The sequence below is a fragment of the Scardinius erythrophthalmus genome (assembly GCF_964197995.2).
Source record: "Scardinius erythrophthalmus genome assembly, chromosome: 13".
NCBI classification, from domain to species: Eukaryota; Metazoa; Chordata; class Actinopteri; order Cypriniformes; family Leuciscidae; genus Scardinius; species Scardinius erythrophthalmus.
In genome coordinates, this window is record NC_138233.1 from 27798128 (window position 1) to 27870216 (window position 72089).

The window sequence follows — 72089 nt, forward strand, 5'->3', positions numbered from 1 at the left end:
GAAAGCAAACTCCTTTTGAAATCTGAATGTTTGATGATGCAAATGTACAGTTCTGATCCAAAAACAGAGTTTGAATCGAATGTAGTGGAGGCAGGAGAGGGGTAGCTTTGAACCAAGCAATGAAAGCATCCTAATGTACTGAACCTGCTGGCCTGTCTCTGCCGGTCAGAAACTGATGTAGTTTATAGCTCTCCAGTTGGATACTATTGACTTCCGAGAGCAATTTAGAATATGAGGTCATTTTAATGTGTATATGGAAAGACTGTTCATAACATTGATGATTTGAGTGAAAGATTTGTTTATTTCATAAGCTAGATGGCTAGATTACTGGAAATAAAAAAAATACTGAAACTAAAAATAATGGTTGTTGGAAATTCAGCTTTTTCATCACAAGAATCAATACATTTTAAGATGTATTACAATAGAAAACAGTTATTTTAAATGGTAATACTAATAATATTTCAGATTACAGTTTTTACTGTATTTTTAATCAAATACATGCAGCCATGTTGAGCATAAGACATTTTTCAAAAACATTAACAAATCTTAATTATTCCAAACTTTTGACCTGTATGTGTATTTTACTGATCATACTAACACATAACTGCAATAAAGAGGAGTAATCAAGTGAAGTTAATATACTGGGTCTGTTTAATAAATGTTTAACAGCTCAGAAACCGCTGTTCTTCAGTAACCCTTGCTTCGGAACCACTGGGCTCTGGCAACAACATCATTGGAGTAATCAAGGTGTGGCGTTTTCACATCAATATTCACATATTGAGCAGTGACTCTACTCACACCTTTGTTGTAGGCTGCTATTCCACCTGGAACAAACATTATACTATAACTGAGACATGAAACACTAACTTAACCAGAAGTTAGAGAATAGATAGATGAATAGATGACATTCTATTTACATTTTTGAATACCTATAAAGAATAATTTTTTTGTAAGTTTTATAATAAAGGTTTTCAATTAATGCATCAAAGTAAATACATTTATCAATATTCATCTATGAAAAGCTATCAAAGCATAATATTTTGCACTTCTTTGGTGATATATATCTAAAATAAGAAGTTTCTAAAATAAGTTGCATCTGTGGTTTCTCTGAGTTGAATTTTTTTATCTTTAACATGCTCACACATAAACATACTTTTAGCAGTTTATAGGAGATTCAATATGTAACCCATTCAAGACTGGATGGCACAATTTGCTATCTGCATTTATTCGTCTTTTTGTAATGCTATTTATCTTTATTTATCTCTTGAGTAAATATAGCCTACCTTTAAAGCATTGCTCTGGAGTCCACTCGGAAAACTTTGCTTTAATTTCTTTAATGAAGCCAATGAGAATCTCAGTAGCTTGCGTGATATGTTGCTCACTGTCCCATGTACCTGCTGGAGTGTGGTGGCGTTTGTCAACCTGGAAGAAGAAAAAAGGTAACTGGTTGCATGGCTGATTAATAAACTTTAGTTTAAACACTTATGTTCAGACTATGTTTAGACTAAAACTTTAGTTGGAAACTTGTTTTATGCAAACTCTTACATGAACCTCATAAAGTCTATCTGTGAATTATTTTCAAATAGATTAGATCTAAACCTGCATAAGGCCAAAGCCATTGCCTGTAGAATCCCATCCATTCTTCAGTAAATTTCCAGCTCTAGTTTCTCTGGATATGATCCCCGCGATCACAGCCGGGTCCATCTTCTTTGCTCTGCCAACTTTAGTGATTATACTCTTATACTTCTCCATCCGGGTCAGATCATGCTCAGCCAGCTTTTTAGAGGCTTCAACCCCTAGTTTAAATTATTGTTAATATATATTCCATATATTGGTAATAAAATGTGAGTTGGATGCAGTAATGAATTCTCACCCTTTATGGTTAATTTATCCTGTTTTGCTGTATCCTCTGATGCACCGGTGGTGTCTATCTTCATGACGTCTCCAAAAATGCATGCTAGAAACAACATGGAAAATATGTCATGAAGCTTGAAGAAAGTTCCTCATAATTCAGACAATATCAGATAAAAACATGCAGTACCTAATATTTTATAACTTACCCATGACTTAGAACTGCTGTGTGAGATCAAATCACTGAGTTTGATGAGTCCTGGCACTAAATCAGACCGCTGCAGGACGTGATTATATACGATCACAGAGGGTGTGGTCTCTCTTTTTTTTTAAGAAAAAAAAAATGTGTGGAGAAATGTAAGGTTACAAAATTTGCAACTGTGAATGTTGCAAAGTTTTGAATCCTTTTATATTATTAGTCTAAGTACACTGAAGCAAAGTGACCCAGACAGCAACATAGTGTCTACCCATATCAGGGCCACATCTGGTACATGTGGATTCAGCGGGTACCAGATGTGGGCCAGATCTGGGCCAACACTATGTTGTTGTCTGGGGAATCCTAAGTTTGCAGATTTATCAGGTGGACATTTCATACACCTCAAAAGGTTTAGCTACTTTTGATGAACCAACTTGATGACAAGTAAATCCCTAACTTTGCTATTAGGCATGAGAAGAAAATGAAGAGAAATAAAAGGTTGTGGTAAAAAAGTATTTTTATCTGGAAATGTTGGCACTCGTACCAGTGTAAAAGCATGCCAAATTTCAACTTCCTTGATCAAATGCTTGTACGATTTGTTTAGTTATGGGCCCCAATACAAATGTATCAAATTTGGCAGCCATCTTCTAGCACTTAATACAAAGCCATATTAAGTCATTTTTATTGATTTATTTGGTAACACTTTACAATAAGGTCTCATTTGCTAACATTAATGTATTAACTAACATGAACTAACAATGAGCAGTAAATTTGTTACAGTATTTATTCATCTTTATTGATGTTAGTTAATAAAAATACAGTCCTTCATGTTAGTTCACAGTGCATTAACTAATGTTAACAAATACAACTTTTGATTTTAATAATGTATTAGTAAATGTTGAAATAAAAATGAACTAAGATTAATAGGCTAAATGCTGTAGAATTATTGTTAATTCTTGGTTCATGTTAACTAAAGTAGTTAACTAATGTAAGGGAAACAGGTCAATTTAGCTCAAACTGAATTATTAATTAATTTGTTTATTAATTCATTAATAAGGCTATGTGTTGAGATGAAGACATTGGCAAGCAGATACATACAGAGCAAATGTACTCGGTTACTATCGTAAACCTTGGTTCCCTGAGAGTTAGGGAACGAGTATTGCGTAGCTATACTCATTTTCCTCAAAAATTCTGAAGCCTAAAATGTAAAACGCATTTGCAGCTGCACAGCTAGCATATGAGCGTCTGGCTCACTCGTTGGCTGTGCTGCGGTAACTGCACATCCTAAGGCACGGGTGCCTCTGATGTGTGCGCCAATGAGCTAGCAACGCACCAAAACATGTCAGAGACCGCAGAGGGGGGTGTGGCTTAGCCTATATCAGTCCCCGAAATCACCATTTTAGCAGGTTACATCGACTGAAGCGACATACTTGCCATGTTACTATAGTGCGGCCGGCTTTGAATACTCATTCCCTAACTCTCAGGGAACCGAGGTTACGATAGTAACCGAGCACGTTCCCTTTCGGGAACGGTCACTTCGTATTGCGTAGCTATACGCAGTGGGGACGCCATGTAAAACGCTGCACTAAGTAACTTGCCTACTGCGGCTCAAGATCCCTGAGCTCACAGAAACATGCCAGAACCCAATTATATATATTGAAAAAGGCCGGACACCATCGGGCCTGATAATACATATATGTATATATGTCCATACACCCATATCCAACCTAATACAGTGCTATGCATAAGTTTAGACACCCATGCTAAATTTGACTAAAAAGAGGAATAAAAAATCTCTAGGTATGGTGAAGGCTATGTGATGATGTGGGGCTATTTTAATTCCAAAGGCCAAGTGAACTTTATTAAGATGCATAGTATCCTGGATCCATGAAGTAACTGGCCTTTAAAAATAAAAATCTGCCTGCCTCTATGGGAATTTAACATAGGGGTGTCCAGACTTACGCACCCTGTATTTTAAGGAAGAACATTTTTTTATTTACAATACATCATTCATTTACAAAGAAAATTGGGGTCCTTAAAGGTTGGATTTTTCCAAATTTTTTAAATTACGGCATTACGTTCAATTTCCATTTCAATTTTTTATTCCTCTTTTTAGTCAACTTTAGCATGGGTGTCTAAACTTATGCATAGCACTGTATATGCCAGAGATATAGCATCTACTATCCATCTGGATAGCCTTTGCTTCATGACTGGCGATCCCTTGGATCGGCCACCGAAGCAGACAAAGAGCTGTTCTGATTGTCTAAAAGATGCAGAATGCTCCAGATAGATTTTCAGTGCTCTAACGGGACAGAGCAAATTAGCCACCCCATCCTCTGCGGAAGGGGGAAGAGCTAATAATGTGATAACCTGTGGGAATATTAAGGCACTTAACGATCCGATCCGATTCCGATTCTGGGAGTAACAATCCGATTCCCAAAACGATTCTTAACATACATTTTTGGTAACTAATTATCCTGCTGTGCAAATACATGAACTTTACATTTTAACCAACATTGGAGTTACTATGCTTTTAGTTTATAGTTAGAATATCTGTTTGACAGTATCTCTTTGCCATTTTGGAGAGCAAAGGAAATGACACCTTGTTGACATGCCACCAGTTGAGGGGGTCCTCTGTTAGAGGGAGTGGTGGAGTACTGCAATATCTGGTCATCTCCTCTTCAACCAAGGCACACTGATGATGATGGGGTGTATCAGAGAAGGTCTGTCCCAGCAGACTGTGAAGCAGAGATGAAGCTCTTCCTTTTGAAGTAGTAGGACAGTCATCCTGCAACTCTGTGACTTCAGGCTGTGGGCTCACTGAGATGTTGGCTTCTTTCACTGTGCTGTCTTCTAGATTGTCATGCTCTTTTGCCCCATATTCCTGCTTTTAAGCAATTACAAGAAAATGAAATAAACACAGAGTGTAGATCAAAAATAACTGTTCCAGTAATTCATTGAGGTAATGTAATCCACAGTATACCAGGCGCAAGGGCGGGGTAACTCTCTAATGTACAGAAAGCTAGCCGCAAGTCCCGAGAGAATGGGGGCTTTTTCTCGCAGTGAGAACAGCCGTCGTGAGAGATAGCCGTTTCAGCGTGGTTGATTCCATCCATCCATCCATCCATCTTCTACCGCTTATCCGGGGCCGGGTCGCGGGGGCAGCAGTCTAAGCAGGGATGCCCAGACTTCCCTCTCCCTAGACACTTCCTCCAGCTCTTCCAGGAGGATACCGAGGCGTTCCCAGGCCAGCCGGGAGACATAGTCTCTCCAGCGTGTCCTAGGTCTTCCCCGGGGTCTCCTCCCGGTGGGACATGCCCGGAACACCTTCCCGGGAAGGCGTCCAGGAGGCATCCGGAAAAGATGCCCGAGCCACCTCAACTGACCCCTCTCGATGTGGAGGAGCAGCGGCTCTACTCTGAGCTCCTCCCGAGTGACCGAGCTTCTCACCCTATCTCTAAGGGATCGCCCAGCCACCCTGCGGAGAAAGCTCATTTCGGCCGCTTGTATCCGGGATCTTGTCCTTTCGGTCATGACCCATAGCTCATGACCATAGGTGAGAGTAGGAACGTAGATTGACTGGTAAATCGAGAGCTTCGCCTTGCGGCTCAGCTCCTTCTTTACCACGACAGACCGGTACAGGGACCGCATTACTGCAGAAGCTGCACCGATCCGCCTGTCAATCTCCCGTTCCATCCTTCCCTCACTCGTGAACAAGACCCCAAGATACTTGAACTCCTCCACTTGAGGCAGGAGCTCTCCACCAACCTGAAGCGAGCAAGCCACCCTTTTCCGACTGAGAACCATGGCCTCGGACTTGGAGGTGCTGATTTTCATCCCAGCCGCTTCACACTCGGCTGCAAACCGTCCCAGTGCATGCTGGAGGTCCTGGTCTGATGAGGCCAACACGACAACATCATCCGCAAAGAGCAGAGATGAAATCGTGTGGTCCCCAAACCCGACCCCCTCCGGCCCCTGGCTGCGCCTAGAAATTCTGTCCATAAAAATTATGAACAGAACCGGCGACAAAGGGCAGCCCTGCCGGAGTCCAACACGCACCGGGAACAAGTCTGACTTACTGCTGGCAATACGAACCAAGCTCCTGCTCCGGTCGTACAGGGACTTTCTTGACTACCTCGGTGACTTCAGCTTGGGTGATGGACGAGTCCGCCTCCGAGCCCTCAGCCTCTGCTTCCTCAATGGAAGACGTGACGGCGGGATTGAGGAGATCCTCGAAGTATTCCTTCCACCGTCCGGTGATATCCCCAGTCAAGGTCAACAGCTGCCCACCTCCACTGTAAACAGCATTGGTAGGGCACTGCTTCCCCCTCCTGAGGCGCCGGACGGTTTGCCAGAATCTCTTCGAGGCCGACCGATAGTCCTTCTCCATGGCCTCACCGAACTCCTCCCAGGCCCGAGTTTTTGCCTCCACAACCACCTGGGCTGCAGTCCGCTTGGCCCGTCGGTACCCATCAGCTGCCTCAGGAGTCCCACAAGCCAGCCAGGCCCGATAGGACTCCTTCTTCAGCTTGACGGCATCCCTTACTTCCGGTGTCCACCACCGGGTTCGGGGATTGCCGCCTCGACAGGCACCGGAGACCTTACGGCCACAGCTCCGAGTGGCCGCGTTGACAATGGAGGTGGAGAACATGGTCCACTCGGACTCAATATCTCCAGACTCCCTCGGGATCTGGTCGAAGCTCTGCCGGAGGTGGGAGTTGAAGATCTCTCTGACAGGAGATTCGGCCAAACGTTCCCAACAGACCCTCACAGTACGTTTGGGTCTGCCGAGTCTGTCCAGCTTCCTCCCCCGCCATCGGATCCAACTCACCACCAGGTGGTGATCAGTTGACAGCTCCGCCCCTCTCTTCACCCGAGTGTCCAAGACATACGGCCGGAGGTCGGATGAAACGACCACAAAGTCGATCATCGACCTCCGGCCTAGGGTGTCCTGGTGCCATGTGCACTGATGGACACCCTTATGCTTGAACATGGTGTTCGTTATGGACAAGCTGTAACTAGCACAGAAGTCCAATAACAGAACACCACTCGGGTTCAGATCAGGGGGGCCGTTCCTCCCAATCACGCCCCTCCAGGTGTCACTGTCGCTGCCCACGTGGGCGTTGAAGTCCCCCAGTAAAATGATGGAGTCCCCAGTCGGAGCACTTTCCAGCACCCCTCCCAGAGACTCCAAGAAGGCCGGGTACTCTGCACTGCCGTTCGGCCCGTAAGCACAAACGACAGTGAGAGACCTATCCCCGACCCGAAGGCGTAGGGAAGCGACCCTCTCGTTCACCGGGGTGAACTCCAACACATGGCGGCTGAGCTGGGGGGCTATAAGCAAACCCACACCAGCCCGCCGCCTCTCACCATGGGCAACTCCAGAGTGGTGAAGAGTCCATCCTCTCTCGAGGAGTGTGGTTCCAGAGCCCAAGCCGTGCGTAGAGGTGATCCCAACTATCTCTAGTCGGAATCTCTGAACCTCACGCACAAGCTCAGGCTCCTTCCCCGCCAGAGAGGTGACATTCCATGTCCCTAGAGCTAGATTCCGCGTCCAGGGATCGGGTTGTCTAGGCTCCCGCCTTCGACTGCCGCCCGATCCACTTAGCACCGGCCCCTTACGGTCCCTCCTGCAGGTGGTGGGTCCACGGGAGGGTGGCCCCACGTCACTCCTTCGGGCTCCTTCGGGCCATGGGGGGAGGCCCGACCACCAGGCGCTCGCATACGAGCCCCAACCCCGGGCCTGGCTCCAGGGTGGGGCCCCGGCTGCGCCATACCGGGCGACGTCACGGTCCTCCTTTTTTTGGGCATCATAAGGGGTTTTGAACCGCCCGTCGCCTAGGACCTGTTTGCCTTGGGAGACCCTACCAGGGGCATATAGCCCCAGACAACATAGCTCCTAGGTTCATTCGGGTACTCAAACCCCTCCACCACGGTAAGGTGGCAGTTCAAGGAGGCATGAAAACGCACTTGTTGTGTCTGAGTCACAGAGAGGGCCCTGCGTCATGTGCAGAACAGGGAGGCGGGGTAGCTCTCTTATGTCGTAAAAAGAGATAGTCGCGCACACATCTAACCGTGCGCTTCTTCCATCATGGCTCAATTAGGCAAGGAAGCGGGGGAGTGGGCGAGTTATGTTTGAAAAACTCGCTTGTTGTGTCTGAGTCACGGAGAGGGCTCTGAGTGACGTGCAGAACGGGAGGTGGGGTAGCTCTCTTGTGTCGTAAAGAGAGCTAGCTGCGCGAACATCTACCCGTGTGCTTCTTTCTGTCAAGGCTCAACGAGGGAAAGAAACGGGGGAGCGCGAGAGGCGGTTTGCCGTCCACAAGGAGAGCTAGCCGCAAGCGCAGGAAGTTAATAAGCCGATCCGCCGAAGGAGAGGAGACCCCCGCCCGAAGGGTGGGGCGCTGGTCTGCCTGAGTGAACAGGACCGGCGAAAAGATGGAGAGGGAGCTAGCCATCGCCATCTCGATAGAGAGCTAGCCGCGTCCGCAGCACAGAGACAGGCATGCTCTCACAGACCGAGCAACCACCAGCAGAGAGAGCAGCTTCAGCATGGGAGGACTCCAGGTATGAGATGCACTTTGTGTGCCCGTCGGCCTCGTGCAGATGGCATCCGCACGTGGCACATGAAGAGCGAGGCATTTGGAACAACGCTTGCGCTCCTTAAGCTGTGTGAACGCGGCGGCGAACACACAGTAGCAAACAAAGCAGTAATAATGCAAAGGATATATGCGTTGGTCGCCAGAGAGCGACAGCAGAACAGCGACAGGGGAAGACGACTTTGGTTGGTGAAGGCGTAGTCCGCTGTAGAACTGCACGCTCTAACTCTGTGATGCTTGTTTCGACGGCGAAGGCTTTGCAGAGGACTCAGAGACGTGAAGTGTGTCGCTGAAGGAGATGAATCTGCTAAAATGGCCATTTCGGGGACTGAAATAGGCTAAGCCACGCCCCCTCTGCGGTCTCTGACGTGTGTTGGCACGATGCTAGCTAATTGGCGCACATTGTCAGAGGTGCCAGTGCCATTGGATGTGCAGTTGCCGCAGCACAGCCAATGAGTGAGCCAGACAATCACTGTGCTAGCTGTGCAGCTGCAAATGCGTTTTACATTTTAGGCTTCAGAATTTTCGAGGAAAAGGAGTTACCCCACTATGTATAGCTACGCAATACGAAGTGACCGTTCTTGAAAGGAAACAATATCTCCATGACTGGTCACTGTACTGGTGCAGGGTAGATTAAGTATAAACAGTTTAAGTTAATTTTCTCAATATAATTTATCACATTAAATTAAGTTTTGTTCAATTTTGGGATTCTTATTCTAATTTGTTTCAGTACGGTTATTCTGTGATCAAATTATGTGATTAAATTTGTTTTCTTTGTTTTCTTCTCTTGTAAATTGTTTTAGGTTGTTGAGGAGTTCAGAGAATTAGTATGTTCAGGAGACTGGAGTTGGTCTAGTCAAGTCAAGTCACCTTCATTTATATAGCGCTTTTAACAATATGGATTGTTTCAAAGCAGCTTTACAGTGATAACAGGAAATTACCGTAACAGATTGTTTAAGCTTTACAACAGCTCTAGGATAAAGTTATTGTCCAGCTAAAGTTAGTTTTGATTGATTGATTCATTTGCGTTGCGAAGATCATTAGTTATTAACTTAGGGGCTGCTAACACAACACCGTTGTAACAGGAAAACCCTTAACGCGCTCTGGCCGCCCATCCACACAAAACAGTGTCTGGTGTCTCGAGAACACACTCCCGGAAATAAGTTTGAAGGTGCAAACGATTATCCGTTATCTCTGCGCAAACCTCAAAAACGCGGACATGTGAAATAACGTATTCAGTCCATAGGTATGTGTGTTTGAATATATATGTGCACAGGCATGTAGTCCTTCTTTACAAATCAACCCTCAATACACTACTTGTCTGGCCTTAAAAATATATAATACAGAACTTTTTTTTTTTTTTTGGCACGTCTGTGTAGCCACGCCGAACCGGAATTATCCCGACAACATTTGATCTGTACTGAGGTAAAGGGAAGGGAAGGAGGCCTTCACAGGGGAGAGACTAGTTGACACTTCAGGACTGCGTTGTCATCGTGTCCAGGTGCAGGTCCTTCATCAGATCTGGATACGGCCTAGATCTGGCGGACTGCGGTAAACCTCGGATTAACAGAGAGACTAATATTAGCATAGACGCTATCCTTCTTATGATGTAACAAGTACATCCTGGTTCCGTCTGACCTAATCTATGCAGCCTAACATTATAGAAGTCTATAATGTGTTATGTGTATGCCAAAGAGATGTGTTTTTAGTCTAGATTTGAACTGACAGAGTGTGTCTGCTTCCCAGACAATGTTAGGAAGATTGTTCCAAAGACGGTCTACCAGATGCTTTTGTGGACAGCTTTTGATTCTTGTTCGTCACGTTCAGTGACTGCAAGGGCTTCTTGGAGCTTCTCAGTTTGTTTCTTTGTCTCTTGATCCACTTCATAGGGCATTTCGTTTTGAACTGGTATGTGCGGCGTAGGGTGTGCATCAGCTCTCTCAGGAACTCAGTTTCACTTCCAGCTTGTCTATGCAGCTCTGGGCATGTGCTCCTCCTAAATGTGGGTTTATGTGCTTGTCGCTCAGTTTCAGCTGGGCTGTGAAAGCATTGCTTAGGGAACTGGTGATCTTGGCTAGTTCCATGTGGTTGTGGTTCTGGTTTAAATTGTGTGTCAGGAGTCTACTCAGAATTATGATTATTATTAAAAATAATAACAGTTCAATTGTCTTTGGTGCTAGGCAGTCTGTAATGCCTTTGAGTCAAGCATCCACGTCTTCCTTTTGGGTAGTGGGGTTTGTAGTCTGCGACATGTTGGCATGCAGGGGAGAAGAGACACAGATCTATGTGGGGTATAAGCTTTTATGTGGTTGAACACAGAGGTGTATAGTCCAGGGGTCAGAAAGTAGAAGTCCTGCCTTATGTTTATTCCACCCATGTACTCAGTCATCTCCTCACTGAAAAACTGCTAATTAGCAAATCCAGGTGATTGAAACAAAATACTGAGGAGGACTTTTACTTTCTGAACCTGGACTTTACACCTCTGGTTGAACAGCTAAGTTTCATTTCAGTGATTGTACACCAATAGTGAAGTGTGTTTAGCACTAAGTGTTGGTCTTAGTGTAGACTAGTAGGCTAGTAATGTGAAGACTTCGTCACTCAACTGAGTAAGGGAAAGAGAGAGAAAAAAACAAAAAAAAAAATTAACTGGGAGACATTTTTTTCAGTAAATATTTCCTATCCTATTCCAAATAGGTAAACAATATTATTGTTCTTCTAACCGTATACATACTGGAAACTATATTCTCAGAAGGCGAAGCACTGCTACTTCTGCGGAGTGATTTACTCCAACTCTAAGCGAACTCTCTGCTCCTCACCATGGCGCTTCTCAGGTGCTGCGAGCAAATCACTCCGCCCAAGTAGCAGTGCTTCACCTTCTGAGAATATAGTTCCCAGTATGTATACGGTTAGGAGGTGTCTCATGTGACCTTGTTATTTGTACACGGTGTGTCTATACAAATCACAACATGTAAATAGGAAAATGTTGGCGTTATTTTGTCACTTATTGGGAGCAGTATGCTAGCTGGAGCCATTTACCTCCAGTCTTTGTGCTAAGCTATAGGCTCAGACAGAGTTACGGCACTCACGGAGATGAAAAGGGTATGTATGGACTTATCTAAGCCAAAGTCCCAAAAAGTCGGCATGTTCCTTTAAAACATGTTAACATATTCTATTATACCCAATTAACAAAATAATGATCTTTGAAAACAGCATCATATGACCCCTTTAATTAAACATCATGTAAATGTGAATGGCCTGTACGGGACAAACAACACCTAATAAAATGCAATGTGCCGTCACGGTGATGATGAGGCTTCATGATGAGGCTTTCAACATAGCGTCAGCATCAGACGTTCCCTTCTCAGACGTTTTGTGCTTTACAGAGAAGAAAGGCTGTTTATTAAATTTATGTTACATGAAAGACACATGATCAAATGAATAAATGAGTTTTATTTCATTCCCAAAAATACAGAAAAACAGAATACAGAACAGTGAACAGTGGTTCACTTGGTTATAAGATTATAACTGCTGTTCTTCAGTAACCCTTGCTTTTGAACCACTGGGCTCGGGCCACAACATCATTGGCGTAATCACCGCCTGTGGTGCCCACGTCCATGCGCTCGTATGTACGGACGTTCTTCACACCTGCGTTGTAGGCTGATATTCCCCCTAGAACAGACATTATAAATTACACATGAAACACTCACTTCAAATCAAACTAGGCGATCACATACTATTTGCATTTATATTCTGCAAAGTTAACATTACTTCTAAAACCTTTGTGAAATCTTCAAAATGTACATTTTACAGTTAAATTCAACAATCCAATTAATCAATAAATCAACAAAAATCTTAAAAAACTGGAAAGAGCAAGACCTTGTGTACTTAGCCACTAATTTTAAGTTAATTAAAGTTTTAATATGGATTAAAGTTAATTTATGGATAATCTGAGATACGAGTGTATCCTAACCCGACCTTTAAAGCATTGCTCTTGGGTCCACTGGGGAAACTTTGCTTTAATTTCTTTAATGAAGCCAATGAGTATCTCAGTTCCTTGTGTGACATGTTCCTCACTGTTCCATGCACCTACTAGCTTGTGGTAGCGTTTGTCAACCTGAAAAAAACAAACCATCAGTAATAAAGAGAATAACAACTAAATATGTTACAGATGAATAAATTGGGTCAACATGTGGCAAATTAAGGAAGCACTGCAGGGGAACTGTTGCTTTGAAAAGGGAAGTTGGGAAAATCAAGTTTACATAATAATTGAATCAAGTTTACACAATCATTGAAAAAACAACATCCCAACATCATCTTTTTATGTAACACAAGTCTTCGGATTGGCTCATTAGGTGGAGGCTTGGCCTGACAAACTGTGTACATGCTTTGATATGTTGAATTCATGCGGTTGATATTGTGTTACTTCCCAATCCCTCCAAACTATCCAACATTTTCTCATTAACTGTCAAAAGTCCAACGAATGCTCATTATTTTTAGGTTCCTTAATGCAATATATATATATATATATATATATATATATATATATATATATATATATATATATATATATATATATATATATATATATATATATATATTACAAATTAATGCTTTCTTAAAACTTTGCATGTATTATCTCTAAAAAGTATTTCCATTTTATTTTCTGATTTAGTTTAAACACCCTAAATGTCATCTTATGTGCACTTGCACTTGAGTATATCCCTCATACTAAGTTCTCTCTGTCCTGGAGTTATTGTTTTCAAATAGACTAGATCTATTCCTCTAACCAACCTGCATGAGACCAAAGCCATTGCCATGGTCGCCCCACCCATCCTTCAGAGCGGCTCCGGCTCTGGACTCTCTGGATATGATCCCCGCGATCACAGCCGGGTCCATCTTCTTTGCTCTGCCAACTTTAGTGATTATACTCTTGTATTTCTCCATGCGGGCCAGATCATGCTCAGCCAGCTTTTTGGAGGCTTCAACACCTTTGAAAAGAATAAATCACTGTTAACATAAAATGCAATGTGGTTCATATAATGGCAAAGTTTGGTTACTGGACACAGATAGTCAGTCATACCCTTTACGGTTAATTTATCCTGTTTTGCTGTCACGTCTGAAGCGCCGGTGGTGTCTATTTTCATGATGTCTCCATAAATGCATGCTAGAGAAAACATGGCAAGTATCGTCTGAAAGCCTTTAAAAAGTCAATAAATAATTTATTTAAAAACAGAAAATTTGTGTAATTAGCTTTACTATTAGTATCACATTAAGTAAGGTAGGCTATTATTTATTATTTGTCTTACCCATGATGACTCGAAAATGTTGTGAAAAAAGCAAAACAAAACAATCAAGACCGCTAAATTGTGTGAACTTGTGATCGTAGTTGAACTGGTTTCTCTTTCTGTTTTCGCAGTTCTTCTGTGAAGGTGGGGCAAAACAAGTGCTGACATTGTGGAATTCCCTTTAGTATAGTCACCAGAGACGGTTTGAAGATTAAATAAGGTTTTATTTGTTAACCCTTTAGTTAATATGAAGTACAATACATCTACAGAATTTATTAGCTTATCTTATCTTAATTAAAGCATATCAGCTAATCTTAGCTAATGAAAGTTTAGCAAAAAAATAGATAAAAAAAATCTTAGCAGAAGTTGTTATAATTCCCTGTGAACTAACATGAACACGAACATTCCTATTAAGTAAAAGGCTAATAAATGCTGCAGTTACTCATTGTTGGTTCACGTTATAATGCATTAACCAAACATTTATGGAATAGAATAGGTTAGCCTACATCAATACTCTTTTCACATTGCATAAGACCTGCGTAAATTCCGACACAATGCAAAAACAATATCATTATTTTCATGCACTCCACTGAAAAGACAATGCAGGCGATGTTGCTTTCAAATTTAAAATGCAGAGATTAAAACGCTTTTCCAAACACATTGGCTGTAAGATACATTAAATGTTGTCAACATCGGGAGATCTAATATTTTATATGTAGTACTGTATTGTTCTCTATTCTGACTGAGATGCATTTTATTTAAAAAAATGTGCAGCTTAAACAAGCCTTTTTTTCTCTGCTACCAACCCTGACTACAGTAGACAAACAAGAGAAAAACGTGTACTGCGCCTTTAAGGACAGTCCCACTGATCGCAGCCAGTCTATGAAAACCAGGAAGCAAAACAAAAAACACTGGAAGTAGCTGGACAAAAAGAAAGATGCAGATGTGATAGTATTGACTTTAGACTTTATATCGCTTTATTAAATACACATATATTAACATAATGTTTGTAAATACTCAGATGTGGATGTTTGTTTTAATTTTACACGTTTCGGACTCGGAGCAAGCTGTGTTTGCAAAAGACTGCAAAAAGTTCAACGTTTTGTATCTACTTGCTGATGATTTGAGACCAACTTTAGGCTGCTACTCTGATCCAGTGGTCAAATCACCAAACATCGACCAGCTTGCATCTGTGAGCACGGTGTTTCATAACGCCTATGCGCAGGTATGTTGAAGTATTGGTCATGAAAGACATAAAGATGCATGATACTATATAAAGCTTTATTAGTAGTGTACATTTAAGTTACAGGTGTACATTGTTATTATGTTCTTTTAAAGCAAGCTGTTTGTGGACCTAGTAGGGTGTCTTTCCTGACAAGTCGAAGACCAGACACCACAAAGCTGTATGATTTCAACTCATACTGGAGAGTTCATGCAGGGAACTACACTACACTCCCTCAATACTTCAAGTCTAATGGATACACCACTTTATCAGTGGGAAAAGTCTTCCATCCTGGTAACTAGACCACATGGTGTACTGTGTGCATGATGTCAAAATGCACAAAATCCTAAAAAAGTAGAATTTGTTATGCCAAATTTGTTCTTTTTCATTTTGGCATTTCTTTTTGATGAGAATTGCCCTGTAACCCTTTCATGTGTTAACTGTCTGGTTTGATGTTTATCTAATATTGTTTCTTTTACGCGCTCGTCCTCAAGGCATTGCCTCCAACCACTCGGATGATTACCCGTACAGCTGGTCTGTACCGCCGTATCATCCACCCTCTTTTAAATATGAAAAGAGGAAGGTTAGTGTGTGAGTTAGTGTGGATGTCTGTGCTTCCTCAATGTCTGTGCTTTCAAACCCATGCTGTCCTGCTGTACACACACACACACACACACACACACACACACACACACACACACACACACACACACACACACACACACACACATATATATATACAGTGAGGAAAATAAGTATTTGAACACCCTGCTATTTTGCAAGTTCTCCCACTTAGAAATCATGGAGGGGTCTGAAATTGTCATTGTAGGTGCATGTCCACTGTGAGAGACATAATCAAAAAAAAAAAAAAAAAAAATCCAGAAATGACAATGTATGATTTTTTAACTATTTATTTGTATAATACAGCTGCAAATAAGTATTTGAACACCTGAGAAAATCAATGTTAATATTTAGTACAGTAGCCTTTGTTTGCAATTACAGAGGTCAAACGTTTCCTGTAGTTTTTCCACCAGGTTTGCACACACTGCAGGAGGGATTTTGGCCCACTCCTCTACACAGATCTTCTCTAGATCAGTCAGGTTTCTGGGCTGTCGCTGAGAAACACAGAGTTTGAGCTCCCTCCAAAGATTCTCTATTGGGTTTAGGTCTGGAGACTGGCTAGGCCACGCCAGAACCTTGATATGCTTCTTACAGAGCCACTCCTTGGTTATCCTGGCTGTGTGCTTCGGGTCATTGTCATGTTGGAAGACCTAGCCTCGACCCATCTTCAATGCTCTAACTGAGGGAAGGAGGTTGTTCCCCGAAATCTCGCAATACATGGCTCCGGTCATCCTCTCCTTAATACAGTGCAGTCGCCCTGTCCCATGTGCAGAAAAACACCCCCAAAGCATGATGCTACCACCCCCATGCTTTACAGTAGGGATGGTGTTCTTGGGATGGTACTCATCATTCTTCTTCCTCCAAACACGTTTAGTGGAATTATGACCAAAAAGTTCTATTTTGGTCTCATCTGACCACATGACTTACTCCCATGACTCCTCTGGATCATCCAAATGGTCATTGGCAAACTTAAGACGGGCCTTGACATGTGCTGGTTTAAGCAGGGGAACCTTCCGTGCCATGCATGATTTCAAACCATGACGTCTTAGTGTATTACCAACAGTAACCTTGGAAACGGTGGTCCCAGCTCTTTTCAGGTCATTGACCAGCTCCTCCCGTGTAGTTCTGGGCTGATTTCTCACCTTTCTTAGGATCATTGAGACCCCACAAGGTGAGTTTTTGCATGGAGCCCCAGTCCGAGGGAGATTGACAGTCATGTTTAGCTTCTTCCATTTTCTAATGATTGCTCCAACAGTGGACCTTTTTTCACCAAGCTGCTTGGCAATTTCCCCGTAGCCCTTTCCAGCCTTGTGGAGGTGTACAATTTTGTCTCTAGTGTCTTTGGACAGCTCTTTGGTCTTGGCCATGTTAGTAGTTGGATTCTTACTGATTGTATGGGGTGGACAGGTGTCTTTATGCAGCTAACGACCTCAAACAGGTGCATCTAATTTAGGATAATAAATGGAGTGGAGGTGGACATTTTAAAGGCAGACTAACAGGTCTTTGAGGGTCAGAATTCTATCTGATAGACAGGTGTTCAAATACTTATTTGCAGCTGTATCATACAAATAAATAGTTAAAAAATCATATATTGTGATTTCTGGATTTTTTTTTTTAGATTATAATGTCTCTCACAGTGGACATGCACCTACAATGACAATTTCAGACCCCTCCATGATTTCCAAGTGGGACTTCCAACTTTTCCTCACTGTGTATATATATATATATATATATATATATATATATATATATATATATATATTAGGGGTGTAACAATATATCGTGTCAAAATATATTACAATACAAAAATGCAACAATATGTGTCATGGATAGTGACAATATGTATTGTGTATAGTTACTGTGTGTGAAAAATTCAACTGTACAAATGAGTTTTAGTGTCAGTACTACATTAAACTACTATATATAATGTTGAATATTATATATTCAACATTATATATAGTATAATTAATGCAATGGGGGAATATTTGTGGGTCCTGATAATGCCAAATGTCTTATGACACCAGTAAAAAAAAGTAGCCTATACATTATTTTATCCCTCTCACTTTTATACAATTCTGACACCTGCTGGTTAATCTGTCACATAATCCTTTGAGAGCTTCTTGTGTTTCTAAGGTCTGTGTGCAAATTAAGGTAGTATCAGATACAAGTACAACAAGTAAATAAAATAATGAATGTAATAAAAAATAAATGGTAAAGAAAATGCTGTCAGACATTATACTCAAAGGGATAGTTCACCAAAAAAGTACAATTCTGTCATCATTTAAATAATTTACCCTCATGTTGTTCCTAACCTGAATTTCTTTCTTCTGTTGAACATAAAATAAGATATTCTGAAGAATGTTTGTAAGCAGACAGTTGATGGCACCCATTGACTTCCATTTTGGGGTTTAGGAAATATCCCTTTAAGTTAAAGCATGGATCACCTTCAGTGTAAAATATATTTTATAGAATAATTACCCACATTTAAATATAAATAACATTTAATATGGTTAAAAAATGTGAATACTTAATTTCTAAATATAAAGTTCATGAGAGCATAATTCAACTTGTTAGCTTGATAAGAAAAGGACAAAAATTAAGTTGCATTTAGTGAGTTACAAATAGGTATCTAAATGATTGTAATGTTTATTTCCTATGGAAGCTTGTTTCCACCACAGAATAAAACAATTAAAATCTCACAATTCTGACTTTTTCTCCACAATATCTCACTATAGAAATAATTTAGTGAGATAAACTCAGAATTGTGAGAAATAAAGAAATTGCAAGTTTATATCTGGCAATTCTCACTTGTTTCCACCTCGTATCTCTCACAATTCTGACCTTTTTTAAATAAAGTCAGAACTGTGAGATAAAAAGTCGCAATTACCAATGACCAGTATCTTATATTCATCTGTTAGGTTTGCAAAGATAAAGATGGCACACTTCACAGTAATTTACTGTGTCCCGTGGATGTGTCCGAGATGCCTTTAGGAACCCTTCCTGACATGGAGAATACAGCAGAGGCCGTACGACTCCTGGACTCCGTGAAGGACTCCCAGAATCCATTCTTCCTTGCTGTTGGTTTCTATAAGCCTCATATTCCTTTCAGAATCCCACGGGTGTGTGTTTGTTTTTAGAGAAGCATATGACATACTGTATGAGCAGCTGTTAAATCTGGGCATTTTTATAGGAGTATCTAAAGCTGTATCCTATTGAGAATATGACTCTGGCTCCAGACCCAGATGTTCCTAAGAAACTCCCTGATGTGGCCTACAACCCCTGGACTGACATCCGCAAGAGGGAAGATGTTCAGGCGTTAAATCTGAGCTTTCCTTATGGCCCCATTCCTAAAGACTTTCAGGTACCATGCAGAAAAACAATAGTCACACTTAGAGATTTTGTACTAGTATATCATTGGTTTGTTATGGCTAATTTGATCTCGTTTTTCCTCCTCATCTTGTAGCTGCTGATCCGACAGCACTACTTTGCCTCGGTGTCATATGTGGATGCTCAGGTGGGAATAATTCTGCAAGCCCTTGATGATTTCGGCCTCGCCAAGAACACTATAGTGGTGTTTAGCTCCGATCACGGTTTGTTGAAGAATCAATTCAGCCTGTTGTTAGATTGTACATCCGGTAACACTATATAACACTACTACAATAAGGTTCATTAGTTAACATCAGTTAATGTATTAACTAACAATGAGCAATACATTTGTTACAGTATTTATTAATCTTTGTTAATGTTAGTTAATAAAAATACAGCTGTTCATTATTTGTTCATGCTAGTTCACAGTGCATTAACTAATGTTAACAAATACAACCTTTGGTTTTAATAATGTATTAGTAAATGTTGAAATTAACTAAGATTAATAAATGCTGAAGAAGAATTGTTCATGTTAACTAAGGTAGTTAACTAATGAACCTTATTGTAAAGTGTTACCGTACATCCATTAGATGGCAGTATTGATGCGTTTGGTTTATATTAATGCTGAGATTTTCAGTCTGATCTGTTGGCTTCCATATTATTCTGAATTCACATCCTGGTAAGTTCTTTTCAGAAATGACGCTGTCACGTTTTTGTTTCATTTAGCATAAATTGCATTTTGAATTGTCGATTCAGTAGGTCATATGGCTGACGTTTTTTTTTTTATTATTTCTTGTCATAATGCAAACATTCATGCAGTGCATTAAGTGGCTCTTATACAAGGTTGTGCAAGTGCAAAATTCTGAATATAATAGGCTCACTTTTAATGCATTTTTTTATTTTTTTATTGAATTGGCCCACAATGCTGGATTGAAATGACAGCAAGATAATATTTTTTTCAAAGAAATTCAATATTGGCAACATGAAGCAGGTTTGATTTAGTATCAATGAGATACTATTATAGTTTTTTTTTTGGATTTTATGTTTATATTTTCTTTTTAATTTCAGTTAAAGTTTTAGCAATTCTGGTGTGTGTTTTAATTTTTTTTTTTTTTTTTTTAATATGTCTATAGTTGTTATTATAATAATTATTATAATTAGTTATTTTAGTACATCAGGCTAAACTATATAAAAATGACAAATGTTGCCTTGGCAACATTAGCTGAGATAAAATGCATTAAAGTTATTTAAAATTGTATTTATTTAAGTTAACGTTTATTTTATTTCAAGCTACAATATGTTTCAATAAAAATAATAATATCCCTGACATGAACAAAACAGATAACATCCTAAAAAGATCTATACTACTACTACTAATAATAGTATACTATAATAGTATAAAATGTTCTTAAAATATTACATTAGACATTATTCAATTTTTAAATAACAATATTACATTAATTATAATAAGCAGCTGCAACATTTATATATAAATGCATGGCAACATTTTACTAATTGGTTAACAGTAGTTAATTCATTGATTTACATGAACTAACAATTAGTAAATATATTTTTACAGCATTTATTAACCTTTGTTAATGTTGGTTAATTCAAATGTTCATGTTCATGTTAGTTCACAGTGCATTAATGTTAACAGATTCAAATTTTGCTATTAAAAATGTATCAATAAGTGTTGTGATTAACATTGATGCTGTAAAATTGCAGTTTATTCTTAGCTCATGTTAACTAAAGTTGTTAACGAATGAAAGTCTTGCCAAATACTGTAAATTAAATACATATTGCACATTATTGGTGCTATTTCAATATCTAATGTTTCTGGAAATACCCCATATGTTGTATAATAACATTTTATTTAACATTTAAAAATCTTGAAGCTAATGAGTCAAATTTGACTCCTTTTTAATTCTAGTTTCTGCGTTCATTCGTTATGCCACAATTATGTAATACCTTAAATGAGAGAGACTGCCCTCAAAGAGCGTTTGAACTGCTCGCTCCGTGTGACTCGGAGCAGTTTTCTCACGGTTAACTCTCTCTCTCTCAGGTTGGTCATTAGGAGAACACGGCGAGTGGGCCAAATACAGCAACTTTGATGTGGCCACCCGAGTGCCATTGATCGTGTACAAGCCAGGTGTGACCTCGCCTCTCTCTCGGCCCGGGGAGAAGACGTTCCCCTTCGTCGACGTGTTTCAGGGCACACGGGAGCAGTTTGGCAAAGGTAATGTTACTCAAAGCAGCTGTCATCACGCAAAAGACCGCAAGGGTCCTTCACAAGAATCCGAGACTCCAACCGAAGTCACTCAAGCGCGTGATATCAACTTACTGGAAACGATGTTATGGCTAAAGTATCGGCCCATTTAGAGCTTTGATTCTTATATTTGCTTTTGTGCAGTGCAAAGGTTTTACCGAGAGCGCTCGCATCTGGTGGTGTTTCTCGCTTTCAGCTCTCAAGTGCACATTTGTGGCAATCTTTAGAAAACACTGAGCATAAGCAGCTGGAGTAATGACTGTAATGATAATGCCACAGCATAGAGAAGCTAATAAGTCCTGAGAGTTATTGCTCTCACTGTGGGCCCTGGATTGTTGCCGCTTGTTGCTCTAATAAACTGTGCTATATTCAGTAACCGTATCAGTAAATGTCATGGAAATTTCAGAGCTGGGGCCAGAATAGTGGCTGAATTCAGTGTGAGGATTTTATGCATTTATTTATATTTTATGGTTTGTTATGGCAACACTTGGGTTTCATAAGTAAAAACAACAACGACAACATTAATTTACTCCATAAAGAAATGTTTTAGCAATAATGTGTACAGTTTAAAGACAGACATGTTATGAGCCCTTTGGCTGTTTAATGTGGATTGTACTCAGACCGTCACCGTGATTTCAGCTTCATTTTTATAATTCTGTGTTAATTGCACAATTAGAAGAATCACTGTTAGAAACCGGAATCAAGGCAAAACAAATGTCTCTATTCATCAAAGAATCCCGAAAAAAACATGACTGTTTCCACAAACTTATCTCACTTGCACAAAAACAGATTCAGTATTCTGCAATTATTAAATGTTAAATAACACAAATACACTTTATGTATTTAATCTCACTTTATTACTCAATATCTTTGCTGCTGACCTTCCATGATCCAATTCAACCATACGGATAAGCAAAAATAACTTTAGATATACATCACATTTGTGTTTTAGTTTTTGTTATTATTGATGAAGTGTTGAACTTTCTTCTCCTGCGTCCTACTCTTTTCCTTCTTCCTCTCATTTCCTTCAGCCTGAGGTTTATTCATTTCACTTTTGCTGTGAAAAAGCCTTTACATTTGCCAAAAATAGAATTTTTATTATTAAAAAACAAACAAGAAAGCCCAGCACAGGTGAGAAAAAGGAACACAAATGTAATGTATCACTACTTTCCATAAAAAGTAACTAAGACAATTAGTTATTTTTTTTAGGGAGTAACACAATATTGTAACGCATTACTTTTAAAAGTAACTTTCCCCAACAGTACACTGAAGTCTGGCTGATAAAAATTCAGCTTTGCCATCACAGGAATAAATTACATTTAAAAATGTATTAAAATAGAATAACAGTTAAATTGCTACAAAAGTTCACAATATTATTGTTTTTACTTTTTAAAGTTAGTGTATATAATCATCCAATATTGCATTTTATGCTTATAATCAATGCTTATAAGTCATTGATTTCATACAGTTTTATTTTATACCATAATTTCAGATTGAATTATATATATATATATATATATATATATATATATATATATATATATATATATATATATATATATATATATATATATATATATATATATATATATATATATAGTGATATGCATAAGTTTGGACACCCATGCTAAAGTTGACTAAAAAGAGGAATAAAAAAAATCATCTTTTGGAAATTGAACTTAATGCCTTAATTTAAAAAATGAGGAAAAATCCAGCCTTTAAGGACACCAATTTTCTTTGTGAATGAATAATGTATGGTAAATAAATAAATGTTCTTCCTTAAAATACAGGGTGCATAAGTTTGGACACCCCTATGTTAAAGTCCCATAGAGGCAGGCAGATTTGTATTTTTAAAGGCCAGTTACTTCATGGATCCAGGATACTATGCATCTTGATAAAGTTCCCTTGGCCTTTGGAATTAAAATAGCCCCACATCATCACATAGCCTTCACCATACCTAGAGACTGGCATGGTTTTATTTCAGTTAGCCTAATAGCTGGTTTGATTTGCATTGAGAGATGATCTTATGGAAAGTACTCCATGCCAATCTCTAGGTATGGTGAAGTCTATGTGATATATATATATATATATATATATATATATATATGCCTATATAATATAAAAAAGGAAACAAAACTGTCTACACTGAATATGATGCTAACCATTTTGTTTTTACACTTAAAAAAAAAAGATGAAAGTTGTAAATAAAGATTATTGGAGTATGTTTTAGGCTACAAGAAAAACTATTTCAGTGCTTCTACTTTCAAATTTCACATTTAATTCAATGTGTTACTTGCCTCTTCTTTATAATTAATTGTGAAATTTGAGTAAAAATGGTTGGTTCTCATAATCATTACAGAATAATGCTATGCATCTGAATCTCACAGTGAGAATTTCCATCATAGTTTGCCTTTTTGTCCTTCTTTGCACCTCTCAGGTCAAGGAGTTGAGAGCGTGGTGGAGCTGGTGGATGTTTTCCCCACCCTGTCGAACCTGGCCGGACTGCGTCCCCTGCGCCGCTGTCCCGCGCCATCCTTTAAGATGGAGCTGTGCACCGAGGGCTTTAGCCTTGACGATCTCATCCGCATCCCAGAAAGACGCCCCCGCAGAGAAGCCTACTCATTCAGCCAGTTCCCTCGGCCCTCCGACTCCATCCAGGAGAACTCTGACCTTCCCGACCTCGCCGACATCCGCGTCATGGGCTACTCCATCCGCTCCACTGAATACCGCTACACGTTATGGGTGGGCTTTGACCCGCTCCGCTGTCAGCCCAACATGACGGACATCCACGCGGGAGAGATGTACCTCCTGGCTGAAGACCCGGGAGAGGACAATAACGTGTTTGATGAGTTCGACCACGCCACTGTATTGCACAAGCTTGGCATGCTGCCGTCATGGACAGAGAGTTTAAAGCATCACATAATGTTTCTCAGCAGCGGGTTGAAATCAGAAGGGATTATGTGATTCTAGTTTCACAATAAAGGGAATGTTTATGTTACAAAACCTGTCAAGAACACGTCTGGACATGCTTCATCAAAAACTGAAAGGCAGAAAATAAAGCCTATTTTAGGGCAAGGAAGATTTTTTTTTGCTTTCTGACATATTGTCATGATAATGAAGCAGCTCTCCCACCAATTATCATGATCATAATTCTCATTACTGTAATGTGAAAATATAATTTATTAAAAAAATGGGAAAGTATTTGTGCATCATGGTAGAATTTGTTATAATGTCTGTATTCTGATTTTAATAAAAATGTACTGCTGTATTTTATAAGAATAAAAGGAATAACATCGAAAAATACTTTAATATTGTTTTCCATATATTTTAAAATCAGAATATATTAAAGACAGCATAACTAATTTATTTTGATTTCAATAAAACCTTTTTTTTTGTTTTTTTTTTTTGTTTACTACATTACAGTAATAAGAATTTTATGAGAATCATAAAAAATGAAAATGAGGAATCTGGGCTAAAATGTGCCACAAGGCAAAAAATAGCAATGGACTTGAAATATTCTCATGTTTTTGTGAGGTTCAGCCAAATGTTACATAATCAAGAAATGAATCTCGAACAGCATTATAGTATCTGTTTTGCACTCACAGTTGGATTCTTCCTATTTTAAGCATTAAGATTCCTTTAAAAGAATTTTTCTATTTTTATTTTATCAGATTTTTTTCTGGTTGATTTATTTAATAAGTAATCATGTACCTCACAATGTTGTAATGGAATAAAATTCCACAACACTTTCCTTAAAAGAATAAAAGGGAATATTCACTCGTCTCTTGTTAAGTATATTTAAGGAAATATCGTGATAAATATGAGTCCATTGACTTAATTTCCTCGTTCCCTTCAGAACGTGATGCATGGAAATGATGTAACAACATCAAAGTGAGAAATGAGTTTAATTTAAGTCTCTGAGAAATAGAAAGCTCTGCTCAGACAACACTGCTTCACCAATTTATCAGGTCACTAAGTCGTAATTGTATTTTGTCTTGGAGGCCGACTGAGACTCTGCCAGCACTAAGCTCTTGTTTTCCCAGGAAGCGTGATGAAAATCAACTTAAATATAAAATTTCAAGTCATGTGCTCCCACTGCACCGTTGCCAAGGTAATTAGATGCTTAAATGTGAAAACTTGCAAATGATGTTGCCCGGATACACCTCAGAGAATAGTTTAACTGTGATGAATGTTTTGGCCAACATTTAAAAAAAAAAAAAACGGAAGCGTTTGCTTATTAGCGTTTGCATGTTGTAACGTCACCGACTCATTTCATGCCACGAGACTATGGCAAGCCGTTTTGACTTTTATTAATTCCAAGGATATGAATTATTGACATCAACTGTTCTATTTTCACTAGTTAAAATGCATTTCTTGACATCTGTAATTGTATTTTCAGTAGTTAAATGTCACCATAGGCTGCCATTCAAACTCAGTTGTTGTTTCTTATTAGTTGAAATTCCAGTTTCACATCGGCTAACTTACTAGTAAAAATTATTATTGATAGAATTATGTGGTTACTAGTAAAAACATACATTCCTGATATCAAGAACTCAATTATCACTAGTTGAAATGTTAATTCTTGAAATCTGTTAATGTATTTCAACATGTTACACTTGTCATTTCTTGATATCTGAAAACGCATTTCTGAAATCAATAATTAGGAGAGTAATTTCAGAAAATCTAAAATGATCTCAAATGTCTTTCTTACTAGTAACACATTCACATTCATTAGTGACAATTGCATAACTGATATTAAAAATAAACATTTGTACTATAGTTGCAATCCAATTGTTGATATAAAGAATAAACACTATTATTGATAACAAAAATGATGATTTTTACTAGTAAGAAACTATGTAAAACTATAAGAAATTAATTTATATCAACAACTGAATTTGAATGGCAGCCTATGTGACATTTAAGTTCTGATTACAGATATTACAGATTACAGATATCAAGAATTACATTGTTGAAATGTATTTCTTCAAGTGATGACATCATTGTTGATATCAAGAATGAATATTTTTCCTATTATAATTGTAATTCCTGAAATCAAGAATTAACTTTTAAGTAGTGAAAATTGACTACTTAGTTGCCATGCTAGTCTGCATTTTAAACACATTTACCTACTTTCTCTTTTCAGGTTTATTTTGGATTCCCCGCACTCTTTCGTGTTAGATGCCATATTGTTTACTCCTGCAGAGTATGAATTATTTTTGAAGGAATGTTTTAAATATTTATGTGGCAACATAAATACATTTTCTCGCTTTCTCTCAAAAGGAAAAACAACAAAACAAAGCAAGCGCATTATTTTTGTGTCTGTGTGTCTGTCCCTTTTCAAGTGTGTTCTTATAAGAGTGCAGCAGGAGTGTTATACTGAGGGGATCCTTTGGGACCGCCAATATATTCAGCTTCAGCAGACAGGCTTCATTGCCAGCTGGTCCGGAAAATTCCACTGCTGTCTCTCTTTTTTTTGTTTTTTTCTTGTCGACTAAAAGCAAGGTCAGGGCAGTCGGAGAAGAATCCACAGGGCTGATTGAAGCTGATATTTTAATTGCTCATACCAAACTAGCTTGGCTTTTCTTGTCCACCAGCTGATTCCGTGATGCTTTAGTATTGAAAAGTCTTTAAATGTCCTAATTAAAATAATTTAAATTGCTCCTCTCAAATGACTTTCAATAGATATTCTATCAAGAAAAAAACAATAACCAGTATTGCGGAAAATTTCTTTTTAAAAGTAATGCATTACAATATTGCTTTTCTCCCTAAAAAAGTAACGAATTGCATTAGTTACTTTTTATGGAAAGTAATGCTTTACTTTTGTGTACGCAATCTCGGCCCAGATCCGGCCCACATCTGGTTATATGCATTGAATCCACACGTTCCAGATGTGGGCCGGGTCTAGGCCGACACTTTTTTACTGTCTGGACGAGGCTTGCTTGTTTGTTTTTTAATAACAAAAAAAAAAAAAAAAAAAAAAAAAAGTTCTATTTTTAGCAAATGTAAAGGCCTTTTCACACCAAAAGTGAAATGAAGAAGCCTCAGGCTGACGGAAATGCAAATTCACGCCTGACATTGGTTAATAAAGTGAGATTAAAAACAAAGTATATTTTTGTAATTGAACATATTGCAGGTTTGCATAATATTCTGAGTTTGCAGTTCACATTCATCTTGAGGAATATTGAATCTGTATGTGTGCAAGTGAGATGAGTAAATGCATGTTCACATTTAGTCTAGAACTACAATAACCATCATGTTTACATGCGCACACAACCCATCTGTACTTACTCTTGATTTCTCTCAACTTGGGGACAGGAAAGTATTCAGTCTTGCATTACTTATTTGAAAAAGAAATTCAGATATTTTGTAAATTTAAAAGTATTAATGATCACCGGATCAGCGCTGGTTCTCGTGCCGGAGACGGACTCGCGCTGTGCGGGTGAACTTCGAACTTCAGACCACAGTCCTGCGTTTCACTCATAGCCGAAAGATACTGCGAGCGACTGACTCCATAACCTGCCAATAAACAAACAGTGCACAGTTCTGAGGACATTTTATCATCCAAATTAATTATATTCATTATCATTAGGAATAAAGTCGGGTGTTTTATGCAAGGCGTTTCAATCACGCGAAAAGACAGACGCGACTCTCGTTTAGGTAGGTGTCACATTACGCCTCTGAATGTTGATTTGCATTAAATAAAATGATTTAAAGCACAGTAATGATTTTATAGATAAAATAAAACATACACAAACCTGAATTTCACAGAGGAAATGCACCAATAGGGGTTATGCGCAACATACTTCCGGGTTCTACAAAACAGATATAACTACTTCCGGTCGTCAGCTACTGAGGTAAACACAGCGTAGGAATGGCGACCTTTTATAGCCGGTGTTTACAGGAGCTACCCATTCTATCCATTTCAGATGTACATCTATTGCCAAACGGATTTCCAGAGCCCCGAGTACTCCGTTAGATAAAGGATTTAAGTTTTACGCTTCCTCATTTATTCATTATTATGAAGGTATGTAAGTTAGTATATGTAGCTTTTGCTAATGGCACCCGATGTAGAGTTAGCTAACTATCAGTAAGTTAGTTTAGACTTGTATGCTATCAGTAGTTTAACCTTTTATATTTGCTTGCAGACGATTAAAACAATTAAATGAAGACTGCATTTTATTTTTTTATAAAAAAAATTTTCCCGATACTTAAGCATTCGTGACATTTTAATTAAAACAGAAATAAGAATTGTATTCTAAAAAAGCGAAAAATAAGTTACCTCAGAGATCACCTACCGCTGCAGATGCGTACGGAAGTGCAAACCGGAAATGCTTATACCTGTTTTCCGGTTCGAACGTTGGGCGTTCAGCATCTGCGACGCTGAGAAGAGAAAACTGTTTGTTCTGGACTTTTTTTTCAGAACTGTTTGTTCTGGAGAATTCAAACAGCCCACGCTCACTCAGCCGTTGAGTTGTCGTCACTTCAGAGGTTGGGGGGGAGGGGTGCATTGTTTTAATTGAGTAAACTTGCTTTTAAATATATTAATAATATTATAGATAAAATTAACTGTTGGATTTTTAGTCAATTATTTTGGTATGTTTAACTCAAACAATCAAGTAGCCTAAACGATATTCAGAGATTTTATTAAGTTAATAAAAGTAAAATTACTGTAATATTTACTAAGCCACAGAATTATTTTTTAGAGTGTACTACTAGTGTTACCAACACTGACAATAACTGACCAAAACCTGTCATGGATTGTTGCAACAAACATTAAACGTAGTACTATTTTAAAGCAACAACATGTAACTTTTCAACCTTCATAATATATTTCCAAGACCCTTGTGATAGTACATCGACTTACAATAGGTTGAATGAGACGTCTGCCAGAGCCTGACGGGGTCTGTATCGCTTTTACTGGCACTATGTAACTTCGGGGTGCGGGTAGTAACCAGAGCTCAAAAAGAACTACAAAATTCGACTGCTTTACGGCATACGTCACTTTGCCCACCACTTCCTCAAATGTGGCCAACCAGCGCGTTTGTTTTCGTACGTCTGTTTTCGTCATGGCTGAAGCAGCAGCGAAACGTAAGAAGTCCAAGGTTTTGTCGGAGTAGAGTCGGAAGAGGAAAAGGGAGAGTAATAAACTGAAAGTCAGGACGAGGATCAATATTGGTCGAGCGTTTGCTCGCTGGCGTTAGCTTATGGAGGAGGAGAGTTACCAGACCGATGCTGACTTGGCCGTCATGCTGTTGAACTAGTAAGTAACTGTAAATTGCTTGCATACTATCTTTAGTTTTTCTAATCTGTTGTCTGCCTGGCTACGTTACGGAAACTATCTGGTCCTCCATTTATCTTCATGAATCAGCTAGTAGATGAGCGAATTATCAATCTGGTAGCTAGTAAACACTAACATGGTAGTTTTAGATGGTTAGGATGCTATCGCTATCATTCTCGTTCAGATTTGAGCATTGCAATCGACATGCAAATCGCAAATGTTTGAGTTAAAATGTTTAGTCTACTAAATATGTATAAATTATAAAAGGAGGAAGATTAATAATATTATCATTGCCCATATGAAAAGAAGCCTACATCCTTCATATACAGTAACCGTAAATCATTTTACGACAGCGGTAATGGACAATTCCGCTTCCAACCTGTAGGGCGACCGCTGAGGAAAAGTTCCATGTTGTTGCTTTAACATTTGTTCCCTAACACCCTAAGACTAACATCTGGAAAAAGAATTAGAGTGGGTGATGATAAATGGTTTGTATTAACTCCATTATGTTGGGTGATTTCAAACACAGAATCAATGCACACATGGTTAGGGATCACTGCTCTGGATAATAAACATTGATTTCCATAAGCACAGTGAGAATGTGAGTAATTACGCTGGAGTTTGATAGTGGGGTTTCTTGTCTAAAATGCTGCAAATTTTCTTCCAAATTTATAGTGGTTGTGAAAAAGCAACCAAAAACAATAGCTGGCCAACTTATGCACAAACCGCTGGATGAACAGGTGCAAAAAGCCACAGTGCATTTCTTTGCACTTCCTTTGGGTCCTGTATAATGTTTGACTAATGAGTCACTTAAAGCAAGACACCTCAGGTGAACAGGTAAAAAAAAAAAAAAAAAGATATCATCATACTTTCACAGTTGATTAATTACATTAAGAATTGCAAACATTATTATTATTATTATTTTTTTATTTTTTTTGGATTAGGCTACAAGTTTTTGGAAATGCTGCTTAAAAATGCAAATGAGTCATAATCTAATTAAATATCCCTTCATAAATCAGAAAATAGTGTCAACAACCAGAATAAATAAATAAAATGTTTAATAAACTCAGACAAACTATATACAAATAAATTCCCCTTTAAAACCTTCAGAATACATATACATGAATAAAAGGTTGCTGTTGAAATGGAGATATCTGCACACAAGTGTTGCATTTTTATTATATTTAAATTTAAAACATGAATTAAATTATTTTTTAATCTGTTCATTTATTATTCATTTTATACATTCATATTTACTATTGTATTGTATTATATAACACTTTATTTTACAGTGTCCTTGTTACATATCTTACATGCACTTATTGTGGTAACAGCAAATTAAGTTACTTACCCTAAACCAAGCCCTTGATCCTAACCATAACCCTATTATTGACCATTTCAGTTGTATCTGACTCTTGGTGATTAAATTGTATTGTATTGTATTGTATTGTATTGTGTTATATGTTATGTTATGTTATGTTATGTTATGTTATGTTATGTTATGTTATGTTATGTTATGTTATGTTATATTATATTCCCAGACAGCAACATAGTGTCGGCCCAGATCCGGCCTACATCTAGAAGTGGAATCCACATGTACCAGATGCGGCCTGGATCTGGGCCGACACCATTGTGCTGTCTGGGTTATATTATATTATTAAATATAACATAATTTCCCAGTTGAATCAACAGATTAATTAATGATTATTTTTTAAGTGGCTTTCTCAGTACCCCATAATCACAAGTTCTTCTGTTTGCTTTATACCTGATGTGTTGTAAGAACCCGCACGACATTCACTTAGCAAAAGTGATGTAAGTTTGACAAAGTTGAAGGCTTCCTCCATATCCTCTGGAAACAACCAGACACTGTTGTTTGGAAACCCAACTCTAACCGCACGGTCCTGGATGAAAAGTAAAAATGCCATGCTTGCTGGAGCTCTGACATGGGAGCAATAAAAGACAGCTGGACTGTATTATGAAACAGCCTGTGACCTATTACTTTTGCAATTAGATTTGTGAACATGAACGCTTTTGTAATGAACTTGGAGATTCTTTAGATGGCCGTCTCCAGAGATCTGATGGTCTGACAAGGCTCACAAACAGCCAACAAAACAAACTGATTTACAAGAATCTCAAAATCAGAACTGTGTAATGATGTTTTTCAGCTTCGGGTCAGAGGGGACAGACTGAACTGAATGAATCCCACCAATGTTGAAAAATGAGAACGGTTAACAGTTAATTATTACTCATCATTAGTGTGTGCAAGAATAACAATTACTCTTGCTTACATTGGGGTTAAAGATTTAAACAAACCATTACCACACATTTAAATTCGATATGTAACTCATCACATGCTACGAACATGAATAATATCTCAGATCAAATGGCTTGTTTAAGAGAGGTGTGCTATTACATTTCTACTCAATGAATGATAATTATTATAATTAATTTGCTCAATTATTTTTGATATGATATTTTCAACATGTTATGATTCTTATGATGTGCTGTTATATGTGTAAGCTAATAATAAATGTACAGTTTATAATTCTAAAAATGCATTTATGTGAAGTCAACTGCAGTTATGCCATTATCCATGTAAAGTCTGACATGTGCAATTTTAGTCCGAAAAATTGAACCTTTAGAACTAAAAGAAATGTATATTAAAAGTTTTTTTTTTTTTTTTTTTTTTTCATATTTGATACATCAGGCTTTTAGGGTTTATACAGTGAGAATATGTACTCGAGGATGGGAAAAAATATTATTCAGAGGCCCAAACTGAGCTATAATATGCAATTTGTTGGAGTTCCTGATATTTATATGACCAAAAAGTCAGTAAAGATTTCACAGCAAAAAGACAAGTGAACCACAACCTGAAGGTGGACGATTTTAATAGGCCTAAAAAAAAAAAAAAGTATGAACAATCAGACGACAGAAGCATGTAGTAGATTGTGTAGATCGTGTTAATAATTTAGAGGATGTACAAATGTGTGTATCAAATGTGACACAGTAGGCTTTAACGGGTTAATCAGTGTGTTCATGCATGTCTGTACCAAACTGCACTAACAGCTACAGTTTTCTGTCATCTTGTGCACTTTGGCTGATTGTGCTCTTAGGGGTCACACACAGTCTCTCTGTCTCAGATGAGTTTAATGGTGCCAGTCAGATTGGGGCCAGATTTCTTGGCCCTGTTGTCTGAGTGTCCTGGTGGGGAAGCTGTTTTCCGGCTGGCTCAGTGACGTCCACCCTCGGGGCCAGTGCCACAACCATCATGTGCCCAGATCATATCGCACCGAGCGCTGGTAAACAGACGGGAGCTCGCCAAAAATGCTGCCGCAAACCTAGCTTGAAAATCAACGTGAAAAACAACCAATTATTCTTCTGTGATCTGACGTATTACAGAGAGAAACAGGATATCCAACATGAAAAAAAAGCAAAAAAAAAAAAAAAAAAGCAGAGGGAGTCAGTTCTGAGTTCGAGTCCAGGCTTGTGGTCCTTTCTCGTCTTTGTGTGGCTGTGTTATTCTGTTTTCTCATGTGTATCTCCTTGGAATTATTAGCCTATTAAAGCACTGTTTATTTGGGATACTCCTTTGTTTCGTCCTGCACTCAACCCACTGTGACATATATATATCGTTTTGATCTTTTATATAAAACACACACACACACACACACACACACACAAAAACATCTTTTCATTGAAGTAAAACCATTTAAAATGGCATCATTATTCATAATGTGTTCCGCCCCACACACACTTTATGTCTATTATGCCTGCTACAGTACAGACTGCGATTTCGGCAATCCTACAAGATCATTAAATCACACTGTACAACATGGATCTAAGAAACTAGATATGTATGTAGATTATACGAAATCGCCACGATTGCTCATCTTTCATCTGGGACTGCCCAAAATGGTACAATATCTACCAGGCATTACTTGTTGAAAGTTTAGATTTTTGTAATTTTATGAAAATGAAAGATCACAAGGATAAACAATACAGATTTATTTCCACAGCCTTCTTTGAACATACACTCACCTAAAGGATTATTAGGAACACCTGTTCAATTTCTCATTAATGCAATTATCTAATCAACCAATCACATGGCAGTTGCTTCAATGCATTTAGGGGTGTGGTCCTGGTCAAGACAATCTCCTGAACTCCAAACTGAATGTCAGAATGGGAAAGAAAGGTGATTTAAGCAATTTTGAGCATGGCATGGTTGTTGGTGCCAGACGGGCCAGTCTGAGTATTTCACAATCTGCTCAGTTACTGGGATTTTCACGCACAACTATTTCTAGGGTTTACAAAGAATGGTGTGAAAAGGGAAAAACATCCAGTATGCGGCAGTCCTGTGGGCGAAAATGCCTTGTTGATGCTAGAGGTCAGAGGAGAATGGGCCGACTGATTCAAGCTGATAGAAGAGCAACTTTGACTGAAATAACCACTCGTTACAACCGAGGTATGCAGCAAAGCATGCCTGAGGGCCTACCTGAGCATTGTTTCTGACCATGTCCATCCCTTTATGACCACCATGTACCCATCCTCTGATGGCTACTTCCAGCAGGATAATGCACCATGTCACAAAGCTCAAATCATTTAAAATCGGTTTCTTGAACATGACAATGAGTTCACTGTACTAAAATGGACCCCACAGTCACCAAATCTCAACACAATAGAGCATCTTTGGGATGTGGTGGAACGGGAGCTTCGTGCCCTGGATGTGCATCCCACAAATCTCCATCAACTGCAAGATGCTATCCTATCAATATGGGCCAACATTTCTAAAGAATGCTTTCAGCACTTTGTTGAATCAATGCCACGTAGAATTAAGGCAGTTCTGAAGGCGAAAGGGGGTCAAACACAGTATTAGTATGGTGTTCCTAATAATCCTTTAGGTGAGTGTATTTACCAAAGGTGGCAATAATTCTGACCACGACTATATGTATAACACTGCTGTCATGGACTTTCTCTCGCTGCTCCAGAGTGATTAATCACATGGCATTTAAGACTCAAACGACTGGCTCAAAAACTTCTGTGGTTCCTATGAGCGAAAATGGCAGAATTATGTAGTCATTGGGGGATTATGTGCCAGTCGAGCAAGTGCCATTGAGAAAAATGGGAATTCTAACATATAGCTTTTTCCAGGTTGTATAGACCAACTGGTTCTTCATCAAAAATGAAAGTCTTTATAAAAGCCTACAGACAACAACATTTTATTACCTGTAACAACATGCACCATTGAATCATGCACAATAAGATCAGAATAACACAAACCCTGCAACACTATGTTTGCGAGATCGACACAATGCAGCACCATCACACATACCTACATTAGGATGTTGTCATAGCTAGTGCCATTTCCAGTAGGAACTGCAAAGTTGGAGCCACCACATGCTCAATAGTGTTTGGCAGCTGAGCGCCTGCTAATGACTGTGCAGCTCCGCTGGGAAATGAGCAGACAAGAGAAAGAGAAAAAGCACAAGAAAAAATGCAAGGCAGAGTGATGCACATTATAGTCCAGGATCTGATGTCCTCCATCTGGCGCAGCCAGGGAGCGACTCCAGCAGCAAGCTTGCTCCGACCTGCGGGCATGGGCACTCCATCATTATTTCCCCCTGATGCTCCCATGGCACTATGTTGGCATTTAGGAATGTCACTCCACAAGCCAGAGTCTTGGTTGAATCGGGCTAAGCAAGCCCGCAGAGACAGTGCAAGTTGGCTTGCATCAGCAAAATATGTGTTCGGGGAGATGGATGTTCATTATCTCTTAATACATCACATTTGTGGGACTTGCATTGTGTGAGGAACGGTGAGAAAGTGTCATCCTAATGGCCGTACAGGGGTTCCTCCGAAATGACAATGATGCCACCTGACATCAAACATAAAGTCATGCTGCTACTGAATTAGCCCGACACACCCTCGGGTTGACAGCGGAAAAGCCGTTTATAAGTGACAGTGATTCCTTGGGAGTTTTGCTGGAACTCTTTCTCCATCTTCTCTCTTAATCGTTCCACCCATTAGTATGAGTTAAATAAGAGAGGGAACATGACTTCAAATAGCATATTTATTGGTCACTTTTCAGAAATAACAGCTTTTTCTCTCTCTTAGAACATCTTGGTGTTTTGAGCACTAACTTCAAAGAAGCGTATTTATCTATTTTGACCTCCTTTTCAAGTGACAGCTGGCATATGTCGCATTTCTGTCGCAATTATTTCCATGGAGACACCGTGAAAGGAAACACAAATACAGTCTTGGCTGGTAGATAAAATATGCAAACTGAAATAAAGCAATCTAGTGCAGAGATGGGTCTACAAAGAAAGAAATATGATTATCTCATCAGAAACATTTTCTCAACATCAACATGTTTTTTAGATGCAAGACAAAACACATTCTGTGGATTAGTTCAACTAAAAATGAAAATTCTGTCATAATTTACTCACTGTTCGAAACATGTATGACTTCTTTCTTCTGTAGAGCACAAAAGAAGATATATTGTAGAGTGGTGGTAAATTGGTGACCATTGACTACCATTGTATATAAAAAAAAATCTAAATATCTTCTTTTATGTTCCACAGAAGAAAAAAGTCATGAGTGAGAGTACATGATGACAGATTTTACATTTTCGGGTGAACTAATCTTTTAGATTTCCTGTTCATATAAAATAAAATACCTAAATACTGAACCGTTGTTATACTTTATGATGCATCAACAAGGGTGATTTTTTTTTTTAAGTAAATAGTTAATCAAGCATTATATATAATCATATATTAATATGTGTGTAAGTAGAACAAGTTTACATGTAGTTGTGGGTTAGTAGAACAAGTTGACGTAGTTGTGGGTTAGAACAAGTCGACGTAGTTGTGGGTTAGTAGAACAAGTTGACGTAGTATCGTGTTAGTAGAACAAGTTGATGTAGTCACGGGTTAGAACAAGTCGACGTAGTTGTGGGTTAGTAGAACAAGTTGACATAGTATCGTGTTAGTAGAACAAGTTGACGTAGTTGAGGGTTAGTAGAATAAGTTGACGTTGTTGCAGGTTAGAAGAACAAGTTGACATAGTTGTGGGTTAGAAGAACAAGTTGACATAGTTGAAGGTTAGTAGAACAAGTTGATGTAGTTGAGGTTAGTAGAACAAGTGGATGTAGCTGAGGGTTAGTAGAACAAGTTGACGTAGTTGAGGGTTAGTAGAACAAGTTGACGTAGTTGTGGGTTAGTAGAACAAGTTGACGTAGTTGAGGGTTAGTAGAACAAGTTGACGTAGTTGTGGGTTAGTAGAACAAGTTGACGTAGTTGCGGGTTAGTAGAACAAGTTGACGTAGTTGCGGGTTAGAAGAACAATTTGACATAGTATTGTGTTAGTAGAACAAGTTCACATAGTTGAGGGTTAGTAGAACAAGTTGATGTAGTTGAGGGTTAGTAGAACAAGTTGACGCAGTTGTGGGTTAGTAGAACCAGTTGACGTAGTTGCGGGTTAGAAGAACAATTTGACATAGTATTGTGTTAGTAGAACAAGTTGACGTAGTTGTGGGTTAGAAGAACAAGTTGACGTAGTATTGTGTTAGTAGAACAAGTTGACGTAGTTGCGGGTTAGAAGAACAAGTTGACGTAGTTGCGGGTTAGTTGAACAAGTTGACGAGTTGTTGGTTAGTAGAACAAGTTCACATAGTTGCGGTTAGTAGAACAACTTGATGAGTTGTGGGTTTGTAGAACAAGCTGACGTAGTTACGGATTAGTAGAACATGTTGACGTAGTTGCGGTTAGTAGAACAAGTTGACATGTAGTTATGGGTTAGTTAGTAGAACAAGTTGACATGTAGTTGCAAAGTTACTTATTGTAGAGTTAGAATGTCTAAAGTGAACCATTGAAATAAAGTGTATTAAAAAAAGTGTTTTCTTTTATTTAGAAACATTCCAGCTCATTTTTCTTTTTCTAATCAAAATTTTGTATTCAAGCCTTTTTTAGGAGCTGCATAACAGCAATGTGTAAATGATCCTCTAACCTCAGCCGTTTGATGACTGATGTCTTCTGTGGGGTGTGACGCTGCTCGTGACACATTACGAATGGGTTGTTCTCTGTTAACAAAAGCACAGTCATTTGCAGTACAGAGATGCTAGGGTGTATCATGTGTAACGTCTTGCTCTGGTGACAGCAGTGCTCTCTCTCACTGTGTGGATCTTGAGGTTGGTGCCCTTTAGATTGCCATCTGCTCTGATGGGCTGTCATCTTGGATGGTGCACAGCCATCTGTTTAGTCTCCGCAAGTCAGGCCGTATCCTTGGATTGGAGGAGGAGAGGGAAACAGGATTGGTAATGACCTCTGAGGTTTGGAGTTTGGAATGAACACTGCTCGCATCTAGCACCCACTAAACGATAAAAGGAAAAAAAAAATTATACGGCAGCCGGGGTGATAATAATAATAAGAGGCTGAGGAATTAGCTTGACTGTTTCCCCGGGGCATAGTTCAATTCGTTAAGGCAGTGGAGCGAGTTAACTGTGATAAAACAGTCATACATCACTTGCTTTTAAGGCACAACGACCCTCTCCGTCTTTAAACAAGGGTTGTAAAAATTACAGCATTGCAGCTACCCATGATGAAACTGTCTGAAATGCCTCATATATTTTGCTCTAAAATAAAAAAGTGGTTGAATATCTAATGAACTAATCGAAATAAAGCCGTTTGATGCTCTTCGAGAAACACAATGTTCCCTGAGAGTTGTTTAACACGAAACAATTGGTCCTGAACGTCAACTTATTTTAATAGAAGAAAGCAGGTGTAAGATTAAAAGAGAAAAACTTGTTTGTCATGCAGATAGAGTGATGAAGACGGCAAACTGATTAAATTGTTACATTTTGAAACATCTTATTAAGTGTATTGTGTTAATAGGGGGTCATTAGGCTTTGCAAGCTGATTGAATATGAAATGAATAATTGAAATCAATAATGACCAGTCAAAATGCTTAATGAAGGTGAATTCTTTAAAGAACTCTCCATCATAACAAGTGCTACAAAGCTGTTAGAAAGACATTGCCATTTTTAACCCTCTAAAGCCCACTGTATCAGAATTGATATGCAAATTTCTAAGGCCTCTGAACTGTCAACATGAAAAACCTACATGCCTTCTGTCGTCTGATTGATAGTTCATGTTTTAGCAAATAAAACCATGAGTACTGAGAGTATTGAACATAGGGGTAGGCGTACATAAGCTTCCTTGCTTCAGCCTACTCCTTTTGAGCTTCCATTACTGTGTAAGTTTATGACTTCTGTAACAAACATGATTGTGAACAGCTCAAATAAACTAAACTAAACGAAAGGCCTTTTAGTATGGTTGAAAAAACACCTTCAGGTCTAGGTCTTGACTGATTTTTTTAAAATAAACATACTGATTTTTTACAAATTACAGAGCCCCTATTGGGACATTGTGAAGGAAAATAAATATGAGATGGGAGGAAAAATGATTTGTTCTCGCAAATGTTTTGTGTTCTCCCCAAAAAAAACTTTGCATTTGCTTGCAAAGAGCTCAACAAATTTGCGTGAAAACACAAAAGCATTGAAATATATTCTCATCCTAGGGCGTCATATACTGACGCTTTTGACATTTCGTCTACATCGAACGCACATGGCACCCTTTAGCGTCAATATGACACGCACAGAGCTTTGTTCGGTTATGGGTAGGTTTAGGTCTGGTGTAGGGTTAGCGTTAGACCCAAGCGGCAACCTCCCCGTCCCTCTCTTGAAACCAACACGGAAGTGAGTTAAACTGCAATTCATTGACTGGCCGCTTGGCCTGGTTGCAGAAGTGAGTCAAATCTGTATCTCCCTCATGTTAAAATTACCAACTTTACAGCAGAAAAAAATATGTTTACAGCCTGGATCTCTATGTGGCTTTGGTCTATACAGCTAATTTTACCCTTCATAACAACTGTGAGGGGGGTGAATTATTTTATAACTCGTCCGTTTAGTTGATTAATATTTAAATTTAAGGGTGTGGCCAGTGGCCACTTGAGTGACAGATGGATTGCCGCTGTCAGTGCTAGCCGTTTGTCTGCTCCCAGCAAACACAAAAACGTTGCAAAAACGTTTTTTTTTTTCACGTCGTGAAAAAGTTGTCACAACGTTTTTATCCTACGTATTTAATACGACAGATGTCAGGTTTTTTAAACGTTATAAACACGTATTTTCACAACGTGGCTGAAACATTTTTTAAACGTTATAAACACGTATTTTCACAACGTGGCTGAAACATTTTTTAAACGGTATAAACACGTATTTTCACACCATTGATGAAATGTTTTGTAAAAAAACTTTTTTTAACGTTGCTTCGACGATATGCGTCATGTTCAACATTTTCAAAATGTCAAATATCACGTCTCATGTGGTACTTTTTTTCCTATTGGTTTTTACCACGTTCACCCGAAAAATTCACTGAAAGAACGTGTTAATCACTAAAACCTGAGATGTTTCCATCCTTGGATGTAGCCTGTAAGTGTTTGCAACTGCTGCCACGTCCGTCTTCAAAGAATCCAGTGTGAAGAGTAATCGATCCAGTGAGCTATAAACACAATTCTTTCTGGGACCCGTTAAAAACATTGAAAAATCACTGGACACAAAACATAAAAGTTAATCAAATTCTTTAGAATTTATTGATTAATAACACAATATAATTGATATATGATTAATTTTAATTAATGAGTGCATTTCTGTAATGTATTACTAATTCTAGAATAAATAATGATACAATCTATTATATATATATATATATATATATATATATATATATTAAATAACATTTATGATTATTATCAGTTGTACGGCTTCATATTTTTGTGGAAACTATGATACAGTTTTCAGTAAGAGCAACATTTATTTTAAACATATTTTTTTAAAAACAATTTAAAAGTTTTTACTGCAACTTTTGACCAAATTAATCTATATTTTCTGTATAAACATTTTTTTCAAAACAATAAATCTTTAAAATATTGAAAATGTTTATAAAACAGAACAATGGCCAATTATAACCTCATTAGAAAACAGTAAAGGGATAGTTCACACAAAAATGTAAATTCTGTCATTAATTACCTACCCTCATGTCGCTCCATAAGACTTTTGTGGAGAACACAAATGAAGATATTTTTAACAGATACCTTATGTGTGCATACAATTACATCTTTATTCACAAATTATGTATCTCCAACGCATGTTGCGCCATGAGATCGCTGGCTCTCTCGCCAACACAACACTGATGAATCATGGTGCTCCGTGAACACGTGTCAGAGACGTATATTTTGTGAATAAAGATGCAATGGTTTTTTTTGCACACACAAAGCATTTACTTCACTTCATAAAGTTGAGGTTAAACCACTGGAGTCATATTGATTATTGTTATAATGTCTTTACTACCTTTCTGAAGCTTGAAAGTTGTAGTTGCATAAACTGTGAAATGGAGGGCCAGAAAGCTCTGATTTCATTAAAAAGATCTACATTTGTGTTTCAAAGATGAACGAAAGTCTTACAGGTTTGCAACGACATGAAGGTGAGTGATGAAAATGTTTGGTTAAATTTGACGCATTAGGTGAATCAGTTCCTCAGGGGCACGAGTAGATCTTCCTGATCTCTGATCTGCTCCTTCCACCATCCCAATCCTGGATTATTGAGCCACGACAGAAGTTTCCACTTGGAATGCTTTAGCCTGGCTGTTTTTTCTCCAGCATCTAAAGTGAGAAAGAAAACAATAACCAAAATGTAAATGCAGGGGCGGACTTTACCATTAGGCAAAGGTCGGCAATTGCCTTGGGCCCCGAGCTACCTAGGGGCCCCCAAAATGCCCTATTAACTTATGCTTAAGTTTTTTTTTTTTTTTTTCAAATTATATATTTCTAAAACTCCATTTGCGAAAAATGGCATCAATCATTAGTGTCGCAGACAGGAGGGGGCCCCCCCGCCTTACTACATTGGACTATTCCATTATCTCACTTTTACTGCGCATCTGTGAAAGTGACAAGGCTGTGCCAAAAAAACTGACAGAGAAAAAGAAGTGATTGACAGACAGAGTGTACATAGTAGACAGAGTAAAAATGAAGCGAAGCTAGCTACCCAAGCGGTGCTGAAAAAAGGAGGAAGCGGGAGGAAAGCAAAAAGTCAGAAAAAGTGCGCGGCGCGAAAGATAAACAACACGCAGTAGGCTAACAGGAGGGCTGGGATATAGAGCAATTGATCCCCAGAGCAAGACGAGTCTAAACGCGAAAATTTAAAGTTTCGAAGTTACCCAAGCGGCTCAAATAAAAGAAAAAAAGTGAAAAGACGCTGATAAGTATTTGGGAACGCTGCCAATGACAAACTTTTTTATGGCTACTGTTGGGGATACAGATCAGGAACAACAACGTCCAACGCACAGAAAAATCGTGAAGCAAAGAGGACACGGAGATCGACAGACAAAACTGAGCAGTTTATGAATCATGATATTTAAAAAAATCTCAGCTCTCAGATTCTGTCAATTCTATTACGGAATTCAAATAATACCGTTTTGCCGTTTTAATGTGACGTGACAGATTCCTAGCGGCACGTGAACTGATCATCTCTACCTAATAGTAAATAAACATGAATTAACAATGTTGAAAGATACCGTATAACTTACCGAAATGTATATTCCTTATTCATAATATCGATCAATAAGTGTTTTTCAACCGCGGAAAGAGGTAAAACAGCTGGAGAACAATCGTCACATAACATTTACCTCAGGAAAGCCATTTAATTGGCTAGAAAAAAGAGCTATAGAGAGTATTTGGCTAAATATGTGTACTATAGGCCTATTACTTATTTTAACCTTAAATTATACCAGCTGATTATTTTTTTTTGGATAAAAAGTAACGCCTGTCTTGTGAAACGTTACCTAATATTTATCCAAATGAGTCAATATTGAATCAAATCACAAGAATTGAATCGAAATGGTGAAATTTGCCAAGCAAAAAAAAACAAAAAAAGAAAATTTACCAGAAATTGTACCATGTAAACATTGTAACATGTTTCTGTTTAGGAGTAAAGAAGTGTAGCCTATGCAGGGTTTAAAGGGGACGTTTTTTCTCCTCTCTAATCTTCACCTACCCGTAGATTAGCTTTACCTCCCTATCCACCATTCAGTCAGTACATATTTTTTCGTTCTCTTTTAAAGATTGGATGGGTAGGGGCCCATAGCCTACCTTCGCCTTGGGCCCCCGATTTGCTAAATCCGCCACTGTGTAAATGTAAAAAAACAATGGTTGTCCAAAATGTGAAGTATACACTTGAGTTTTCCCTCTACATACTTGTGGAAGATTTCAGTCATAAATAAATTGTAAATGTTTGCTTGATTAGACATTACCTGTCTAGAGATGTTATGTTTATGCTGAAATATAATATTGGTTTTAAAATCACCTATCACATGTCATTTTGTAGCGAACTGTCTCATGTGATAAAGTTTTGTGCTTCAGAATTTCCGATAACATAGTGGGTTTTTAGGGAGCGAATGTTTCAGTGCACTGTAAGGATTTTGTGATAAAGACGGCCACTGACTACTGAGATAGAGACCTGAGTGATATGCACCCAGAGTTATGCACCTTGATTAGCTTGTTCAGGTGTGCTGGACTAGGTTGGAGTAAAGCTCTGCAGGTAAGTGGACCTTGAGGGACAATGTTGAGATCTCCTGCAATATGTTCTGAACTTAAAACACTGGGACACCTGAACACTGGAACACTGAGACCAAAGTCCTGCAGAGTTTCTGGTGATCCTGGATCAGCTTCTCAGGTCTGCTTAATAGCGTACCGCACGATATACGTCACCTTTTCTCATTAATATTCATTAAGCTAGCGACGGTTGCTAGGGGGGTCAAACTCGCGCGTGTCACTCATGCTAGACGCATGTAAACAGTTTACGGACGAGATGTCTACTGAGCTAAACCTGCTAACTCTGTCCGAGAATGATGTCCCCGGTGCCAACTTCACTGGTATAGAAGTAGAAGAACATACAAATATTCAATTGAAGAGATGGATTGAGTGTAGAGGGCTGAAAAAGACGGGAAAAAGAGCCGACCTGATCCAGAGGTAGATTGTTATCGACAGAATTTCTCCCCCAAAAAACATCGCCTTTACGCCACTGACAGTGACATTTTGCAGTTTCAACAAGCTATCTTTTACCACCCTATGTCCTGTCTGTCATATATACTATGTCCTCTGGTTGTCTTACGTCTGACAGTTGTTGGGGGTAATTTATATTATTATTAATGTATTTATTTTTTGTTTAGCGATCGCTAATGCTACTTGGTCACAACCAACAACACTTAATGGGTATTTCATTGTTATTCATGATGATTTTAAACTATTAACTTTTGAATTAAAATGTTTAAAAGATAATTTCATGTGTATGCATTTCATTAGTTTTATGTAAAATACATTTTGATCAAAAATTCCCAAGATATCAATTCTATGTTAATCTACTCATTACCTCAAAACTTAGAATATTTTCTATTATCTTTCTTTATTGCTTTCACTGTACATACAATGAAGGCAATAGTGCACAACTGTTCTCTTTGCAATTAACCTTCATTCTCTCTGTGGATATAGGTTATAAATTACCCCTATATGTAAACAAAAATGAAATAATAAATCCAAGTAAATGTTTATAGAAAATAACTTTTTACATTTTCAAAGTTCAAGTGTATATTTCAGAATGAAATTGAATGGGGTCACTTGTTGGAAATATGATTGCCTTTAAGCATCAAAGTAATATTGAGATGACCCCTCTAAATATTGATAGATTTTGGATTAAATGTGCAGAATTAGTAGAACATTTCACAACTTAAATAAAGCTTTAACATGTCTTCTTTTATTTACTTTGCCAACTGATCTTGAGCGAGCGCGCTTCTATGTTGACCCCCTTCCGGTTTACGTTGCTGACGTCACGCGGCCTTGCGGTCTAAAAATAGCACTCGTGCGGCACGCTATTGGGTTTGGAGATAAACTCTGTGATCAGAACTAGCCTAGATGGCAAACAATACTGTAAAGGGGAGAAGACAAACAATATTATTTTGTTGTAAATAATTTGTTCTCTGTTCATCTGCTTACCTGTACAAAGTATGCATCATGAATAAGCGGTAGGATATTTAATTTGATATTTTAATAACACTGTTTTACTACATTAATACTAACTACAAACCTGATAAAAATGACTGGGCAGTGGAGGAAAGCCTAGTTTGCCCTCCAGGTGGGCGTAATGGTGCGACGTGACGTCACATGATAACTATGAATTAACCATACAGTGCATACTTTTATATAAATAAATTAGCTTATTCCCATTCATCCAATTGTCAGCAAAACCTTTACAAAAATATCTCATCTACACATAAGTGATTAAAAGCCCAAACTTACAGCTCAAGTCTAGTCAACCTAACGTTACCTCTAACGTTAGCTAGCTAAAGTTAGTTAGATGCTAACGGACTTTTTCGAAGACACTAAACCATTTCTATTAAGTAAATATTCAACGAAAGCGAGTGATTTACATGAAAGAAAGTCTCAGAAACATTTGTATGTACTATTTCTGTAATTTTATGTACTAAACTTACCTTAAAGTTGTTAAAACAACAGTGATAGACGGAGTTTCGCTGATTGTCGGTTGAGCTGCTGCCTCGTTTCCATGGTAACGCCCTCCGCTCCAGTTCAAATGCGGCTTGAATGTTCAGCGCGCGGGCCCATTAAAATACGTAAAAGTCACGCAGCATTTACATTTAGATTGATTTTTAGATTTTTTGAATTTTAGATTATTTGATAATCAGCTAAAATATCATGAAACCTGATATATTATTAAGTGGATAGTAGGACTGTGGCCATCGCAAACTGTTTAATACAAAAAAAAAATAAAAAAAATACATTGAAATATATTCTGAAATATAACAAAAATATATGATGTTAAGTTTGAAATATATTTATTGGGCCAATTTCAAATATTTGCATATATTCCAAAATACTGAAAATATATTTCAAATATATTTCTTTTGTGTATGGGATATTTTCATTCAATGAAAATTATATAATAAATAAATATAAATTGGCCCAATAAATATATTTCAAACTTAACATCATATATTTTTGTTATATTTCAGAATATATTTCAATGTATTTTTTTCTGTATGGGTCCCCAAAAGTGTCAAAATATACGTGGCATATATTCCAAATACATTGAAATATATTCTGAAATATAACAAAATATTATGATGTTAAGTGTGAAGTATATTTAATGGGCCAATTTAAAATATTTGCATATATTCCAAAATATATACTGAAAATATATTTCAAATATATTTCTTAGGCTATGGCATGAAAGCATTAAAAATGTAAAACAATGTTTCAAATCAAATATAATAGGCTACATTATAACATAATATATGTCTACCTTTAGAAATGGTAAACGAGGTAAACGAAAATAGCAAAAACTACATGATATAATTATGAACATATTTTCATAAAGTAGCCTATGTCAATCATCATTAGAGCATCACCCGCAGGCTGCATGAATGCAAGGACATTAACATTTTTCCAAAAGTTTATAGGCTATTAAATGAGAAGAGACGATTGAGAGTAAGCATTCACATACCATTGGAGATTTGGCATGGTTGTAGGCCCTAATACTGTCGTGACGTTTCTTTTAAAACCTATTTCAACGTGCAGACTACGTTTTTTTAACACCTAAATAAAACGTCTCGCCAAAGTTGCATTTTGGTCTGGTTTTGTTTTCGTAGTAGACGAACGTTATATTTACGTTTTTTTGACTACCTAAAGAAAACATAGCCTACCTGGGGTGCGTTTCCCGAAAGCATCGTTGGCCAACTATGGTCGCAAGTTCCGTCGTTACCAATAGAGTTCAGTGGACATTGCGATGAACTTGCGACCATAGTTGGCCAACGATGCTTTCGGGAAACGCACCCCGCGTTGGTATTTTCACAACGTTTCTAAAACGTTTTATTTTGGTTACATTATTTTTTTTATTTTTTTTAGGTGTGTTTCATAAACGTTTTTAAAACTGCAACATTACCTAATTGCAACCAAAAAACAACGTTGTGAAACGGTAAAAACGTTTTGTGTTTGCTGGGAGAACGCACCATTGGAGATTTGGCATGGTCATCAAGCTGTATATCAAAATATCCTGAGCAATGGAACGGCTAACTTACCAACTACTGTCCGGCCACGCTCCAGGATGAAATCTTCAAGCCCAAACTACAAGCTAACCAGCTACCTGCTAATCACTATCTTATTGGCAGGTGACGTTCATTCAAACCCGGGACCAGTTTGCAAAGTTGAACGAAAGCCATCTTTGCCGGATAGCGTTACACCTCAGCTTGTAAACGCCACTGAACTGCATCGAGGAAGTGACAATCGATCTGTAAGTCCGATCGCAATTCCACAAAACACTATTCTTAACCTGAATGGCTGTAAAGAACATTTAATTAAAATGACGACTAAAAGGAAGTTTGAACTTTTTCAACCAGTAAACCAGTTAAAATTATTGTGGGATAAAAGACTAAAACCCAAAGGCCTGCTCGGCCTCGGCACTATTGAAAATGTCTCAGAATCTATTGTATTGAAAATAATTGATCATTTAAAAGGATCTAGGTCTAAAGATGTTTATGATATTGATGCACGATTTTTTAAAACTTATAAATCAATTCTTTGCAAACCTCTAACACACTTGACAAAGCTGTCAATAACAAATTCCTGTTTTCCAAATTGCTGGAAGGCGGCAGTAGTGACACCTATTTTTAAAGCAGGTGATAGGACTCTTCCATCAAATTATAGATCCATAAGTATCCTTCCAATAGCATCAAAAATTGCAGAAAGAGTAGTTTGTGATCAGTTTCTTATTTAAACGAAAGTGAAGTGAATCTACACCTAATGCAATTTGGGTTTCGAAAAAATTATTCTACTGAAACTGCTAATTGTTATTTTGTCGAACAAATTAGAGGTCAACTTGACAAAGGTGGTGTTGTTGGAGCTGTGTTTTTAGACTTAGCAAAGGCATTTGACACTGTGAATCACAACTGTTTAATGTCAAAACTTCAGAATTTTAATTTATCAGATGCTGCCTTGATGTGGATGAAATCATACCTCAGTAATAGAAGTCAATGCACAAGAGTGGCTGATAAATGCTCTTCATTTGCTAGCTGTCCTACGGGGGTTCCTCAGGGGTCAATTTTAGGACCGATTTTATTTAGTGTTTATATTAATGATCTACCTCAAGTATGTCCATGTGCAAATGTTATAATGTATGCAGATGATACTGTTCTTTTTACTCATGCAAGAACTAAAGAACTAGCTGCAAACAAATTGTCATCTGCAATGGTGAAAGTCTCAAATTGGTTGAATGAGTCTTGTTTGTCTCTAAATGTAAGTAAAACTGTATGCACGTATTTCACTGCACAAAAACAAAACTCTGTGAATCCAGATATCATATTTAATGGTGAAGCAATCAAATTTGTGACACATGTTAAATATTTAGGAATAATCATAGACCAACACCTGTCTTTTAAAAAGCAAGTAAAAAGGGTTATAAATAATGTTAAATTCAATTTGAATCATTTTAAAAACATCAGGCACCAGCTCTCTGAATCAGCTGCACTTCTTTTAGTATATACTCTGATTCTCCCTCACTTGTCGTATTGTCTAACAACTTGGTCACAAGCAGATGCAACTACACTTAAGCCCGTGTACTCCCTTCATAAACAAATCATGAAAGTGTTAGATAAAAAACCAAGGGACTACCATCACATACTATTTTGAAAAGGTTACATTTTTTAAGTTTTTATCATTTTGTATTTTATACTGATGTGTGCCTGATGTACAAAATTATTCATAATCTTGCTCCACCCCCTCTTCAGGGATGCGTGACCCATAACGGAAGTGCAGGTAGGACTAGAGCATTGGCCAGGGGGGATTTGGTACCGCAGTACAGAAAAACAGCCTTTGGGCAAAAAGCTTTTTCAGTTAGAGTAGTGGGGTTGTGGAATTCCTTACCTACAAACATTCAAAGCCTCAATAGCTTCTCAATTTTTAAATAAAGCTTAAGTACTGGCTACTATCACAACAGATCTGCAACCACTAATGACTGTGTGACTGTACATTATCTGTTTTAAATTTTATATTATGTTTTATGTGGTGTACATGTAATGCATGTTATTTTATTTGTTTACCTGCCCAGGGACAGCAGATGTAAACTAGCTATTAGCTAATTCTGGTGCAATTACTGTTAATTGTGCATTGTCCCTGTAAAAATAAACAATAAAATTAAATGAAATGAATCATACGCCTGTTTAACCGAAGTTAATTTGGGTGGGTTTCTCCCATCCCCAATGTCACTTCTCTGTCTTTTACGGCCCTGACGAGAACGTCGGTCTCCTCGGCTATGAACCGCTCCTGGCGCGCGCCTGGCAAATCCGACGTTATAATAGCAATCCGCCATGGAACAAGCGCTCCTGTTCTTAAAGGGAATGTGAGATGTCGCTCTGATTGGTTTATTTCACGTTACGCCCAAACCACACCTATGAGTAATGAAGCTAATTCAGACCAACCAATTTTAGATTTGCATTGGGCACAAGAGTCATTTATCCCGCCGGTATAATAGCAACAGCGCCCAAGACCCGCCCACAAACTTACTTGCATTTCACGCTTGATACTTGTGTTTCAGATCGTTAAAATAGGGCCCTGTATCTAATTTCAAGTAAACTTGTGGACGACATATTATTGGCAGATTTATTTTTCATTTTACTTTCTGGCCATAATAATATTAGCACCAAATTGCATATTTTCGCTCAGTGTGGGCCTCTGAATAAACTTGAGGTGTTTTTCCCCTTTTATGAGCTTCGTACTCACCTAAATAATACTATGTATGAGCCATAAAATTCTGATATACCAAAAAGCACAAATGCAAACTTTATATATATATATACATATATACATATATACATACATATATACATACATATATAACCAACATATAACTATATATATAACTATATGTATATACATTTATACACATTTCTTTCTTTTTTCTAAAGTTTCAATAAAATGTCCCGTTTAGTAAAAAAAAACAAATATTTTTCTGATTATTATTTCATACAGGGAAATGCACTTCAAGGTGATCTTGTCATTTATATTGTCCTGTCTGCCATCTTGGACTTGAAAGTAGCATCATGTTTAAAAGCAACCATTGTCTCTGAGTTACTAACTAATTACGGGATTTAAGAAAGTTTGTAAAGTTCATGACATTAAACGATATCCACATGCAGAACTGTACATTTATTTTCAGAGTTTGCCTGTGGAATAATTCATAATTATTGTGACTTGTTAAGACTGTTGCCAATTCCGGACCTACCCGACCTTTGTTTTTACAGTACAGTTTAAATAAAAATCTGCTAGACAAAAAATGCTCTTGGCTTTTTACTTTAAAGAATGTAAAGGTACAACATGTAATGCAATAATATCATATGTAGTCCCACTCCACTATGACCTATGAGCAAAGTGAATTTGGACAAAGTGGCGTCAGATCAAGAAAGTAAAGGGTTGTTTGTTACTCAGCGGCACATGAAAATGGGCCTGGAGACTTTGGGTGACTGGGTCTCACTTTGCCCTCTTGAGGGAGTTTAATTGCTGGCTAATTAGCTCTTCCTCTCAGTGGATGTTATTGACCCACAATGGCTTTTCTGGCAAATCTAATTGCCAATGGTGAGATGGGACCTTTCCTTTTCTGCACTTAGGACCTCTTTTTCTTTCTGTCCTTAATATTTCATGAATCTGTCCAGCACTTTTTAATCTTGTTAAGCACAGGAGCAATAGCCCGTTGAAACTGGACAAACAAAAAGAGCTTTACTGTCAGTATCTTTTTTAAAACTATTCTTGCAGTGTGTTTGCATACTGTACAGCTATGAAAATGTTCTATATGCATGGCAAACCCGGATGACTTTCACTTACAGTGTAATATTACATCTTTTTTTAAATGAATTATTTGATTGCCAAAACAAAATTGGGATACAAATGAAAATAATTTACTATTATTCAGATAGAAAACAGTTCTTTTTAATTGTAATAATATTTCACAAAACCACTGTTTTTACTGTATTTTGATTAATTGAATGCAGCCTTGGTTGAGCATCTGAGCTTCCATTAAAACGCACACACGAACCCACTCACACACACACACACACACACACACACACACACACACACACACACACACACACACACACACACACACACACACACACACACACACACACACACACACACACACACACACACACACACACACACACACACACACACACACACACACACACACACAATAAATGTGTTACAGTTACAACCCAAATTAATAGCCAAAAGTAACATAAATTAAATATTTTTAAACCAAGTAAATCATCCCAGTAGGTGATCATACAATAAGTATGTGCTTTTGCATTTGATTGATCCTAGCATCTCTCAATTTCAAGCAGTTTGGCGTGTCATGTTAACACAAAGCCATGCTAATTGTAATCATAATATATTTTGGAGGGTTGACATGCAGGACTTGTTATTAATAACCAAAATAAATCAACCTTAAAAATTCCTCGAGGACTCATATTCACTGGATGAGTGAGTTCTGACAAGATTTGGACCAGGAAAAGATGTGTGAAATGGAAATATGATACGTTAAAAAATCATTTTGTCAATGTTTACAGTAATCCTTTTCAGTGATATATAACCTCCTGAAACCCTTTAAGTTTCCATTCTCCATATGACTGCATCATGCAAGGATTATTTCTCATATTTTTTAAGGGGTAATTGCTTTGACGTTTTGAGGTTGTGGTTTACCAAGATGTTGGAACAGCTTTGTATTGCCTGTTCTGGATTCAAATGTTATGTGATTGCTGGATGGGTTTAATGGAAAATGTTTCCTTAAGTGATCATTTCAGCCTTGAGGTCTGGAAGACAAGAGGTTTGCTGGGGTGAAGCTTTGTTATTGCACACAGTTGCTTTCTCTGTAATCTATTAGGCTGAGGGTTTGAACCAGCACTGTGGCTCACTATTGACTGAAACAGCACATTGGAATTTTATCGTCCATACAGGACCTCACAAAATAGCAAATTACGACCAAATAATGCTTTCTTTCTTTCTTTCTTTCTTTCTTTCTTTCTTTCTTTCTTTCTTTCTTTCTTTCTTTCTTTCTTTCTTTCTTTCTTTCTTTCTTTCTTTCTTTCTTTCTTTCTTTCTTTCTTTCTTTCTTTCTTTCTTTCTTAAGAGTAAAAGTGGTTTCTTCTTATCTGATCAAGGTCTAGTGATAACTACACACATACAGTGGAGGTCAATCACAAGTTGTACGGTGCGAACAATGGAGTGTGTCTAAGAAGTTACCTGTAATTGGTCAGATGTGATTACTGCTCTAAAAATATAAACTAATTAATTGTCAAGAAATAAAATAGCAGGAAACCTGGGTCTACATACAGTAAAGATATATAGTTTTAATCATGAATATGATTAAATTATAATTAAATGTAATATAAATAATAAACACAATTTAAATATGATTTATTACTACAACATTTTCACTTGCATAACATTAAAGTGCCATTGCTATGATTTATTTTCCAGATATTACCTTTCATGTGTGTAATATAGTTGCTGTGAATGTAAAAGTTTCAAAGATCAAAGAACAGATATATGGAGTTATTGTCTCACAAAAAAGAACCGATTCTGTACTGCATGAAATGAGTCGTCAGTAATTAGTCTTACTTCCTGTTCAAACCTACGTAGGTTTGTAACAAATTAGCATAATGCCGACCAATGGTCTTCATTGGCTGCCTGTAAACAACGTCTGCTTTGACCCTCAAACACTGTAGTTGTGGCTGAGGCCTACAAGAGTTTGGTGTTTGGTGTTTTCTGCATTGCAAATCAACTTTGTATGCACTTCCAAAGGATGCGGACTCTCGCTCGAACTGATACAGTTAAACTCATGTCCAATCACAACAGACTGGCCATATGACCAATCAGAGCAGAGTAGACCAATCACAACAGACTGAGCCATCTGACCAATCAGAGCAGAGTAGACTCTCGGAAAGGACGGGTTTAGAGAGACTGAATCATGTAACAAACAGTTTTAGAAACTGTGAGAAAAGAGCTGCAATGTATATTATGAGAACCTGTTGGACCTGTTGTAGGAGACCTCCAAAACAAAATAAGGAACCTTTAAAATAGCATAACAGGGGAACTTTATGATGCATTGTATAATCTTTAAGTGGAAAAACTGCCCTCAGTGGTCAAAAAAAATAGTTATTCAACCCTCTGAGCTGTTGGAAGTGATTTCTTCCCCATAATAATTAGGTAGATGAAGAATACAAGCACACATACAAAAGCTAGCGGTAAAAAATCCCATCAGCATTTGTCTGAGGACAAAGTGGTCTGAACCTTCTCAGAAGATTATGGATGTTTCTAAATATACAGCCAAATGGGACCACTCCATCTCACATGAAAGGAGTAGAGAGCTGTTTCATACTGAAGAAGAAGGACTCTTTGAGATCAATAAATTCAGAACAATCTCACCTCTCAGCATGAAAAGCGAGATTTTCGCAGTAAAAGCTCAAAGGATGACCTCATGACTGAGAATAGGCATATTGACACATCTATTCAGAAAAGGGACATCCTACGATGCCTGGACCACACCAGTGTTCTTAGCCAGATGATCTAGAAGGTCAAAATAAATAACAGTGACCTAGCAGTGGTCAGTCGATCTGGTGGATGGGTCACTCCCACATGCTATTTGTGACAAAGCAATACAATTGTGATCCTTTCCAGGGAACAATCATTTTGTACAGTTTCTCTAAAGCATGCCTCTAGCAATGCCTAAACCTGATACAATAATTATGTAATGCAATATAAGTTGTTTTGGACACAAAAAAGTCTACCCAGTTGCAAATGTAAATATCCCTTTTTGATTTGAAAAAGGGAATAACAAGCTTCAGAATCTTTACTTCAGAATTGTTATTAGCTATATAGTGAACTAGCACATTACACTGAGTGCTATTACTTACTTATTCATGAATTAGTTTCTTGTTAGTTAATAGTAGCTACTAGAATGTTAATAGTAGCTACTAGAATGTTAATAGTGTGTTTCTGTGTATACTGACAGAGCAGAATTATAAAGTGTTACCAAAAACAACCAAACTAACATTGAAGATACAGGACCAAGGACTAGAGAGAAACCAGGGCTTATGTGGACAGGTGAGGATTAGAACACATGCCAACTCAATGGATTACCATGGAAACAAACTAGCAAAGGGAACACAGGCAAAACAGGAACAGAACACTGAGAAAATGAAACAAAACAGAACTACATGTTACAATAACACATCTAGGTCATTTTTATCAATTTGATCAATTTAAAAAAAAAAAAAAAAAATGCATAGTGTCAAGTCTATCAAAATATACATCATGTTTTTCTATAAAAAAATAATAACATTATTGGGTTTTTCAAAAAGTCGCTTTTAAGAGTTATACTGTAATCATTTAGAAATAATGCAGAATGCCACTACCGTTTCCATGGACTGCCCACACAAGCCTGAAGCCAAGTGTACAGTAGTTATCTGGTCTGAAGAGTCAAAGAAGTTCATCCTGGTTGACCTGATGGTCTCATGGGTGGAGGGCTGAATTGACCTTTAAGATGAGAACCTTCAAATACCAAACCCTGACGCAGGACTATAGGGAGAAGAGAATGGCAGACTTGTGTGGTACTGGTTGAGTTTGGCTGCAGGGGGTTTCTGGCACAATCCATGTTGAGGATACTAGCAGGGACATAGGGTTACAGTTAGAAGAGCCATCTATTGGAAAGCAGCTGAAGTCCAGTGGCCGGTTACACCAGATGTGTGTAAGTTACAGTTTAGGTTAGTTGCGATGTAAAAGAGCACTAAGTTACAACTTACACACCACTAAATACGTATGCATTGCACCATTAAACTTGTCATTGAAACATAACTCTGTGTATAAACTAAATATTTACAGAAGCCTCTGACCAGGAGTAACTATTGGAAATCTGGAATAAAACAATTGCATCAATAAGCTCTTGTTTTGCCTGAACAAATGTAATCTTTTAGACATACATGATAATTTTGACATTTACACCCATTTACATTTTAAGAGAGAGAATATTATGTGAATAAATGACTTGTGGCTCTTCAACACAAATCCATTCTAAATAGCGCACACCTGTGCATCGGTCCATGTTGCACATGTCAAATAAAATCAGTCATAACATATAAATGTAATTTCTTTGTTTTTGTTTTTTGGACCAGCATTTATTCATTGCTCCTTATTCATTTCAAATACAGTTTCTAAATGTCATGTGCATATAAAAAATGACTTATTACGTTATTTCATGATAAACTGTTGTGTTTCAATGGAAACGTACACTCACCTAAAGGATTATTAGGAACACCTGTTCAATTTCTCATTAATGCAATTATCTAATCAACCAATCACATGGCAGTTGCTTCAATGCATTTAGGGGTGTGGTCCTGGTCAAGACAATCTCCTGAACTCCAAACTGAATGTCAGAATGGGAAAGAGCGTGGCATGGTTGTTGGTGCCAGACGGGCCGGTCTGAGTATTTCACAATCTGCTCAGTTACTGGGATTTTCACGCACAACCATTTCTAGGGTTTACAAAGAATGGTGTGAAAAGGGAAAAATATCCAGTATGCGGCAGTCCTGTGGGCGAAAATGCCTTGTTGATGCTAGAGGTCAGAGGAGAATGGGCCGACTGATTCAAGCTGATAGAAGAGCAACTTTGACTGAAATAACCACTCGAGGTACAACCGAGGTATGCAGCAAAGCATTTGTGAAGCCACAACATGCACAACCTTGAGGCGGATGGGCTACAACAGTAGAAGACCCCACCGGGTACCACTCATCTCCACTACAAATAGGAAAAAGAGGCTACAATTTGCACGAGCTCACCAAAATTGGACAGTTGAAGACTGGAAAAATGTTGCCTGGTCTGATGAGTCTCGATTTCTGTTGAGACATTCAGATGGTAGAGTCAGAATTTGGCGTAAACAGAATGAGAACATGGATCCATCATGCCTTGTTACCACTGTGCAGGCTGGTGGTGGTGGTGTAATGGTGTGGGTCATGTTTTCTTGGCACACTTTAGGCCCCTTAGTGCCAATTGGTCATCGTTTAAATGCCACGGCCTACCTGAGCATTGTTTCTGACCATGTCCATCCCTTTATGGCCACCATGTACCCACCCTTTAATGGCTACTTCCAGCAGGATAATGCACCATGTCACAAAGCTCGAATCATTTCAAATTGGTTTCTTGAACATGACAATGAGTTCACTGCACTAAAATGGCCCCCACAGTCACCAGATCTCAACCCAATAGAGCATCTTTGGGATGTGGTGGAACGGGAGCTTCGTGCCCTGGATATGCATCCCACAAATCTCCATCAACTGCAAGATGCTATCCTATCAATATGGGCCAACATTTCTAAAGAATGCTTTCAGCACCTTGTTAAATCAATGCCACGTAGAATTAAGGCAGTTCTGAAGGCGAAAGGGGGTCAAACACAGTATTAGTATGGTGTTCCTAATAATCCTTTAGGTGAGTGTATATTTTTACCATTAGTTATGTGAGGCAAAAGAAGTTAGAATAAACCTTAACAGGATAAACTGAAATTCACAGCATTTCAAAAACTTCTGCTCATGAATTTGAAAACTGATATTGGATCACTGAAGGTAAAAGTCATTTTATGCAACTATGCATTACTTTACAGAGAGCTTACTTCCTAATCGGACAAATGTGCAACAGAGGGAAAGTTGCGTGTGGCCGTGTGCATCACACCTGACCCATGATTTATGCTCCACACATGCAAAGTAGTATGCTCTTCAACTGGAGAACATTTAGTATACAAATAAAAGATTTGTGTTTGTAATGACTATTTTTTGTGTGAAAAAGCAAAAAGTGTTCCAACTGTACTAGGTCAACCCCACTGACTGCAGCCAGTGAGACAGATACAGAGCGCTCCTGCCATGAGCTCTTGTTCTGGGGAACAGAACTGGTGTTGAGTTGACTTTTTCATTAGTGCTGAGTTGAATGAGCATAATAATGACAGGCCCCAGGGCTCTGCCTGCCCGCAAGCCTAATCACTCAACTGCCACCAGCCACACTGTTCCCCCCCCGCGTAATTAAAACAGAGTCAGAACAGAACCGTAAAGCAACACTATAGCCCTCCACTCCCTAATGAGACACTCATCTGCCTGGTGTGTGCATTAAACATTCACTATGTCTGGGGGAAAAAGCACATTTTCAATAGCTTGCTCAAGAAGACAAGAAATGAGAAAATGTGAGAGTGAATATTTTTCTAAGGCAGGATAAAGTTTTATCTATCTATACTGTAAAAAATTGTTTTCAGCATCCATCCATCCATCCATCCATCCATCCATCCATCCATCCATCCATCTTTCAAACACTCTCAAATTATGCTGGATAAAATGGTCATCAGGTTTGTCATCTGCTGTCATTACAGTGAAAGTGGGTCATAACAAATATAAAATAATTTCAGAAATATGTGTTATTTAACTATTATGCTGATAATATATTTTTTAATAAATCAATGGCATCAATTAAAAAAGTGGTTTTAGTGGAACATACTGTATTGAAACCATGTAGACCGAGAATCATTTTTATTTTATTTTTTTATTTAAGTGAAAGCAGAAATAAGTTAGGATTTATGTATGTATATATGTATATGTGTGTATGTATGTACACTCGCCTAAAGGATTATTAGGAACACCTGTTCAATTTCTCATTAATGCAGTTATCTAATAAAGCAATCACATGGCAGTTGCCTCAATGCATTTAGGGGTGTGGTCCTGGTCAAGACAATCTCCTAAACTCCAAACTGAATGTCAGAATGGGAAAGAAAGGTGATTTAAGCAATTCTGAGCATGGCATAGTTGTTGGTGCCAGATGGGCCGGTCTGAGTATTTCACAATCTGCTCAGTTACTGGGATTTTCACGCACAACAATTTCTAGGGTTTACAAAGAATGGTGTGAAAAGGGAAAAACATCCAGTATGTGGCAGTCCTGTGGGCGAAAATGCCTTGTTGATGCTAGAGGTCAGAGGAGAATGGGCCGACTGATTCAAGCTGATAGAAGAGCAACTTTGACTGAAATGTACTAAAATGGCCCCCACAGTCACCAGATCTCAACCCAATAGAGCATCTTTGGGATGTGGTGGAACGGGAGCTTCGTGCCCTGGATGTGCATCCCACAAATCTCCATCAACTGCAAGATGCTATCCTATCAATATGGGCCAACATTTCTAAAGAATGCTTTCAGCGCCTTGTTGAATCAATGCCACGTAGAATTAAGGCAGTTCTGAAGGCGAAAGGGGGTCAAACACAGTATTAGTATGGTGTTCCTAATAATCCTTTAGGTGAGTGTATGTATGTATGTATGTATGTATGTATGTATGTATGTATGGATTGATTTAAAATGTGTACAGTAGGTCATTAATGGAGACATGCTATTGTGAAATTAATACAATTAAAGTTTTATTTTAAAATGTATTTTGCATTACACAATTAACAGAGTTAACAGTATTCAAGTATATACATATACTGTATATGTTACTGTATATATTCAGTAACCTTTTGCTTAGTAGCCTATCATGCAAACATTTATCTCGTCTTAGTACACTGACACAAAAATAATATTGTGATGGAATTTTGTATAAGAGATTATGCAAGGAAGACAACAAATCTGATAATACCTGTAGACCGACTGCGTGACACATTCTGTGAAATAATGATATGCTAGTATTTATAACTTCATCATTTCCAGTTCTAAAAGTGCCTGGTAAACGAAGGAAGTTAATAATCTAGAGTAACAGATAATGTAGCAGTACCTTTAGTTGAGGTTGTGGATATTGACTTCAGCTTCAGTCTTACTGAACGAGAGAACAAAAGATTGTCTGTGTTGCCATAGCAACACAATAGAAAGCTTTCTTCTTTTACTAAAAGTGCATAGCCTTGTGTTTTTATTGTTCTGAGGTGGAGGAGGCCAATTAACAGTCTGTAATTTAAAACAGTATGCTTTCTGCATACTTGATTGGTGTTCTAACCTTAATTGACTTTAAGGGCTCCTAAGGTGTCTTTAATCACTGTATTTATCAGTCCGCCATAATTACAAAAAAAAAAAAAAAAAAAAAAATCTTATGAGCAATGTTAATTTAAAAAGGCTGTGGAATTCAGTTACTGCATTTATCAAGCACTTTAAAGTGCAGATTTTTTTGACATGTAATAATGTCTTCAAGCTGTTATACTTGGGGTGTGTGTATATAATAGAAACGAAAGATGTTGAATGTATCAATGAATACACATAATGCATAGAAAGGGAATAAACACAAGAGAGCTGCTGACCTACATGAGTGCTACTGTTTGCATGCAGCTAATCATGAATGGCACGGCAATTTTGTCTCAGGCTGGATTGGCACTGATGATGTCGGCAGCTTGCCTAAGATTGATTAGACACATCAAGGGAGCCACTGTTCCAGAGGGAGCAAGACGGAGAGAAATATGGATTTGTCTCCATGCTTATACCTCTTCATTTGTTTCCATTACAGCCCCCTGTCTCTGAGCCTCATGAACAACAGTTGCCAGACATCAGCTCTTACTGAAGTTTCTGCTGCACATTTAATATTTGTTAATTCTACGGCTATTTAAAGGAGGGTTAAATAGTTGATTAATGAATATCATATTTAATATGCCCGTGTTGTCTACATATTTGCACTGAGGATTCGGCATGTTGAGAAACTCTACATCCATATCATTTGTCCATTGCTATTTACAGTTTTTCTCGATCGCTTTGGCTCAATTGTCGAATTACAATTTTTTTTTTCTCAAAACAAGTTCAGATTTCAAGTTCATGTTCACATTAGATTTGAATTTTTAATTGATTTAAGCAAATTGCATGTGTTTTAGCACGTGTGTTCCAAACAAGCCCGCTCGTTGTAGTTCTTGGAAAGTGGATTCTGTTATACAAAATATCTCTCTTTGGAGTGGACCGAGCTTTGTAATCTTGCAGATCTTTTTAATTCTCAAACAGAAACATTACAGACTAACTAAAGTTGAAAAAGTGAAAAAGCATAATAGCTTTCCTTTAAGTGAAGTGAACTGAAACAGATATCCTGTGCTCAAGGACTAGGGAGCAGTGAACACTACATAGTGAGTCTGTCAATCAGTAAAAACTCTTGACTTTGGTTGTAATCATACAGCGTGCGTAATCTATTATGGACAGAGTTTTAGCTCTTTGAAGTTATTTTCACTAATACATCTTCGCTTTTTTGACCAATGGCTTCTTAAAACATCGAAACACAGATTTTGATTTCAGAATGGGGAACTTAAAGGGACAGTTCACCCAAAAATGAAAATTCTGTCATCATTTACTTATCCTCAAGTTGTTCCAAACCTGTTTGAATTTCTTTCTTCTAATTAACACAAAAGAAGATATTTTGAAGAATATCAGTATCCAAATAGTTGATGAACCCCATTGACTTCCATAGTATTCCCCCCCCCCCCATACTATGGAAGTCCATCAACTGTTTGGTACCCATAATCTTCAAAATATCTTCTAACAACTTGAAGGTGAGTAAATGAAGACAGAATTGTAATTTTTGGGTGAACTATTCCTTTGACAGTTGGTTGAATCCAAATCCATCCATTTTCACATAACGTGTTGGGTGCCAGACTGCACTCTTAAAAAGAAAAGTTCACAGTAATGCCCCAGAAGAAACATTTTTGGGTTCCCAAAAGAATCTTTCAGTCAGTAATTTTTAATAGAACCATTTTTTTTTTTTTTTACTTAGAGAAGAACAATTTAATGTTTAAGAGGGAGAGTTTAGCTTTCAGAACTTATGGCCTGTACAGGCACTGTATTCCAGCACTGGTTTGGCGTGAGAATGAGTGAAGAACTGGAAAGGGTTTTGATTCAGTAATGAATGACTGGTATCAGTTCAGTCACACATTTAGTCCATTATGTGCTTCAGAACGCAGACATATCGGCACTGTTCACAAATTTCACTGCGTGAGCCATCAAACTGAGCGATGTTAAATGCCCTGTCTTTGTGTGGATAACATCCCATTGAGTTGCTTTGATCCTGCTGCATGTGAATTACAGTAATCGCAAATCAAAAACGCGCTCTTCACCAGCCAAATATTGACTGTGTTACTCTCAGTTGTGAAGGACGGGATATAATTGTGTCAGTGTTGCTTGTGCGTGTCTACAAGGGATGGGGTGAGTGACAGCTTAATACAGCCAACACATCCATTGTCATCAGACGAGCGCTTGGAACACCAATACAAAGCTGAGGCGGGACAGGTTATTCACCGCGGGACACTTACTGGTAAGTAAATGGAATTTACTGTCCCCTGACAAATATCGACACTGATTCAAAGCTGTTTTTGCAGGCCAGAAGAAATCATTTGAAAGTGTAACATGATATTCAGAGACTTTGCCAGTTGGGACTTTGCTTATTAGCTGTGTTGGATGTGTCTTATTAAGACATCAGTCAGATGCACTGAATTTATACGCCAATCACATTCATGAACTAACAATATCCATTATAGATTTTTCACGTCATGAAAAGTGGAAAGAGCTCCAGTGCTTTGAATCCAATAAACCTGATTTTATTTCTATCTTCTGTTTAATCGCCAAACATGATGAAATCCGCTACTTGCATTTTGCACTCCCAAGTTGTACGGTAATTTCTGTTAACATTGGCTGCATGTTTTTTTTTTTGACTCCAATCCAAGTTTTCCATCCAGGAAAAACAGATTTGTTATCTCAAAACTTTTAGAGATAAAGTCTGAGATTTTGTTGCTATGGCTACCTGCCGCACACAGCACAAACTCTCCAGGGATTCGCACCATAAGAGATTGACGGTAAGAACAGTGGCTTGAACATTTGGTAGTAATTGCTTCACGCTCTGCTCTCAGGAGGCGTTAAGGTGAAATCCTTCAGTATCATCTCTGAGCTTCTTCGCAAGAGTCTCAGGCAGTGACCTTCGCTTCGTATTTTCCATCGGAACAAACAAGACCTTGAGCTTCACACTCTTTCAACAAATTAAAGGAAAAACTGCTGTTCGCTTCTGATGTGAGCTACAGTTACTCCAGGGTCACATTTGATCGTAGTGCTCGCATTCACCAAAGAAAAATATTGAGTTTGGCTGCGAGCGCAACAGTCGTTTTGTTTGTGTTTTTAGTGCAAAGCCAATATTTCATCTAAGAGCATTCTGAGTCTAGCTGGAATGGCAGAACCGATTTATGTTGGTTGTGCACGCAGCCTCCTGCTTTTATCAAACCAACAGCAAGCACTTTGATGCCATGTAGCACTATGCGCTTGTTCAGATACTCGTTCGGCTGGACACACAGTCTCTTTGTCTATTCCTGCCATCAGAGATGTTTCTTCAAGAACTGTCAGTTATTTTTATGTGTATATGTTTTCTAATGTGAATAGAACAAAGCTTTTGTACACTGTAAAAGTCATAATTATGCACAAGTTGTGGTGAGACTTTAGAATTGAAACAAATCCACTGGAGGCGAGTTGCAGAACCCAAGTGTAGTTAATTTACATCCAAATGTGATCAAAATACAAAACTAAGACTTGACTAAGCATAACTTGACATGACACAACTAGACATAAACTAACGCTCACCACACAGTGGTTACACGAACAGTACTTGACAAAGACACATGGAAAACATGAGGGCTTAAAGCTACAATATGTATTTTTTTTCGCCGCTAGGGGTCGCTAACCTCTTACAATAACAAAGACGTAGGTTGATGACGCATAAGCGGAATTATGGAACTAATAATATTGGAACTAATAATAATGTTTATGGATGAGTGAATACATTGATGTTTTTAACATGACTGTGGTATGAAGGTCGCGATTGCTAATGAGAGACAGATATCAGCGCCACACGCGAGTCCCGCGGATATAAAGGAATAAGGACAATTAATTCTACAGAACTACACGCAAGTGCAGAATTACTACTCACACAAGTCAGTTTATTAGACGAATGAAACTTGTGAGGTAACGCAGCGCTGTTTCACTTGGTCTACACAATCACATTAAACTGCATTTGAGTGTGTTGAAAGTTATGTTATTCTATGTGTTATTTTGTTGGCTGTATGAGACTAGCAGTAAGCTAGATCAACATTAGAATAACATACTGATCATATTCTAACATTTCATCATGTTGAGCTATATATAACACTGATTCGTTTTATGTACATTTGCTCACCTGTCTAATAAAGTACATGCAAGAGCGGCGTCTCATCAAGTCGAAGTTAGTCACGGACGTGGAGCTCTTGGCATTTCGAAAACGCCATGCTGATATTGATCCTCGTTTTAGTTCTACTTTTGTCCCAAAGTCTGCTTGCCATGGTCCATAATGTTTGAACGAGACAACAACAGCGTGAGCGTGCCGCTAGACGTAACGCAGTTGTCCACGTCTGTCGCCATGGTTACTATAGCAGTATGAGCGGAAACCAGGGATAATGCAGATATTACGTCATTGACAGGCGACAAGTGAACATGGATGAGCTATTATTTAAAATTGGAATTTCTCTGAAATTAAAAATGTTTGAGAACTTTTGGGATATTATAAGTACACTGCAGAGTTTATGCACTGCAGGAAATATATCACACTGTGCAAGTGATTTTTGGATATTTTATTACACAAATCTTACATATTGTACCTTTAAATACACACAAACTACTCTCTCCTCTTCCGCCGTATCCAGATCCGATGAAGGTCCTGCGCCTGGACGCGACGACAACGCAGTAATGAAGTGTCAACCAGTCTCTCCGTTTACTGAAGTGATGTGGACCCCGGCCGTATCCAGATCAGATGGTGGATCTGCACTTGGACCCAACCATGACGCATCCCTGAAGTGCCAGCCTCATCAGCCCTGTGAAGGCCTCATCGACATGACCAATCTGACTTCTGACCTGTAACGCTGCCTGGATCATAATCATACACTGTTCGCTTGTTGGCCAGAGGAGAACTGGCCCCCGACTGAGCCTGGGTTCTCCCAAAGTTTTTTCTCCATTCTGTCTCCTGATGGAGTTTTGGTTCCTTGCCACTGTTGCCTTGGCTTTTGGCTTGCTTAGTTTGGGACATTTAATATTCAACAATATTATTGATCTGCCTTATTTAGGGTGGACGATGATGCAATTTTCTTCTTGAAAAAAACTTTGCTGTATTATTTTCATGTTTTTTAATGTGAAGCTGCTTTGATACAATCTGTATTGTAAAAAGCGCTGTATAAATAAAGGCGACTTGACTTGACAAGGACTAATCACTAAACAAGACACACCTGTGAAAATGATTAGACAATAAACCAATGACAACATGACACAAAGGACTAGGGAAGCACATGGCAGGATCACATGAGGGCAAGGGAATCACATGACAAGACAGGAAACATGACTGACATGAAACATGAACTAAAAAACAAAACTAGTAACATGAAACATGAACATGAAATAAAACGCAAAACTAGACATGACAGGAATACTTTACCGTCATTACTGAATAACTACACAGGAACAAAGGAGTAACACAATATTAACATTCTAACTGCTATTAACTAACAAGAAACTCTGATTAACAAAATGGAAAGTAAAAGCACTCAGTTGAATGAGGTAGTTCACTAATTAATCAATAACTACTATTTTTCATATCTCCCAGTGGACTACTAAGAACCACAAGTTCATAATTAACTTGAATAATGCATAATTTATTATTACTTCTAAAGTGAAGACATGGTAACCCACTAGTAATGATAAACAAAAAACTAATTCTTCAAAAGGAATGATTAATCAGTATTCTGAAGTGAAAAGCATGAAAATTCAAGTAATGACTGAAGTCATTGTAAGATTTTGAGGTTTTTGTAAGGTTCTGTATAGTAATTCCTTCCAACTGATTTGATAACACTTGAGTCATTACTAGTGGGTTACCATGATCTTCAATTTAGAACACTGATCCAAATAATAGTAATCACTTTAGAAGGATGTAGGAACACTTGAGTCATTTCTATCCAATACTTTACAAGGTTCCACTTTATGTTACAGTACGTGCACTTTCAATGTACTTACAGTTTACTTAACCTTAACCAATGTAGTTACCTTACACTACTTTTCTGGGTATGTTTAGGGGTAGGTTCAGTGTTAGTACCTAGTTATTAGGCTACCCAATTATTTTTATTACTACAATAACATAGTGGGCCCTATTTTAACGATCTGAAACGCAAGTATCAAGCGCGAAACGCAAGTAACTTTGTGGGCGGGTCTTGGGCGCTGTTGCTATTATACCGGCGGGATAAATGACTCTTGCGCCCGACGCAAATCTAAAATGGGTTGATCTGAAGTAGCTTCATTATTCATAGGTGTGGTTTGGGCGTAACGTGAAATAAACCAATCAGAGCGACATCTCACATTACCTTTAAGAGCAGGAGCACTTGTTCCATGGCGGATTGCTATTATAACGGCGGATTTGGCAGGCGCGCGCCAGGAGCGGTTCACAGCCAAGGAGACCGACGAAACCTATCCAAATTAGCTTCGGTTAAACAGGCGTATAAAAATTTGGGTAAATGTGTAAGCTAGATTTATGCCTATTTTTTCACATCTTCATGGACACAACAATGATTTCCCTCGTGTGTTAATATTTTTCCTTGTAATAATGTATGGTTTTCTAAAAATGAAAACTGCTGCTTCTGTGTAGATGAGATAAGCAAAGTGCATGCGCGTTGTGCACACGCTACATTGATTATGGCCAAGCATGCGCCCTTAAAATAGCATATGAATAACATGTGCAACTCAACAACGGAATTGTTTTCCTAAACCTGCAAAATAGCACCAGGCGAATGTTTGCGCCGGAACACGCCTCCTCTTTGCGCTGAACCGCCCCCGGGAGTGCAAATGCATTTCCTAATTTACCGACGTGCGCCTGTGGAGGGAAAAGTCCGCTGTGCGCGGGTGCAAAATAGGAATGATCAACGCATTCTCATCCTAGGGCGTCATATACTGACGCTTTTGACATTTCGTCTACATCCAATGCACATGGCACCCTTTAGCGTCAATATGAGACACTTTTTTATGCTAAGTATACTACAAATACATTTACATATTTATGTACTTGATAGAAATACCCAGCAATTTTAGTATACTAAATTGATATACTTAAAGTCTAAATTGGAACAACTAATTTTGTACTTAATGCACTTTAGTTATCCAGAAATAGTGCTGAAGTTCAACTAAATATATACTTAAGTATTGATTGTGCTAAAGTGGAACTATTGCAAGTATACTTTGGGTACACTTTAAATATCTTGCATTTAAATAATTACATTTTACAGAGATCATAGTATGCTATTAAAACACATTTTAGGCTTAAAGGCTTAAATGTTCACTTCAAAATTAACATTTAATAATTAGCAGTTGATGGACCCCATTGACTTCCATAGTAGGAAAAAAAAATTACTATGGAAGTCAATGGGTTACAACTGTCTGGTTACTGACATTATTCAAAAATTACTTACTTACTCCAGTTACTAGAATGTTAATTTTGTGTTACTCTTGTGTAGTTATTCATTAATGATGGAACAGTATTCTAAAGTCTTACCCAAGTTGTAATTGATACCAATAAACTGAAAGGCAAATTACATTAAAATGCTTATGACTGCATACGCAGCGGCAGTTTGAAACATAATTGCCTGTATTATTATGATCTAGAATTTAAAATAAATGAAAAGCAAATATTTAAATAAGTAAACTGATCAAGATTCATTAGTTAATGAACAATTATGACAAAATGTCACATTACTTTTAATGTCACATCTCAGTGTCTTCAGTGACATCATCAGTGAGTAAAGCTGATGTTATTGTCTGCTCAATCACAGACTTTGAGAGCATGAAGTGAGCAGTGGGGGGCAGTATTACAATTACAGACATCTCACACTTTCTTTTCTCAGATATTATCATATTCACTGTCAGTCAGTCAGTCAGTCAGTCAGTCAGTCAGTCAGTCAGTCAGTCAGTCAGTCAATCAATCAATCAATCAATCAACAAACAAACAAACCATTCAATCAATCAAATGTATTTGTGTGAAAAATAAATGTACATGTATTTAATATAAATATAATATAAATATTTTAATGCTGAATATATATATATATATATTCAGCATAAAAATATTTATATTTATTTATATTTAATACATACATTTATTTTTCACACAAATACATTTGATTGATTGAATGGTTATATTCAATATATAGCCTATATATATAGTCAGTTTCAACTCGGCATAAAAATAATTATATTTAATATGTATAAATATTAAAAAAAATAAATATATAAAAAGTATAATATGTTCAAGTGTCATTGTAAAAGCTGATGATTAATAAATCATAAAAATGTATAAATTGTGAATGCTAATAATAATGCTTATAACAATAATAATAATAATAATAATAATACTTTTTCAGTTTCTTTAAATAATACGCTCTCTGTTCATATTAACATTTTAATTAACACGTGAATAAATCAATATTGATGATCAAATAAAAAAAAAACTGTATATAACAAAAGTTTTTATTCTTTTTTAAAATAAAGTTTTATTTTATAATGATTCTTTGCTTGATGCAAAATGTAATAAGGTTCTCAAAATGTATATTCACAATACAGCATGGCCTTGGGTAAAACATTTTATACATAACAAAAATATGACATGTAAATAAAACCATTAATTTATCAAGCAAATTCTTTAAGTGGCATCCTACCAGAATGTCGTTATGGAAGAAAAATGACGATGCGCTATAAATGCCTGCGCAGTGATACAGCGAACAGGTGTTTCAAGACATAGATCTCACTTTATTGTGGAATGCAGCATGACTGGAATGCTGTATTGACCAATCACAAGCCAGGACGGGGAACTATTTATAGACTATTTATAAAGAACCCTTTCATTTGGCGTATTTAACACACTATTACCTCTATTAAAGCCATTTTAACTTATGTTATATATCATTATTGTTCATGACTAATTATACAATCATAAACCAATCATTGTGTAGTTGTTTGGTTAAGCATGCATGTGTAGGAACGTTTATTATCTCCTCTTGTCTCTTTCTGTTGTGGTCTGTAGCTGTTCAGCCCATTGACTTTAAAAGCTGTTCATTATTTTGGCTTTCACACTGCTCAATCGTACAGTATCAATCATTATTTCACTGACATCAGACATTCAAAGCATAACAGAGACATATGATCATTTCATTACTGGCACACTCTTCTTGTCTGTTCTTGGAGTCAGAGACAGAAATACTGGAGGAATGAAGAACGCAGACTGCTTACTTAGAATTAGATCAAATCCAGAACAGACTGAGCCGAACGGATCATATGGTGTTATAAAATTATCTATAAAATATATTTATCTCTTCTTACTTATTCATTAAAAGTTTGTGCATATGAGTGTGTTTTTGGATCTCTTCAGCTAGTGAAGATGCTTTGAGTGTGTGTATACAGGGTGTACAGCATAAGTTGTCACAAGGGTTAACTAAAAGCATTTAAAGCAATTACACAAAAGTGCATTTTGTTTTGCAGTGGTTTAGTTTGCAATCATGTTTAGAATAATTGCAACCCTTTGTGAAAAAGAAGTGTGCTTTTTACTGAATGTGCACTTGTAGTGTACTTCAAATCTACTTTGAAGTAGGCTACTTGCATTTGTATTAATTACATTAAAGGCCACTTTCATGACTATGTTTCTTAAAGTCACCTTTTAAATGAAATATTGCAGTATTTATTATAAATGAGTTATCTGTGCATGCACATCACTATTATTATATTTAAAAAATGCATGTGTCCTCATAATCTTTAATCAAAATCTCTCTCTTCTCTGATAACCTGTCACTCACATGAGATCCACCAATAGCAAACAACCACCATCCAATCAATTCCCCATGAACAAAATCAAGCTCCGCCCTACATTTCATTTGTTTGAAAAGCCGTATCACAAAAAAAGAAAGACTAACTCAACTTCCATTTCTGTCACGAAACACACACGGGAAAAGGGAGATCCAATTGCAGTATTTTAATAGGGTATTCCATACTCACAATCCAGTCCAGGGTCAAAATCCAATGAGTCAATCCAAAAACAAGAAAACAAACAAGAACAGGCAAAAACAGATTACCAGAAGTGGTAGGACAATATACAAGGACTCCATGACAATGACTAAACAGACAGGGTATATATACACAGATACTAACAAGGTGACGGAAAACAGCTGAGTGCAATGATCAATGAGTGACAGAACAGGATGATGGGAAATGTAGTTATGAGTGAAAGACACCGTGGGGGAAGAGGACCTCTAGTGGTTACCCAGGGAACACAAACCAGACACTGTGACAATTTCATGCCAACTTTGACAAACTTAGATTTTTTTGGATAAAATAGTGCACTTCACATTAATTATGTTCATGTTTTAATAAACTTTTGTTGCATTTAAAGACATATATTTATTTTGCTGTGTTGACTAACATACAACACATGCAATTTTAACTGTATGTTATTGAAATTTCATGTACTTGCAGATCATCATTACTAATGTGTAATGTTGAATTGCCTGACATACAAGTTTGAATAGAAATTATGGTAGTACTTTATTTCGATAGCCCACAAAATTGTTGGTTTAATTAAAAAAAGTATGTCACCTGGTTGCCTTAAAATTTTAAGTTCATTGGAATTAAAAAAAATTAGTTAATACAATGGAGGATATTGATTCAATCAACAGAAACTAAACATATTATGTTGATTTTACAAAATAAAAAAATGTTGTGATAACAAATCATGAAAATATTGTTTTTTACAGTGTACTAACTCACCTAACTTTTCAACTACATATCAACTTATTCAACTAACCCGAACTTTACAGTCTACTAATACTCTAATGAGAGTCAGTTGACAATGAATGTCTTAAGTGGACTATTGAAATAAAGTGTAACCATAAATTCTTGTCAGTACACTTTAACCATATTTCAAGTACAATAGAATTATGAAATTACATATAAATATGCACTTAGTGGTTAAAAAAAACACTCTAAAGTTCAGCTAATTTGTTTTAATAATATAAACTAAAATACCCCTTCATTCAGTTGCAATTGACATGCATACATTACATTCAGTTCATATGCACAGTATAATATTTCTGTAATCTTGAATCATCCCTTAAAAAAAGCTAAAATGTGCTTATTTATCACAAAGGACATCATCATATTTTATAGTTGATGTTAGGCTGGGGAACGTTGATATTCGTTTCAAATGTTATATATTAATTATTGTTACTCATTTAGTTACAGTTTAGCTATTAAATTCATGAACTACAATATTTTTAGTGAGAGCATTAGTTTGATATTTTTTGTATGCTTCATTTTATATGTTTGGTGTTGCATGAGTGTGCTTCAAAATCGGTTTATGCTGTTAATATTTTGCGGAAAGCCTATCATTTAATGTCATCATTTTGATTCAGTCACAGCTTACTCCATATAGTGTGTTCAATGATCTGTATCTGCTTTTTTATTTTTTTTATGAGCAACATCAGAGTAAATATTCAAGACTATAAGGTATGTGCCAATACAGAAGACAACTTTCAGAAATAAAATGATACTGAGTAAAACATGACAACTAGCCCCAGCCTCAAATATGTTATGGGACATTTATGTGTGTGTGTGTGTGTGTGTGTGTGTGTGTGTGTGTGTGTGTGTGTGTGTGTGTGCGTGTGTGTGTGTGTGTGCATGTGTCCCCTCTGTTTTCACTATAGGGTCACAGCAAAGGTGTCAGTGTGTGTGTGTGTGTGTGTGTGTGTGTGTGTGTGTGTGTGTGTATCTTCACCAGCAGCACTGCTCCGCTCCGGCTGGGGTCACAGCAGAGGTTGTTTGGAAGGTTTGATTTGTCAGTAGATAAATGATAGCCCCACATCTGGGAGAGTTTGGCAAATAAATAACAGGCGATGGCTCATACATCATCGGCTTCCCTCCAATCTGCCAACAGAAGGAGGGAGAGAATAAATTCTTATTATAACCTTGGGGAAGCACAACACGTATTGTGGAGCGGGGCGGCCGTGAATTCCAGGAGAGCATGCTGTTCTTTGTCAAGTGCGGCGTGTAATAAAAAGCAGACAATAGTTGCGTCCTTAAGTCAGGTCGCCAGCTTGATGTATGGCAGAGGCTGTTTGTATTGTGACAGACATGCTGTCACTGGAGTGTGTTGAACTGCTTCCTCTTCACACACAGGGAACATTCCTACAAACTCTCTCAAATGTGTCAATACAACAAGGATTGGAAGCAACTGGTTGGAAACGATCCATCAAAACTGAAATTGTGCGTTTGTATATATTTCCATGCATATTACTGCATTATTAATGTATATTCTGATGTGGATTAACACTATAATAGACTGCTATATGCATTGCTGATCCTAATAGGACTCTTTATTTATTATATAAGAGCAGGCTGCTATTTGGATAGATGCGTCATGCTCTCATGAAACTGCTCTTATATTTTCCAGGCTTTTCGGTCCGTGACAGACTGTCGAGAGGAACCTGGACCATGATGTCAGGCAGCAGGAAAGAGTACAGACCTTTTACATGAGCTTATGTCTGGAGAAACCTGTCTAAATGAACCAACATGTAGTCTATTAGAACCTCCATTACGTCCAGTATCTGACATCATTCACAATTTAACACTCAGATAAACACATATTCAAATGAATGGGATTTGCTCACACATTTATTGACGCTTGTGTTGTTCCAAACCCATATGACTTTATTTCTTCTATGGAATGGAAGTAACACTTTTCTTTCATACAGTTGTCAGGGTTATGTTGGGTTTAGTTGTCTTGTTGTTTCTGTTTCTTGTGTTTCATTGCAGTTTAGTTCTGTTTTCTTGGTTAATTAATAGGTCCTCATATGTTTCTATTTGTTACGTATTAGTTTCGACTGTGTGGTTTCATTTGTTCTTATACAGCCCTGTGTTTTCAGTTGTGTTTGTCGGTTCTCGCCTTTAGTTATAGTGTGTATGGTTTGATTTGTTATTCTCCTACGAATCTCTTGAATGTTCGTTCTCCTTGTTCATTAAAGATTATTATTTGTATTTATCACCTGAGTTGTGCATTTTGGAAACCATTTTCGTGAACCAACCAACATTTTTATTAACTAACATTAACAAAGGTTAATAAATGCCGTAAGACTATATTGATCATTGTTAGTTGATGCATTTTAAAGTGTTACCCATGCAATT

At 37.7% G+C, this 72089-nt stretch overlaps 3 protein-coding genes across 5 annotated transcripts; 1 reads left to right on the forward strand and 2 right to left on the reverse strand.

The window, feature by feature from the left end:
* Nucleotides 1–284: 284 nt before the first annotated feature.
* LOC308700942 (lysozyme g-like) lies at nt 285–2118 on the reverse strand. The gene is made up of 5 exons (XM_081382874.1): nt 2061–2118; nt 1874–1957; nt 1600–1796; nt 1284–1422; nt 285–824 (listed from the first exon to the last, which is right to left on the reverse strand). The coding sequence occupies exons 1-5, from the start codon at nt 2062–2064 to the stop codon at nt 688–690; spliced, it is 561 nt and encodes a 186-aa protein (XP_081239000.1). The 5' UTR covers nt 2065–2118; the 3' UTR covers nt 285–687.
* Nucleotides 2119–12076: 9958 nt separating this feature from the next.
* On the reverse strand, nt 12077–14065 carry LOC308700633 (lysozyme g-like). 2 transcript variants are annotated; one of them, XM_081382335.1, is made up of 5 exons: nt 13953–14065; nt 13727–13810; nt 13438–13634; nt 12622–12760; nt 12077–12315 (listed from the first exon to the last, which is right to left on the reverse strand). In XM_081382335.1, exons 1-5 carry the CDS (start codon nt 13954–13956, stop codon nt 12182–12184), a joined length of 558 nt encoding a protein of 185 aa, XP_081238461.1. In that variant the 5' UTR covers nt 13957–14065; the 3' UTR covers nt 12077–12181. The 2 variants fall into 2 exon arrangements, with proteins under 2 accessions (XP_081238461.1, XP_081238460.1); XM_081382334.1 differs by having other exon boundaries at nt 13727–13843.
* A 743-nt stretch (nt 14066–14808) lies between these two features.
* ids (iduronate 2-sulfatase) lies at nt 14809–25189 on the forward strand. 2 transcript variants are annotated; one of them, XM_081382168.1, is made up of 8 exons: nt 14809–15156; nt 15270–15447; nt 15648–15736; nt 18693–18893; nt 18965–19135; nt 19238–19364; nt 21203–21376; nt 23844–25189. In XM_081382168.1, exons 1-8 carry the CDS (start codon nt 14935–14937, stop codon nt 24368–24370), a joined length of 1689 nt encoding a protein of 562 aa, XP_081238294.1. In that variant the 5' UTR covers nt 14809–14934; the 3' UTR covers nt 24371–25189. The 2 variants fall into 2 exon arrangements, with proteins under 2 accessions (XP_081238294.1, XP_081238295.1); XM_081382169.1 differs by having other exon boundaries at nt 14823–15156; nt 18693–18851.
* The last annotated feature ends 46900 nt before the right edge of the window (nt 25190–72089 follow it).

Bases quoted from the DNA above. Each gene is read 5' to 3' on its own strand.
- LOC308700942 (XM_081382874.1), bottom strand. The intron at 1,797-1,873 runs GTGAGAATTCAT...AATTTAAACTAG, and splicing joins GGATAAATTAACCATAAAGG to GGGTTGAAGCCTCTAAAAAG. The intron at 1,423-1,599 runs GTTTAGATCTAA...TTCTTCTTCCAG, and splicing joins ATGGCTTTGGCCTTATGCAG to GTTGACAAACGCCACCACAC.
- LOC308700633 (XM_081382334.1), bottom strand. The intron at 12,761-13,437 runs GTTGGTTAGAGG...TGTTTTTTTCAG, and splicing joins ATGGCTTTGGTCTCATGCAG to GTTGACAAACGCTACCACAA. The intron at 12,316-12,621 runs GTCGGGTTAGGA...TGTCTGTTCTAG, and splicing joins CCAAGAGCAATGCTTTAAAG to GGGGAATATCAGCCTACAAC.
- ids (XM_081382168.1), top strand. From the start codon at position 14,935: ATGTTTGTAAATACTCAGATGTGGATGTTTGTTTTAATTTTACACGTT. The intron at 19,136-19,237 runs GTACCATGCAGA...CTCATCTTGTAG, and splicing joins CCATTCCTAAAGACTTTCAG to CTGCTGATCCGACAGCACTA. The intron at 19,365-21,202 runs GTTTGTTGAAGA...TCTCTCTCTCAG, and splicing joins GGTGTTTAGCTCCGATCACG to GTTGGTCATTAGGAGAACAC.